The sequence below is a fragment of the Quercus lobata genome, chromosome 8, assembly GCF_001633185.2.
Source record: "Quercus lobata isolate SW786 chromosome 8, ValleyOak3.0 Primary Assembly, whole genome shotgun sequence".
NCBI lineage: Eukaryota > Viridiplantae > Streptophyta > Magnoliopsida > Fagales > Fagaceae > Quercus > Quercus lobata.
Genome location: NC_044911.1, coordinates 35,089,111 through 35,161,199, shown reverse-complemented (window position 1 = coordinate 35,161,199; position 72,089 = coordinate 35,089,111). Strand labels below are relative to the sequence as shown.

Genomic DNA, 72,089 nt, shown 5'->3' with positions numbered 1-72,089 from the left:
GTAAGTAAGCTCAAGGCTAAACAAGGTACAAAAGATATGTTATGAGAAAATAAATTGACCAATTTTGTTCTCAAAAACCAAGAAAATGATGTAAAACACAATTTGCTTCCTTTTTCTTCTCCCTTTAAAAAAAAAAAATAAATAAATAAAAGAAAACCTAGAATGAAATGTATGAATGTTATGCAATGCAAATCCTAGAAACAAAAAAAACACAAAACTAAAGAACAATGGTCACAAATGGTAGAGCAATGAAGCACAAGGACCATGTCAGAAAGACTCAATTAGTTCGAGTATTTTGCATCCAAAACCTTTTAGATGCACCATGAGCATTGAAGTTCTTATTCACATGGGAATGATTACCAACTCCAGGATTGAAATAAAAGTTTAAAACCTTTACCAATTCACCAATGAGTACCACAGGATCTTGTGCTTGAGGCACAGGTACTTTTGGTTTGTTTGCTCTCTTTGCAGCTTGCAGCTTGTAACAGTTTGAACGTATGTGTCCAGAATTTCCACAAAAATGACAAACCCATGCAGGTTTATCATGTGACTTGTCCTTAGACAGGGTAGGCTTCTTGGGTTTAGACTCTTTCAGATCAACCCTAATCTTCCTAGATGGTAAAACTTTTATGGGTTTGACAACCTCCCTCACAGGGGGTTTGACAGTTTCACACACAATCTCACTCCCAGAAGGTTTAGAAGAAGATGAAGGGATAAAATTTGTGGAATGGGGAGCAGACATAGAGATGCTTTCAACAAAACCTAATCTAGATTTGTCAGAATGAGACTTTTGAACACTAAGTATTTGATCGAGTTTAGAACTAGCAGATCTAGCAACAAATAAATCAAGTTCCAAAGATTTAACTTTATCAAGTAATAGCATATTCTCAGTTTTCACATTGTTCAAAAGTTCATTTGCATCAAACAATTTTATAAGCAAGTTCTTCTTATCAAGCTCAAGAGATTCAATTTTCTTCAGGCCAAGTTCAACATTCATAGCATCCTTTGCAGCAATTTTGCAAAGTTTATTGTAGGCCTCTTGAAGATCTGCATCCTCAAAGAGTTCCCCATCAGAAGGGTTCTCTACAGCAGATATGCTCTCATTTACTACAGCAGTAGCAGTGAAAGCAATGAAGTTTCCATCCTCGTCACAATTAGACTCACTATCAGAAACTTCACCATTACTAAAAGTTACAGCCATAACCTTACCCTTAGACTTCAAATAGGTAGGACATTCAGATTTCATTTGACCATATCCTTGACATCCAAAACACTAAGGACCCATAGAATTATTTGAAGATTGACCTACTTTTTCTCTAGGTTTATCATTATTGTTAACCTTAGTGGGATCATTCTTTCTAAAATTTCTAGATTCAACAGTGTTCGTACCTCTTGCCTTTATGTTACTATTCCTGAGAAAGTTTCTAAAATTCTTGGCAAGGTAAGCAATCTCTGTAGCAGAGAGCTCATCATCAAATCCACCAACCTCAACATTATCAACTGACTTAAGAGCCATTGATTTGGATTTGTTAGTTTTATGTAGGTCCAACTCATAAGATTGAAGTAATCCTACAAGTTCATCAACAGGGATGGAGTCCACATCCTTGCTTTCAGTAATGGCAGTCACCTTGGGTCTAAAGTTTTCAGTTAACGATCTAAGAATCATCTTAACAATTTTAGGTTGATCATAGATTTCACCCAAGTTAAAAGCAGAATTAACAATATCATTCAGTTTGACATAGAATTCATCAAAAGATTCATCATCAGACATCCTAATGCTTTCAAATTTTGAAGTTAACTGCTGCAATTTATTGATTTTGACAACCTTTGTGCCTTCATGCACAGTTTGGAGGATATTCCAAGCAGTATGAGCAACCTCAACATTAGAGATTTTCTTAAATTCCTCTATAGAATTAGCGTTAAAGATAGCATTCATAGCCTTGCTATTGAACACGGCTGCTTCTTTTTGAGAAGTTTGCCACTCACTAACAAAAGTAGTGGGCTTCTCCCATCCATATTTAACGAAATTCCAGACTCTTTCATCAATCGATTTCAGGAATGTTTTCATCCTTACTTTCCAATAAGCATAATTATTCTCATCAAAGTGAGGAGGAATAACAAGAGAGTGTCCGTGTTCCATGATAACAGGGGTCAAGGATCAGCTCAGTGATCAAAAGATCAACAACAAGAGAGCAACCCGCTCTGATACCACTTGATGGTTTTTAGACCCCTTAAAAACACAATTGGATTAACCTAGGTAATTAGCCAAGTTATTACTTAGTCGAATTTAACAAATCTAGGTTATCACAATCACAACAATCATATCATGCAAAGCAACGGAAAGATAAATAACACAAAGATATGATCACCCAGGAAACCAAACTAGTAAAAACCTAGGGAGAATTTAACCTAACTATCCTCAAGGTAAACCTAAATCCACTATCTTGAAAGAATCGAAGTTTATACAATAAGACTTACAAGCCCCTATGCTCGACTTCTTATTGCTACCCACCAGTAGAACTTACTGACACGACTACGTGCAAGCTCGGAATCCACAGACTTCTTCTTTCTTAGATTCACTACCAGATACAAGCACACCTGCTTGTGTTTCTTTAAACTTCAATGACAACAACTGAATTGATCATCAAAGTGTAGATAATATCTCCTCCTTGAAAATCCTAAGTTTGTGTAAAGGAAAGCTCCTTTAGATCTCACAAGAGATTTATACAAATAGCAATATGAGCAACACTAAAACGTGGCTAGGGTTTGCCTTTTATACTTAGGACAAATTAGAAAACCCTAAACGTTTTAAACAAACTAGGGCTGAGTTAGAATTCTGCAGAAAAACGCCTCTGACCCAATTTTCGATTGATCGAGCCTAAACTTCGATCGATCGAAACAGGCCGAGAAGCATAAAAGCCTTCTGCATCAACTTATTCCAACTTTACATAAATGAGACAACTTTGAGCAAGTCTAAACACGACTAAACATATTGTTTTGATCATGGTTTGCCAACAATACACATTAGAGTTCTAAATACATAAAAACCTAAGTCTTTAGAACCTAACACTTTTGATTGACAGTAGTGGATTCTGGTTGAGGAAGAGAGAGATATGACTTGGGATATTAATCAAAAATTGATAGAAAAATAGTATTAATGTAGTGTAACTGTAAAATAGATAATCTGATGTGAGGTATTTTGAAAAGTGAATCTGTAAAAAAAAATATATATATTCTTATGCTAAATTAGACAATAATTTTTGCACGAATTAATGTGAATGCTTTCCTATAGTAAGAAATAATGGTATTTTGTGTCTTTGTATTTTTAAGTAAATGATTGCATTGTAATGTATTACGAAAAATGATTTAGTGTCTTTGTTTATGTTAATTGTTTGTTAATATTAAATTAATGCTTATTTGGAATTCCATGATAATTTTTTTTGCTTATACTTTGACATCCTCTAACCAAAAATCTTGGTTTCATCCCTACATGAGACCTATGGGTTTTTGATGTAATGAGAATATACAACAACCCCTCACATAGGGATGGATCTCATGTGAGTATATACAACAACCCTCCGTTTGGAAATTGTTTATTTTTAATAGCATATTTGCATAGTATTTATAAAAAAACATATAGTTTTTAGTAACTTTTATGTAAAATGTGTTAAGAAAAAGCTAGAGGCTAGTTTATTTTTTTTCTTAAAAAGCTAAATTATTTGAAAGAAAAAAAAATTGAGACAAAAAACTTAAAGATAAACTTTCTCAACAATTCCCGAATCTACACTGGACAATATTTCCAACAGGAAAATGTTGTTATAGGAAAACAAGATGCAAATTTCAAGTTAATTAGAGGACGCGTAGGCCTAAACCATATCATTCATCGCACGCGGAAAATGTGAGTGGCTGGTATCCTTCTATCATCTGGTAATGTGAACACTGACTGGACCAGCATGAAATAGGTGTAGTGAACATTATTCAGACACTGCAAAGACCTTTGATGTATTGCCTGCTACTTGCTATTAAAAGTGCTTTTAGTCTGTTTTTTTCTTTCTCCAAAGATGGTAAAAGGTGCTTTTACTTTAATATTCTTACTTTCCAAGAAACTACCACTCAAACTGCAGATTAATGGTATTCCTCTCTTATCTATACATAGTCGTGACCCAAAATTATGGACTTCTTCAGGAGATATTAATACCCTTTTTTGGTTTCAAAGACAGCTAACTTCATACTTTTTAATCTTGTTTTCTTCTGTATCTGTCAATTCAGGACAAACATAAATTGGGAGGATTTATTATTATTATTATTATTATTATTTAAACTAAGATCCTTCGACTAGAACTTCAGTTCAATGATAATTTAACTTGGCTGTAATGATTTGTGCTTATTTGGTTTAATATCATGGACCTAGCTCATCAACTACTCAAAGATTACCTTCAAGTCTCCTATTTGCTTCAGGATTAATGCCTAATGTGAAATCTTATTTAAATTCACTGATTAGATGAAAGTACATTTTTTAACTCTTAAGTTTGTTACTATTTTCATTTTGGTTCTTATAGCTTGATTTGGTTTTCATATTGCCCCTGTTGTTCATTTCAGTTAATAATCTGGTGATACGATTATTATATGAGTAACGTGACTTAATGGATGCCAATTATGTGGCACTTAATGGTGAGATTAATATCAGGAGTGGTTGACAGAGACATGAAAATGAAATCAGATGTGAAGGGCCAACAAGAAAAGTTTAAAACATAAAAAGCCAAATGGAAAACAATCCCAAACATTAAGGACTAAAAGTGTACTTTAGTCAATTAATTAACTATTTAGCAATTATGCCCATTTAATTAGTGATTACAATTATGTTAATTTAATCGTATTTAGGACACAAAAAAAGAAGTTCATTAAATTGTAACCACAAAGAAGTATCAAAACTAAAGAGTAAAGCAAGAGACAATAAAAATTCAAATTTGGTAACAAAATGAAAAACTAATTGAAAAAAAGCCAAAGGAAAAAGCACTCTTGAGGGTAACCTAGCCCAACTAAGAAGATCTAGTTAAACTTACTTTACCCTAGAAACTACACTACCTTGTCGACCTATAACAATTTCAGAATGTTTGAACTCTTTGTACATTAACTCTTTCAAGAATAGCCCGTCTATGTTCCCTACTAGAATTTCAGACCGACTCCAATGACCTTTGAATGTTTAAATTATTAGTGTTATGTATTGGGTTGATAAACTTTTGGTAGCAACTTTGTAGCGAATAATGATTTTTCAAGCTTTCAGGTTGAACAAATTAGGTTTGGTTTGGGTTGTCACTGTGTATGGTGCATGGCTACAACCTCTCTAAACATTGTGAAGTTGAGTTTATAATAAGAAGCCTATTAGATGTTATAAAAGTAGGGTACGAAAACCAAGGTGACCGCCTTTATTTATAACATGTTAGATTTTGTTTTCATGATTTCGATTGATCAATTCACAACCAAATAGCTATCAAAAATCATATTTTGACCAGTTGAGAAGAGATTGAAAGTCTATCAAAACTTCTTGTTTGATCAATTAAGGCTGTTGAAATCCAGATAAAATATCTTTTTTGAGTTGAATCTTCAAATAATTGCGATCTTGATCATTGATCATCACATCACAAATTTGATCGTTATTGCATTGTTATGGAAGTTCTCAATCCAAACCCTAACACCTAGTAAAAAGAAAGTAAAAAAAAAAAAAAAGAAAAGAAAAGATTTATGATTTATCACTTTGTCATATAAGTAGATAGTTGCCATAGGCTAAAATATCTACAAAATTGTGCGCTACATGTGATTCTCAAGGTGGAGTGTGATTATCACATCATCTATCTCCTGTTGATTTTTACACTCTCAATTGAATGAATTGAAGTGTGCTACAATTCAGCATCATGTATGTCAATTGCTAAAAGCAAGGTTTCCTTATTTCCAAGAAACAATTCATAGAAAAAAGTTAACCTGTTTCACCTGCCTCATGCAAACCGAAACTTACATTGTAATTTCCTGACCAAGTCAACTTTTGGCGCGTAGACTATTCAATGAAAAGGAGACAAGATAGTAATTTTCAGCTAGAAGACTTGGATTGTAGCAGAAGACCTCGTGGCCATCACAAAAGTGAACTACGAGTCCACAACAGTGCGCACAACTTACCACATTCTCTCATAACAGAATCCACAAGCAGCAAAACCAGAATAACAATGGCCTTCACATGGTCTGCAACTCATATTTCATTCTGTACCATATACACATTCTTGTTTCTATCTTCATTTTCATTTTGCTCTGCTAGAGATACCTTAACATTTCGCAACCCAATTAATGACAGCCAGGGAGAATCTCTTGTATCAGCCGGAAAAAGATTTGAGCTTGGTTTTTTCACCCCCAGTGGAAGCTCTAAGCATGGAAGATATGTAGGGATATGGTATTACAAGTCAAGTCCAATGGTAGTTGTATGGGTTGCCAACCGTATTGAGCCAGTACCGTCCAAAACCACTGGGGCTTTTACTATTTCAGAGAATGGCGACCTACAGGTACTAGACAATACTAAAAAGTTATGGTCAGCTAAGATCGGCGGATCAACTTCTTTTAATAGGACAGTGAAGCTCTTGGATTCTGGGAACTTAGTTCTTATCGAAGGTCAAGCTGGCTCAGAAACAATTCTCTGGCAAAGCTTTGAGAATCCAACTGATACATTTCTTCCTGGAATGAAGATGAATGCAGAGATGACTTTAACTTCGTGGAAAAGTCAAGTTGACCCTGCGCCAGGGAACTACACTTTCCGGCAAGACCAAGATCGAGGAAACCAGTACAAAATTGAGAATAGAGCAATTCCATACTGGAAAAGTGGATTATCAGGAGAGTTATTTAACTCTGACAACAATCTTATTTTTACAGCAATATCCAACTTGCTCTCTAACTCTGCACCGGGTACTGGAAAATCGAATTATACGATTAAGAATAAGACTCTTACAAGTACTACCCCTGGACGGTTTGATTATTACCGTATGAGACTGGTAATGGATCTTGATGGTCATATAAAGCTTTATAAGTTGGATAACGATACAGCCCCTGCCTCATGGAGTTTGACCCGTATGGAACCAAGAGATAATTGCAGCGTGCTTAATGCTTGTGGTTCCTTTGGCAGCTGCAATATTGAGAAAAGTCCAATGTGCAACTGTTTAGATGGGTTTCAGCCTAAGGCACTAAATCATTGGAATTCTGGGTTTTATTCAGAGGGGTGCACTAGAAACTACTCCATATGTCACAAGGGTGATAATTTCACGATGTTGAATATAACTGGAGTGGGAACCGAAGGTGGCAATGGAATTTATAAGCAGAGTGCACATGAATGCAGAGTGGAATGCCTTAGCGATTGTCGCTGCCTGGCTTATTCATTTCAAAGTACAGAAATGAGCCGTACAAAGGCTAATACGGCCACCTGCTGGATTTGGTCAGAGGATGTCAACAATATCCAGGAGTCAAACGATGGAGGCAGTGACGCCCGAGAACTCTATGTCCGTGTGGGTCTTTCTGTCATAGGTACTTAATTTTTGCTTCTTCTTGTTTATAATGGAATCTATATAGCACTATAGCAGATTTGCAGGATGTGGGGACTGGGGGTTGATTGATCAATTCCAGTCTTTAATGGCTAAAATTTTTCTAGCACAGCACTAGCTCAGTCGGGCCTTGGTGTGATGGCAAGTGTTTTCCACCAACAAAAGTGACGTGATATTTATTTCCTGGGTTTGAATTTGGAAATCAGTCTCTTTAAAAATAATAATAATAATAAGAAGAAGAAGGGGTAAGGCTACTTTCCAATCTCCTCTTCTAGCCCGGCAAAATTGGGAATTCTATGCACCCAATTCCATATGCAACATGATTGGCCAAGTGTTTTGTTCTAATACTGAAACGTAATTTCAGTTTAGAATAACACAATTCCTTGCCATATTATGGTGGTTGTGGCACATAGTGACAGTTCATTTCAGAAGGGAATTTTGAATTTTAGGCACCCACTTGTTCATTTTTCCTTAAAAAAAAAAAAAAAATCTGATATATATTAACACAGACCTATATTGAATCATCTCTTGACCTTTGGGTTTTGAGTTTATTTGTTGTTGTTGTTGTTGTTCATTCATGTATCCTCTGCTACAACAAAAGGTCAAGCCAGCCAGAACTTCATGGCAAGCGTACTTTTTCCATCGATTTTCATATATGTTTTGATCCACTGGCTCGAAATGTTCAACACTCATTGGATTACCAAAACCCCTTTTGGCATCACCATCATTTAGGATCCAGCTAACAAGCACTTACACCTTTCACATACTTTGTTTGTTTTGGACACATAAAACAGAATCATAGAACAATATAACATTTACTCCTGTGACTTAAAAACAAACTAAACCTGATTTTATTTTTTAATTTTTATTTTGGAAATGTAACTTAGTACCTATATTTATATACATAATGTTGTCAACTTATTACTCATTGTTCTATTCATTTTTTGAAGATGATCACACAAAGTCTGAAGGATCTTCCTACAAGAAGAAGCAATTTGATCCAATTATCCTGATGATTATTGCAACTTTGATGGTTATTGCATGCTGTTACTTTTATTATTTTACAAGAAAAAAAGTGGCCAAAGGACAAGGTAACCAGTGTGAAAACAACCATATATTCTTGATTTCTTGTGTCAAAATGAAAATATTTTTGTTTCTTCCATACAGTTAGCAAGAGACTGAAATTTCAATTTGATCTTTTAGAATCAGTTAACAGGGAAAGAAATCAGGCAAATGCAGCATTTCGCCTATATGACAGTGAGCGACAAGTCAAAGATTTGATAGACTCGGGCCAATTTAGAGAAGATGATAAAAAAGGCATAGATGTACCCTTTTTCGATTTGAAAAGCATACTAGCCGCTACGGATTATTTTTCAGATGCAAAAAAGCTTGGACAAGGGGGGTTTGGGCCTGTTTACAAGGTAATTTAACCTTTTTGGTATTCATTATAGTTAATTTTAAACATTAGTTTCTGATTAATGATGGATGGTGCTTATGGGAGTTTTCTCTCAGGGTTCCTTTCCAGGTGGACAAGAAATTGCTATAAAGAGGCTCTCAAGTGGTTCAGGACAAGGCTTGGAGGAATTTAAGAATGAGGTTTTAATTGCTAAACTTCAACATCGGAATCTTGTTAGACTTTTGGGCTATTGCATCGAAGGAGATGAAAAACTTTTACTATATGAATACATGCCAAACAAAAGCTTAGACTCCTTTTTATTTGGTTAGACTCTAAACCTGAAGTTTAAATATTTGTACTGCATATTATATTGTTGCTTAATATGATTACTTAAAAATGTTCTAAAATGGAAAATGGCATGAAAGATCGGACGCTATGTGTGTTACTGAACTGGAAGATACGCTTTGAAATTATTTTGGGAATTGCTCGAGGGCTGCTCTATCTTCACCAAGATTCTAGGTTGAGGATTATTCATAGAGATTTGAAAACAAGCAATGTTCTACTGGATGAGGAGATGAACCCCAAGATTTCAGACTTTGGCTTGGCAAGGATATTTGGAGGCAAACAAACTGAGGCAACCACAACTAGAGTAGTTGGAACTTAGTAAGTTTGATGCAGATAGTTGATTATGAAAGCTCTTTGTTTAGGCTTTGAATTACATTTGTCAGTTCTCCCATCTATGCTCCCTAATTCACTGAAAATTTAAACAATTTTTGTTGTGCAGCGGTTACATGTCTCCAGAATACGCATTGGATGGGTTTTTCTCAATCAAGTCTGATGCCTTCAGCTTTGGAGTAGTTGTACTTGAGGTTATTAGTGGAAAAAGGAACACAGGATTTCACCAGTCAGAGCATGGTTTGAGTCTTTTAGGTTATGTAAGTATGTTGTATTAGTAAACCAAAGAAAACGTATGTTGCATTAAGTTCATATGGTTATTTTTAATTTTTCTTGCACTCTACTTATTGCCAATTCAATTTTCAAATTGTCCCAGGCATGGAAATTGTGGAGAGAAGGCAAGGCTTTAGATTTAATGGACCAAACAATACATGAAACTTGTAACGCAAACGAATTTTTGAGGTGTGTTAACATTGGGCTTTTATGTGTACAAGAGGACCCAAGTGATCGTCCCACAATGTCGAATGTAGTTTTCATGCTTGGTAGTGAAGCTGCAACTCTCCCAACTCCTAAACAACCAGCCTATGTTGTAAGAAGATCCCTTTCTAGCAAAACTTCTTCTACTACTAAACCAGAAAGTTTGAATGAACTAACATGTACCATTGAAGAAGGCCGATAATGGTGGATAGAATAAGTGCTCTCATGGTTCTTGTTTTCTCTTCATCAGTGTTGCAGAAGTTTCTAGTATTCTTACTATGGTTCTCTTAGATTAAGGCACATTTCATGTTTGTCATATTGATACTTTTTTTATTGTCGCTGATATGTGATTACATTGTATCCAATATAAGTCTGATTGTTACCTATTTGAACCTCCTCTGTATTTATTGTACTTTTTTCTGATTGTCTCTAACTCAGACCAACTGCCTTCATTTATTTATTCCTATTATTTGGAAGCCTAGAACAGCATTATTAGCAATTTTCATCAAGAGGTACAGTTAGCCTTACATTTGAGCTGAACTGTTCATTGCCACAATAAGCAGGAAGAGATTCAAGAGAATGCTATTCACATGTACCATTAGTGTACTTATAAAGAATAGGCATACATGTCATGTCTCCACTGTAGATCATTTCAAATGCGGTCGTATGAAGCCATTTGGAAAATGTTCTAATTGGAAAGACAGGTTGTAATTCACGTAGGCTGCCGTATAATTGTATCTAATATTCCATCTACACCAAAGAAACATAAAAGTTAAGTAGTCGAAACAATCAAATAGTTAAAAAAGGAAAATTGGAAAACAGAAAGGACAAGATGAAAAACTCAATTTTAGTTTTGAATAATCGAAAAACGCAATTTCGTATGCTGCATTTGGAGAATTCCATACTCTGTTCTTGCATGACAGTATCCTGGCTTTCCTGTTGTGCGTATTCTGTTGTTGAGGAGACGTAGTACTATAGATTTTATTTTTTAGTGTTTGCTTCTAATACAAGTCTTTGCTTCTAATTCCTCGGTATGGAGAAGAATTCCTTTAATGTGAGATACATCATCCTTTATTAGACTGTAGGGATTTCGTACCTTCATCAGTTGTAATTAAAAGTATGCATTTTCACCCATTCAACACCAATAGACACTATGCACAGAAACAGAGTCAGGAACAAAAAAAAAATTTAATCCAAGATCAATGAAATACATACAAGACTAAGGTTGTATTTGACATTGGCTTAAAAAGCCAGCTTTTTTTACTATTCGGTTTATTTTTAGTACTATTTATGAGTTTCATTACACTTTTTGGTACTATTCATAAGTCTCATTGCACTTTTTAGTTATATTCATGGGTACTGTGTTATTTTAAATACTTTTTATTTTTATTTACCGTACTTCTAGCAAAAAGTAGTACTGTGCATTCAATGTTGATATATATAAAGTATAAACAAAAAGAAAGATACAAAATATAAATGAAAGGAACCGGACTTAGGTTACGTTTGTTTGGGAGGATGGAAAAGTGAGATGATAGAAAATAGAGGGAGGATAGAAAAGTGAGAGAATAGAAAAGTTTTTAGTTTTCTTCATTTGTGTTTGGTTGAGAGGGTGGAAAAGTAGAGGATGGAAAACTTTTTGGTTTGGTTGAAAATAAGGTTTGTATAAATTTACCATCACATCCCTCCTAAATAAAACAAAAAGTAATACATTATACTTTTAAAAAAAATTGTGTATAGATGAAAGTGCACATTTCAAAAAATAGCATAAGAAATCATCCAAAAGTATTTTCTCAAAAAAATAATAAAAATTAAAATTAAGAAAAAAAAAAAGAAGTAAAAGAAGAAGAATCCACCACCTGACAAAAGGGGAGGAGAGAAAACTTGTCGGCCCCACCACTTTTCTGTCCCCCTCCCCCTCTCAACCAAACAATGGAAAATTTCATTTTCCACCATATTTTTCTCTCCCTCTTTTCCATCCTCTCTATTTTCACCTCAACCAAATATACCCTTAGTTACAAGACTTAATATATATATATATATATACACACACACACACACACATAAAGGAAATGAAATTGGACATGCACACACGCATATAAGAGCAAGACACTAACTTAATTATAATAATATACTAGTCGCTAACCCGTGCAATGCACGGGATACTTAACTTTAAAATCACATATCTATATATATAATAATAGGTGAAGCTAAAAGAAACTCAAATTAGAATTCCAAATTAGAGTTCAAATTTTGCGCCATGTGTCCTTCTTAGTATCAAGCATGCTATCTACTATAGTCAAACCAAAATTATGCCATCATAAAAAATAATGGATTTTCAAATTTTAACATAAATATCATTCTAGAATCCCATATATTCTTTTTATTCTTTTTAAATATGCACCTCTAAATTATAATTAACATGGAATATGAGTTTAAAGGAAATCAAATATCAATAAGAGCCTAATTAGCCTAGCAAAAATAAACTAAAAGAAAAAAGAGAATACAATATAAAAATAAAGACGGTAATTAAAAAAAAAAAATTCAAGGCAATGAGAGAATTTTATGCAAAATCTACATTCACTTTTGCACCAACAAATCTAGACAACTTCATATTACATATAAATTAACGTAATTTTTTATTATAAATTATTACATATAAATAAACCTCATGGCATAAATATATTTTACACTTATATGATTTTGGAGACCATTCACCTAACAATCTTGCCCCAAGCATCCTCCTTCTAGAGTCTCATCTCTTTTCTTTAAACCTGCATATGAATAATTTTTGTTGAAGGGAAAATTTTGATGTTCCCAACTAAAATATGGGGTAGCCAAGTTGAAACTCGAAGATGGGCCCTTGAAATAAAACCCAAAGGCTATCGGTGTGGTGTAAGTCCGCCCAAGCAAGAGATAGAGGCTGCACCCTAACAAGAAGACAACAATAAAGCATAATAAACATGTTAGTGTTGTTAGTTTGTTATATTATTAGTCATTTTACAGCATCATAGTTCAAATCAGTCCTCTAGTGGTAAGGGTAAAATTACACTTAGTCCAGAAAAAATAGATTTAAACAATCCAACGGTCAATGATTAAATAAGTTTAGGAATATGTTAACTCCTAGGGGTCCTTGCATGTCTCGATCAGGGGAGTTCATTATACTTTCAGCCATCATTACATTAATGTGAGGGAAAAGTTCAATTGTTACATATACATTATATCCTTCAACCGTAAAATAAAAAGTAAAAATTAAAGGTTCTGTGGGAAGAGATAGTTTCCAGAACATTATGGCCTTCATCATAATAATATTAAACAAGGATTAAAGACTCTATAGTTACAAATAAAAAAGGAAAAAAAGGATGGAGTGAAGGGAGAGAAAGATCTCCAGCTCAGTGCAGCAAGTATTAAGCTAAGATTTTGGTTGGTATGTGTTTATAAGGCGTGAACGAGGTGAATGTGGACTGTTTTGAGTGAGTGGGATAAAATTAATACTGAGATTGAAGCTTTATGTGAGTAATGGGTTGTTTGTGTCTAGTTGGAGGACATTTTTGAGCCGTGTTTGTGTAGAGGGGTGAGAAGAATATTTGAGATTAGATGAGTGAAGGCTGAAGATGATGAGTGGTGAGCTTAAGGGGAGCTGAACCACCAGCAAAAATGGCCAACGAATCCAAAGTCTCAGAGAAGGGTAGCTAGGTCGTCTTTCTGATTAGTTGCTTGTGTTTTTATAATGGAGTTTAGGGAAGCATTTATTGACAAGAATCCAAAAACGTATGACTACTCAGAGGTGCTGAATCAAGGTTAGGTTTTTTTATCAGAAGTAGGAAAATCCATTTTAGGGGCTGCCTTGCTTCTTTGGGTAATGATGGGATTTTAGAGTGTTTTTGCATTAAATGCCAGGATTTGGGGCTGAGCTTAATTATTGTGATTGAGGTATGTATCAAGAGCGAATCCTAATGCTGCAACTAAGATTCGGATCCCTGAGAAGTAAGATTTAGCACTCCCAAGCTAGGTGTCAAGGTTTAGTCTACTTCGGGGGGTTTCGCTGGAGATCCCTTTATGCCCTCCAAACCACATGTTCCCAATTTTTCCCCTTTAGGATTCATGGGCTTGGCATATGAATCATGTCTTGAATGTTTTTAACATTTATAGCATCAATTTGTTGAAGTTTGGTTTTAGCTCCCCTTTCGCTGGAGGTGCAATCTTGAGGAAGATGATGGAGTCCCTTCATCCTTTTGATTTCAGCTGATATGACAGCCTTTGGGCACTGTTCACGTTAGGCAGAGGGTGGCAGAAAACTGATGGGACAGCCCTTAGTCCATTCTCAAAGGCTTGGTTCCCTTGTATGAGTACCTAGTTGCTCTTTTTGGTTAGGAATGAACAAGGGCTGTTTGCCCACTCTTCTTTGCCCCCTGCTGGTGTTTTTTGCTTGGGCTTGCTCACATGGGCTGGGTTGTGTGTACATGTTGTCATGGGCTTTCATTCCTCATGGACTTTTATTAGTAAATATTTTGGGTTTTTTCATAAATACTTGCAATGGGCCTTTGGGCAATTAGTTGTAATGTTTGAAACAATAGGACAAGTTTCAAAATACTTTTGTAAATAATATTTACTTTGGTGAATTCCATATTGAAATAATGTTCATGGTTTGTAATAATCGCATCATAACTTAAACAATGATCTTGTGGGTTTGAATGTTTACCATGAGGGTCGAAGGCGTATATTATGGATGTTGCGATGCAAATGATGTCCATGTATTTCATGGGTTTATAACATGAAATAAATATATGTCATGGGTCTAACAATCATAACTTTCCATGGGCTTTTACAAGATGATTCCATGGGTTTTGAGAATAGATATTTCATAAATTCCATGAGCTTGTAATATTATAATAACTAGTTGCTAACCCGTGCGATGCACGGGAAATCTATTAACTATGAAAAAAAAATCAATAATGAATAAAGAATAGACAAACTCATGGAATGGATTTGAAATTTTTTCAAAAAGAAAGAAAGCCTTAAGTGAAGTTTTGTAAATATGATACCTTATGTTTTGTGAAAATGAAGATCATATTTGATATATTTCATAAGCAAATAAATATCTAACCATTTAATGAACCGAATAAAGAAGAGGTTCAAAGTTTTTAAGGTCGGACTGAGATCGAACCAAAGTTGAATTGTAATGACATCATAATTAATTTAATAATTATTTAAAATATAATAAATATATTAAATTGGTAAAAGTTGAAAATTTGACTAAAATAGTCCAAATAAATATAAAAATCTATCTTTCAAATATATTTTTAAATCACAACTTTTAGGTAAATAAAAATATTAAATTCTAACTAAGCATATATAGATATTGAAGTTTGATAGTCTAATAATATGTTAAGTTTTTAACCCATATTATCTTGTTCTCATAGGATTTTATTTCCTTAACCAAAGAGTCTCCGGTTAAGTGGGCGGACAATCCAAGGATGCTACTAAAGAAAGTAAAAAATATTAACATAAAATGAAAAGTGATCAAGTTCCAAGAATGTGTTGGTAGCACGACATCCACGCAAAGTGCTTCAAACTTTCATAGTTGGCCTTTTTATTTTCTTTGGATAAAAAAATTTCAAACTTTCTCTTCATTTTATCTTTGAAAGTTTCAAACCGTGTATAATAAAATTATCAGCGGCTAAAACTTAAGTTTCCTCCACCATGCCTATGAGTTTCTATTCTTTTTTTTCCATCTTACCTCCCCTGTTTTTTTTGTCAACAATTTCTTTCATTTTCTTTATCTCATCTTGCTATCTCTTCTCTATCATTTGAACAAAAAAGACCCAAATTTTACGGAGAGAGACATGAAATGGAAGATCTAAGAGTAGAAGGAGAAAAAGTGCAAAGTCTGAAAGAGACTGAGATGCAAAGGAGGTTTTGTGATTTGTGGGTTTGGCTTGTATTTGTGATTTATGGGTTTGGTTTATGTTGCTTGTGCACTATGTTTGAGGAAATTTACGGGATGAAGATGAAGATGATGAAGAGAGAGATAAGATTATTTTGGTTTTGATGATTTATGGGTTTGGTTTGTGCTGGGCGTGTAATGTGTTTGAAGAAATTTATGGGATGAGGAGAAAGATGACGAAGTCAGAGATGGGGTGTTTTGGTTTATGCTAAGTTTGTGATATAGAAGGAGATGGAGATGGGGATAAAGGAAGAGAGAGTTGATCGGTTTTTTTTGGGGCAGGAGAAGGAGATAGGTAGGAGAAATTTTTTTTATTATCAGGTTCTTGTTTTAGTTTTTAGAATAAGTATCGGGAGGAGAAACAGGGTTAATTTTTTTTTTTTTTTTTTTTTTTTTTTTTTTTTTTAAATGTTGAAAACATATAACAGAACTAATTTAACTTTAAATTTGTGGAGCAAAAAAAGTCAGAGAAAGAATTACTTGTCGGAGTCATTGTTAACCAAAAAGTTAGAGGGAACTCTTTTTAGTCGACTTCATATGCCTTCTTCTACTTCTTTTTCTAGAAAAATAAAAAACCAAAAAGGTCATTTTACTGGGAAGTAGTTCTCTTTTTTCTTGATTGGAATGTCTGGAAACAAAGATTGAAACAGGTCTTTAAGTTTAGAATGATATTGATCCTTCCAACCGGTAAGAATCTGGGCTTGGATTGTCTTAAGGCTTGATGTAGTTGGTGAACAGATTTCTCAGATTTCTCTCTCTCCAGATTTCTCAGTTTTTTCTCTTTCTCCACTCTTTACGACTCTCCCTCTATTTCTCAGATTCTCTCAGTTTTTCATTAGGAATGCGGCGTTTGGGTTTGTGTTTTTATAAAGAAGATTGATATGAAGACTCTCAAACGGTCGGTCAAAAAAAAAAAAAAAAAAAAAAAAAGGACTCTCAAATGGTGTACCGTGCGGTTTTTTTAAGATTAAATTGTAAACGTGTCAGTTTTTTAAGTGGATCTTTTTCCTAACGTGGCAGTACCTGCTTGAAGGCTTCTGTTATTATATATAGTATTAGATTAGATATGTTTAAGAATTTAAAGTATTGCTCATTATCGGACTTTTAAGTGAAATAATTATGATATAGTATTTTGCCAAGTATTAATAACCTTGGGCTTTTGATAGAATAGTGTCAAGTAGTTAGCTTGGGCTTTTAATAGTGCCAATGCAAGTTGGGTTTTTGATATTGCCAATGAGAATTGGGCTTTGATATTGCCAATGAGAATTGGGCTTTAAATAGTGCCAACGTAAGTTGGGTTTTTGATATTGCCAATGAAAATTGGGTTTTGGATAAATAAATTGCCATGGATTTAAATCATGGACTTTGATCATGGATTTGAATTCTATTGATAAAATTGTTTTGCCATGGACTTGAATCATGGACTTCTCAAATATTGCCAAGCATAACTATTCTTGGGCTTTAAATAGAATATGATAATAAAATTGGATAAAATATGAGTTTTCGGGCTTTTTTTGTGATATTTTATATCATAACCCAATTTAGATAATGAGATATGAAACATTTGTGATTAATATAATAATAGAGCAAAAAATATTTGGGAAAACCTAATAACTTATTAGTGATGTTTGAAAATAAATAGGTGGTATCCAAATAAAATTAGGTGTAAAAAAAAAAAAAAAGGGTACCCTAACAATTTTAAGTGAAAAGTTTTAGCCAATGATTTTGAGTAAATAAGAGTCATATTTGGCCAAAATCTAAGTGCCCTTTTTCCCTTTTTGGAGAAGAAAAATCTATGCAACCTAACTTACCCTACACTGTAGTCCTTTCGGAGTGTGGGTGGGTTTTGCCTTTTGTAGTTGCATGCTCTTACTACGCAAAACTAAAAACAAAAGATCCTAGAGTTTCTTATGTTTCAACATCTTATAACTTTACGCATCATCAAACACCATTAGCAGGAGATGTTAATCCAATGAAGCAATGTGAAAAAGAGTTGGAAGGCATTATCTGGCAAACTGACTGAAACCATCCTGTTCATATATTCATTGCATGCATGTGTACAAAATAAAAAATAAGTTTTGTTTTCTTTGCTCAACATGACCAATATAAAACAATCCTATTAAGCACATATGAGTTCAAAATAAAGATAGCAGTTTCAATTTTTGTCTATAGTGCTTTTCCACTTTCATCAACCAAGACCATTCATTATAATGAAGAGCTATGTCATTTGTAGAGTAAATATATAGTATAGAATACAGAGTAATGGCAATTGGCAACACTGCCACATGCATCTTATTTCATTCATATGAACTTCAATTCATCTTATTTCATTCAAGTCAAAATTTACTTCTCAAAGCAATGAAGGACACCACAACGATGCAATCATTTACAGTAAACTTAATCCAAAAGTTTAAACTTTGAATCTGAGTATCATGAATAACCTAAACCTGAAACAATAGATTATCCATGATAACTGAACAAATTGAGGATAGAATCTAAAGCATTCAAAAGCACCAATCATTGCTTGGTATAAAACATATATAGAATCAAAATTCATGGCTATGCAATAATAATTTATAGCAGATTGCTTTATAGTTCCTATGCTATAATAAATTCCATGATAATTGTTATGCCAATTCTTTGAAGATAAAAAATCTCACCAAAGTGTACGTACAGGAACTTGTTTGGACTCGTCAAAGTCATTGAGGGAGTCATTGTTTGGACTTGCCAAAGTCATTGAGGGAGTCACTATGCTATATGTTGTGGAAACAGTGTGGGAATCTGTGTGACTCACCATGGGACTTGTGGGAGTTGCTGGGAGAGTCACTCTCATTTTTCCTTTGACCATAAGCAACATCATAACCAAAGAAATTTTTGTTAGGACATATGTGGTTCACATGTTAAGAACATATGTCATGATTTTATGTAATTGGCTAATCTTTTGACAAAACATACTTTACTTGTAATTGGGTAGTTCTAGGATGTGTTCAAATACTTCAAGAAACAAAGTTTCAAGATCAAGTATTGCAGTCATTAAGTCTGTCCAACAAGCTGAGGAGTGCAAATTCATTAAATCTCGACAACTACATCTATCGAGGTTTAAGGAAGCTGTTCAGCCTGTGGCTCGACACCTGCTCGACAGCTTCTTGACAGCTTATTTGTCGAGATTTAAGAAATTCAGAATTCTGATTTGATTTCTTGGAATCCATGATTATGTGTTTAGGTCTTCTTTTCTCCTAACCCTAAACATATAAAAGGATTATTTTAAGGGCTGTTAAGGAGTTCACAAGTTGCACAAGCATTGAGCAAACTCTGTTTAAGCAAATTGTGACCGGAGACGAAGTTCTTGCCTTTAGTTCATCTCTTTCTCTTGAAGAAGTTGCTGTGTATGTGCACCGTAAGGTTTTGTAACCAAGCATCTTCTTGATCTTTATCGTGTGGATGAATTGAAGAACTTTGCAGCCAACAACCTTCTTAATTGGTGATTGAAGTTGCTTATCCGCGCAATTTGTTAGTCACGTACTTGGGAGCCGTGCATCAAAAAGGGGAAACTGTCACTACAGAACAAGTCCAATTGGGTATTGGGGTAAGGGTTCAACTATAGGTTGGTAAGGTACTTGAGATTCCTTTACTTGTAACCGCTTGTTGTGATAATAGTGGAGTTTCGGGAGTGGTGACCTGAAAATCACCCGGTGGGGTTTTTGCCGTTAGGTTTTCCCCATTCGTAAACAAATCACCGTGTCATTTATTTTTCGCTGCATAATTAGTTTATTGGTGATTTGTTTGTGCTACCACGCCTTTGCATATTAATTTGATTAATTAATAACTTGACTAATTAATCAATTAATTCAATCACAAGGGGTCAATTTGTTTTTGGCTTATCAATTTCCATAATGCCTCCTTAATTTGGAGGATCACAGGTTGAACATCAAAAACACATTTTAAATGAAAAACTTGAATTAAAAACTTAGCACACAACCAAATAGAATAGAAATTTTTATAAAAACTAAAGGGAACAACTTTAATTTTAAATATTGTTCTAAGAGTTTTCGATGAAGCTAATGAAGTAAATGATCAAAATAAGTTAGTTAATAGATTCATTATCAGTGTCTACTATTTCCAATTTTCATTTTTCACTAATGGATCATTTTTGCACATTATAACAACAGAAACATTACCAGAAATTTGAACAATCCCCATATTAATAGCTTCATTCCAGTAGCAAAAAATAACTTCTATGGATTATCTAGAATTGATGCACAAAAGTAACTATGTTTGCAAACTTTGGAGGTCATACACAATCAGTTTAAAAGTACCATTTAAATGTAGAGAAGAAACATTTGAGGATTTCTAAATAAATTTGTGAGCTAAAGCTGAAAGTTCAGACTAACACATAGAGGAGATTCCTAGTCGTTATTGATTCAGAATACGAAGGAAACAATGTCAAAGAAATTCAAATTAAAATCTTCAAAGGTAGTATTGAAATTTTCTCACAATATATACATTCAGCATGTTCTATGTATTCACTGAGATATTTGAACAAACACAAAGACAACAATACCAATGAACGAAGACAAGACCTTCAAACCCACATTGCTCCTCTTAAAGAACTTGACATACAAAACAGGGAGGATTCTTGTTATCGATAAGTGCCTTCATACAATGGTTGGTGGTTGTGTATATATATATATATATATATATATATTTTTTTTTTTTTTTTTAAAAGCTGTTAGGAAAAAAAAATTTCCCAAAGCCAAAGCCTATCAGTAAAATCACTTACCAACCACGGCTTCCAGTACTCATGGCTATTAGCGGTGTTTGGCTTTGTTTAGTATTGAATCTATTAGAAACTTCAACACAAACACCTTTTTTCTTCAGTGTTTGTTAGTATTGAATCCATTGATTTATATGACATTGTAATGTTCTTCAGCTTCTATCAGTATTGAATCAAAAGACATAGCTCCAATTAAAAACCCCATGAATCAAAACAATCATCCACACCACACCAAAGTAATTCATTGTTATTTCTAATTGAAAAAAATATTACAGTTTCGTATTTCTTTTGGTTACATAAATTGAAGAAATGTTGGGATACTATGGAAGGTGATAATGTGCCTTCTGCGTTACAGCTTGTGGCATGAAAGTTGACCCACAATGTTTCGGATGAAAGTTGACAGGTATAAACACCGTGTTGGGCATTTTTCTTAAGGTTCTGTCAGTTTGAAGATACAATGTAAAAAACTGAATAGCTAGTGGCAAGGCACAATGTTTTGGATGAAAGTTGACCCACAATTCTTTGATTTGCCAAAGCACACTCCATTAAACCTGTGAATTACAAGAACAACACAGAGATAGAGATAAGACTTAAAGAGTCCATATTTGTATAAATTTTCTTAGGCTTCTCTCTCTCTCTCTCTCTCTCTCTCTCTCTCTCTCTCTCACAATTAATCAATTATATCTCTATCAAAGACCCAAATTCTTGAACCAATAATAAAGATTCAATTTTGAATGTGTATTTGTCTTCCTTATAATCTCAAAAACTGAGTTGTGTGTTCAAAACCAAGTAGCAAACCATTACTACCAATTCATATAAATCAAAAGATAATCTATTGTTGATGTTTCTGCAATTTCTGTTAGTATTGAACCAAAAGACAGAGCAACAATTAAAAACCACAGCAACCAAAACAATCATTCACACCACAGTACAAAAGAGGCAATAACAAAATGTACAACAATCAAAATTTCAGCATAACAATCATCCACACCACAACATGAAAGAGGCCGTAACAAAATGTAAAAAGGGAAACAAAAAACATCAAGCAAAAGAATGAAGCACAAAAAGAACTAGGATTTAGAGATACCTCAATTGAATTAGCCATGTTCTGTCAGTCTTTATATACTATAAGGAGAGGAAGACGGAAGGAAGGAAGTCAAATAGGCGGCTGTTACTGTGAAACCGTAAAGCATGAAGGTGGGGAGATTTTCACGGTTTCAAATGGCATCAGATTCCTTCCCTTCACGGTTTTGGACTCTCTGGTTTTCCTTAGGTTGAGACAATGTGAAACTGTAGAGCAGAAGTTCAAACCGTATGTTTGTCCTTGAAATGATGTGTAACTGTAGAACAGAAAGGTCGGAGAAATTCAAACTCTGTTTTAAACTGCTTGTTCCCATTCCCATTCCCCATGTTGTGCTTCTCACGCAAAACCCCTCAGGGTTCCACAATTTCAAATTTCTTATTTATCCTTTAAGTTGAAAAGGCCTTAGATTGGGTTTTATGGTGGAAGTAAATAAATAAGAAGTGGGCTGTGGTTTATCATACAGATTTATTATAGGGCAGGGATTTATTATGTAGATTTATTATTATTCTGAAATTTGTAAAAACTATTTTAAAATTGTAGGACAAAAAAAAAAAAAATTAAATGACATGACTGCTGACATGGCACAACATGAGCGCAGCAACATTAAATGCTACGCTTCAACTTTTAGTAATATATAGATAAATAAATGAGCAATCTTACTCAATGACCGGAATATCTCTCTATTTTGCTTCAGCTTTTCCTTTTTCTCTTCAGTGTGTAAGACACGCCCAAGAGGGCCAAGACACCTTCCAGGAAAATTAGAAAAAGCAAGATGACAGTTGTGGCTTGTTCAACTACCTCATGTAATGAGGTGTCCTATAGAATGTGGGCTGGACTACAATGGTGCCATGCACCTAACATTATAAACCGACATAATTTGACTAATAACTAATTTAGTTTAAAATTGGTAGTATAATTTGGCACAACGGGGCCTAAAATCCGTGATAGAATGATTTTTTTTTTGCACGACATGTTGTTATATATGAAGCATGCTTATCGAAAGAACCAAAAGATTATAAAAGAAACAAATAATTAAGGTAAAGGAAAAAGAAGGGATTCAAATCAAACGGTAAAAGTCGTTCACGTTGCATACTTTATTGGCAACCTTTTCCAGTTTTCAAAGTGATAATTGCTGACCAAGAAGTCTTTGCGTCAACAAGCAAGAACGCGAGGCCATTTTATTTAGTATCAACAAAGCCAAAACAGCAGGAGTTGCTTAGATGATCAGCAACCACACCGTCACTGCTTCTAACAAATACAACAATTAATGTAAATTCTACTTGTGCGTGTGCTTTTTTTCATAACGGTAACAGAGAGTTGAAAAATGGGAGCAATCAACGTTATTAAAGGATGGTCCACAAACTGCATGCTGTGTTCCATGTTCATCATCTTGTACATAATACAAGTACTGTTGTGTTCCTTTCATGTTTCTTGCGCTGATAGAGTTTCTTTGAGGTACGGCGAGTGGATTAGATCAGACAATGAAGAAACTTTGGTTTCGCCTGGAAGAAAGTTTGAATTAGGATTCTTTAATCCTACTGGAAGTTCTGGTGGCAAAAGATATGTTGGAATATGGTACACGTCAAATAAGCAAACAGTTGTATGGGTTGCCAACCGAGATCTCCCGCTTATCACTGGAGCTTTAGGATTTGCAAAAGATGGCAATCTCCAGGTGTTAGATGTAAGTACTGAGAAGGCTCATTGGTATTCAGAACGTTATTATTCGTGTGATTCGTGCAATACTACAGATACGATTATGAAGCTCACAAATTCTGGAAACCTGGTACCATACGGATACCCATACAAATGTCGGGGAAAAATCCTAATTCCCTCAATGTCTATGTGTGAATTAAAATATATAACTACCGAGCAATAGCAATATTATGGAAACAAAAATTTCAGCAAGCACCACATAAACACAACCACATAAGAACACCAAATCTTACGTGGAAAACCCTTTAGTATAGAGGGAAAAACCACGAGACAGCTCCGAAAAAATATCCACTATGAAATGGAGATTACAACTATCAAATTTATGCTAAACTTGAATCCACAATAAATTGGATATACAACAAATAAATCTCAAGGAGTAAATACAATCTTACTACAAAACCAATAGCAAAATCTTTCTCTGAATACTCCAACTCTCTATGGTTGTAGCAATCAAAAACTCCATGAGAACTCCACTAATTTATCTTCCTTGTGCGTAACTTGAGTAAAGAAAAATGTCTCATTTTTCTTTTTCACTCTCTCACACTCTCACTGTGTTTCTCTCTATCTATTCACACGGACTGCACCTCAAATGGTTGAAACTCTCTCCCTTTGTGTTTCTTGCTCACTTTGGAACTCACACACAATAGCCCAAAAAAGGACTCTCTGTTTCAGCTCTCCAATCAAGGCCGAATTACCCTTGTCATTTGCTTCTTTCTTTTCTTTCTTCCTTCAATGTGTTAGATACACTTGCTCAGCTTTGCATTAAACCAAAAGCTGACTTTGGAAGCTTGAGGAAGCAAGCTCATTAAGAGGCATGGCTGACTTGAAGACTTTTGGAAGCAGGCTCATAAATGAGCTTTGACAATGCACGTGGGCTGGAATCCAAGGGTGTCACATGCACCCAACAATCTCCCCCTCTAGCACAATACGGAGGAGATCTTCAACCTAAGTCTTTAGTTAGAATTCATGCCGGCAAACCCGACACAGAACTTTAGCTTCTCTCTAGACACAACCTTAGTAAACATATCAGCCGGATTTTCATTTATGTGAATCTTCTCTAATTCTAATGACTGTTGTTCAACAACTAGTCTCAACCAATTGTATCTCACCTCAATGTTCTTCAAGCTTGAATGGTACATAGAATTCTTGCTCAAGTCCATAGCACTCTGACTATCACAATTAACTACATACCCATCTTGCTTCAAACCCAATTCTTAGAGAAACCGAAACCGTTTCAACCAAAGCATCTCTTTACCTGCTTCATTAGCTGCAATGTAATCAGCTTCAGTTGTAGATAAGACAACACACTTTTACAATCTTGACTGCCACAATATAGCTCCCCCTACAAAAGTAAATAAATACCCTGATGTAGATTTCCTACCATCAAGGTCACTTGCCCAATCTGCATCTACATAACCCTCCAAAACTGGTTTAGAATCACCAAAAATCAAGCACAATTTAGAGATACCTCTCAAATACCTGAAAATCCACTTCCCTGCTTCCTAGTGATCTTTACCAGGATTGACCATGAACCTGCTAACAACACCAACTGCATGAGCAATGTTTGGCCATGTGCAAACCATAACATACATCAAACTCCCAACTGCAGAGGAATAAACAGTTGATGCTATGTCTTTTTTCTCTTTCTTGGATGAAGAACAAGATTTCTTTCTTAGCTTGAAATGAGCACCAAGAGGTGTACTGACTGGCTTGGCATGCTTCATATTGAACCTTTCAAGAATCCGGTCAATATACTTCTCTTGTGATAATCATAGCTTCTTAGCTTTTTTGTCATGTAGAATTTGCATACCTAAAATTTGTCTTGCTAGACCCAAATCTTTTATATCAAATGACTTGAACAAGTCCTTCTTCAAATTTCCAATCACACCTGCATCTTATCCTACTATCAACATATCGTCTACATATAGTAGAAGAATAACAAATTTAACATTAGGAAATTTTCTGACATACACACAATGATCTGCATTTGTCCTCGTGTACTCGTGACCCACCATGAATGAGTCAAACTTCTTGTACCACTGTCTTGGAGCTTGCTTCAAGCTATACAAACTCTTCTTTAACTTGCAAACCATATGTTCTTTCCCTTTTACTTTGAATCCCTTTGGCTGATCCATGTAGATTTCTTCTTTCAAATCACCATGAAGAAAAGCAGTCTTCACATCAAGTTGCTCAAGCTCAAGATCCAAGCTACCTACTAATCCCAGAACTACCTGAATGGAACTCATCTTGACTACTGGAGAGAATATCTCATCAAAGTCAATTCCTTGTTTCTGACTGAAACCCTTGACCACCAATCGAGCTTTATACTTTACTAACTTGTCACCATATTTCTTTAGCTTGAACACCCATTTGTTTTTCAATACCTTCTTGCCTTTAGGAAGTTCCACCAAGTCATAAGTCTTATTCTTGTTCAAAGAATTTATCTCTTCATGCATAGCCTTCAAACAGTTTTGCTTATCCTTATGAGACTATACTTCTTGAAAACTTTCTGGCTCCCCCCTCTTCAATAATCATAGTATACTCAAAAGTGGAGTATCTAGTCGATGGACAATGCTTTCTAGTAGACCCTCTCACCTAAGGTTCTACCATCTCTAGTGGAGAAGGCTGCTCCCCCTGCTCAACACCATCTGTATCTATCAAATCATCACCGTTAACACTTGCTGGCTCATCAGTATTAAATTCAATTGGTTCATTACCATAATTCTCATCTTGTACCTCTTCCCTATTTGTGGCATTATCTAAGGAAGAAGAGGTAGGTGTAAGATTAGGAACACCTTCAACTGTAGCTTTAGGCTTCTTAGTTTTCTCAAATTCTGCCAAGTTTTCATTCTTATGAAAAACTACATCTCGACTTCTGATCATCTTCTTTTCTTTTGGATCCCATAGCTTGTAGCCAAAATCTGTATCTCCATATCCAACAAATATACAAGGAGTGGATTTGTTCTCAAGCTTCAATCTTTGTTCCTTAGGGCACATGTAGAAATGTCTTGCACCCAAATACCTTCAAGTGAAAGTAAGAAACAATTTTTCCTGTCCATACTCTTTCTGGAATATCAAAACCCAAAGGAACTGATGGAGATTTATTAATTAGGTAGCATGCAGTCACAACAGCTTCACCCCAGAATGACTTAAGCAGATTAGCCATTCTCAACATACATCTGATCTTTTCAACAATAGTGCGGTTCATCATTTATGCCACACCATTTTGCTGTGGGATACCAGGAACTATCTTTTCATGTCTAATGCCTTTCTTGGAGCAGTAACTCTTGAATTCATTAGATGTGTATTCACCTCTATTATCACTATAGAGACACTTCAAAGGCTTCCCTTTCTCTCTTTCCACCATGGCCTGAAATTTCTTGAAGTGCTCAAATACCTGGTCTTTAGTTTTCAAAACATAAATCCACACCTTTTGTGAAGCATCATCAATAAATGTAACAAAATATTTATTACCACTTAAAGTCTCAACATCAATGGGACCACATAGATCAGAATAAACAAGATCTAATACATTGAGTTTTCTAGTAAAGGCACTACAAGAAAAACGGGTTATTGTGGCGATCCAAAACCGCTGCTAAAGGTACATTCGACCTATAGCGGCGGGTGCTATTGAGGCGGGCCGTCCCGTCGGTGCTGCAGTGTCACTATAGGTCGATTGCGGCGGTCGCAAAAAGCGCCGCTATAGATATACCTTTTAGCGGCAGGCATAAAACCGCTGCAATACGTCTTCAGAATTCGTGGGACTGACTTTTAGCGGCGGGGTCATGCCCGCCGCTATTGGTGTCTACCTTTAGCGGCGAGCAAAGAGCGCCGCTATAGACAATTGATCAGAACACCTAAATGTACTTTTAGCGGCGGGTGCATGCCCGCCGCTATATGTTTCAACCTTTAGCGACAGGCGATAAGTGCCGCTATAGGTATTTATTTAAAACGTAAAATGTGAACCTTTAGCGGCGCTTTTTGCCCACCGCTATAGGTTTTTTTTTTTTTTTTTTTTCCTAATGGGTTTTAAAACTGCTGTTTGCTGGTAAATAAATGGTTCACAAACCTGATACAAAAGACCTGTAATAGTTTTAGCTCTATTAACACAATACCACAAATGTAATTAATTAACAACACCACAAATGTCTTGAAACTAATGTAATATTAACATAGAAATATATTATCAAATACATAACATTGTCTATAACCACCATCTTAAAATTAACAAAAAAAAGATGTGTTCATTTGAATAAAACAACCGTTGAAATTAATCTAATACTATAATCAAAATTCTAAAGTGTGAAATAAAATTCTAAAATGTTCTCAAAACAACATATCTTACATTGTTTTTAAAGATTATGAAATAAAATTCATTTTAACAAAAGGGAAATCCCTTGTGTAATCTGTAGCATATCCATGTCAAACTTGTAAGTTTACTCTCAACCTTTAGTCACGTAGAAAGCATCCTTACATAACAAGGTGCTTTGAGTTACATATAATTCAAGCATAAGTTGGCCAACAATTTTTTTTTTTTTTTTTGATAAGTAACGAAAATTTTATTAAAAAAAACAAAACTAAGTACATCGGTGGTGTACTCAAGGAGAAAAGCCAACAATTATGATGGAAGACAGAAGCCAAGACATGTCTACATAATCTTACCTTGATATCTAATTATGAAATTAAATGCAAAATATCACAGAAGACAGTAATAATCTAAAACTTTTGAAATGTCCTTGAGCACTTGGGCAACACACAACTATGATTTAAAATTTTGGATACATAAAAACTATTAATTTCTTTTACGCAGAAGAAAACAAATTGCAAGGCAGACAAACTTGCCAATACTATTTTCCAACTAGTATAGTGTAAATATAAAGAGTCCTAAGATATTCATCTTCAAAGACATATAGTCCCACATTACTAATCAAGTAAAGAAAAAATTTTAGGACTAAGTAATAGCTAAGGTTTTTGCACCAAGTCATGGTTATAAGTAACTTAACCAAAGTCTAGTTTTTCCCAATGGAGAACCAAATCTAACAATCTACATGAAAACTTATACTTACACAAAGTAGGATCCTCTCTCTGAAAATGATTCAAAGCCTTTGAAAACTATCAAAAAAGAAAACAAGAAGATTGTCATGTAACATTGGACACTAACAAATACAACATGCACACATATAGGCACACTTAAACAAACCACTCACTTGTCCTCCTGAATCTTTTGAAACTGGTTGAACGGCTAAAGACATCATTGGCTTAGGGACATTCATAGAAGTCATTGTGGATTTAATTGACCCATCAGTAAATGTATATCCTAATCACACAAAAAATGCATAAGTTGAGAAAAATCAAAAAAGAAAAAGAAAAAAGCAACTAGAAAAAAAAAAGTCATAATCATCAGGTTTCAAAGCCTCATGCCCTCATCTCAAATATTAGCAGTCTAAGTAATTATACCCATTCTGAAAACCATTATTATTTTCATACATTTCAAGTCGGGGAAGGAAGACTCAAACCCTAGACATCTCAGTTGCAAACTATAGGGAATGCCATTTTACTTAGAGGTCATGGGCTTGAATGTCCATTTTGATATTTTCCTCTCACTTTTAGAAACTTCAACTTGCACTAGCTCCTCACTTCTCACTTCGACCCCCATTCTATTCAAACAATTATGGAAAACAACATAGAAACATAAATTATTGTGTACACAAGTGCAAAGGGATAAGTGGGACCTGATGCACAATCCACACCAAATACAGCAACTATTTGCCCAGCATGTGCCTCTTGAATATCTTGTAGATATAAAAAAGAAAATCAACAACACAAACCCAAGAAGGAAGAAGAAAAAGAGTAAATTAGTTTGGATAGAAAACATATGACTTGAAACCCCAATCTATTAATTTAACACAAATATTATTTTGTTCTGAAAGATTAGAGTGCAATCTACCCCAACTTCACCCCTACCCCTTTACCACCTAAGCCACAGCATGGGGACAGGTAGAAGACATTGTAGAGATAGTTGGTTCGCAAAATTTGATTTCATGTATAAAAAAAATCTCAATCATATCATTAGAATTAATTACTAAGATGAATGTCAAAGCAAAACTAACCTCCATCTCATCAGAATGCATCCAAACCAAGCGAGGAATCTGTACCAGGAAGATAATATATCCTTAACTATTAAATTTAATTTAGAAATTCAATCAGTATCAAAGCGCTGATAGCATGATAAAATGGGCATGCCGGAAAATTCATTAACAAAATATAACTATTTTTCAAAATTTAATGGATGTAATTGTCCAGATTATATCATTCATAAAACCACAAGTGCATAACACACATACAATATGTCTTACCATATTGAACCATAATAACGAGCATTGCAATCAGATAAAAATAGAAGCTTGGTCACCTTGCAGTACATGTCTGAGTACTAACATTGCCACTACATTCTTACTTTGGCCAAGAGCATAGCTATTGACTTCAGTTGGACAAGGCAAATAACTAAGTACACCATCCAAAGTGGTGTACTCCAATTATGAAAATTATACATATCAATGATACATTTAACAGTTTATCAAAAAAAAAAAGAAAAGAAAAAAAGAAACACATTGAACAGAAACCGTAAAAATAAATTAAATTTTTATTTTTAGACTAGCCAATGATGACAAAACTGTAAGTAGACATATTTATTTCCTATTGGAGGAATTAAATTTGAAGTGCACTAGTGAATGTACAAAGAAAATTAAGAGATTTCAAAGGTTTCTAGATAAGGTGAAGAGCAGTAAAGTGAATAAATTGGACTACACTACACTAGACAAAATCACAATCCTTCACTGATACAATTTATGAGGTACAAGTGATAAATGCTTCCCATGAATAATACACACAAAACTATGCCAACAATAATATGAGATGGTATACATTGAAACAGGTATGTGGGGTTGGGGGTGGATCTTTTGCTAAACCTATTAATGAGTAAGATAAATAAATATTCCTTGACGCTTTCTTTCTATCTATCTATCATCATAATATAAAACACAATGCATTAAATCAAAACGTAAGCATCATCTAAGAAGAAGACGACCAACCTTAACCTTATTATTATTATGCTTGGGAGAAGATGGCAACCTTAATTTCCAAAGCAAGCGCGTTCTGTCCTCTCGAACCCTTTTGTAACACTTCTCTCTCAGCTACAACAACAACAAACAAACAAACATCATGAATTGTAATTGTAAAATAATAAATAATATTTGTGTTAGAAGAAGAAGGGACCTTGTGTTTCCAGAAGTGATAATTATTGAAGTGGAAAGGGGTCGCGACACTTTACACTTAGCTCGCTGGTTCGCGACGATAAAGCTCAACAGCGAGCTGAGCGTCGCGATCGCGACGTTGAAGCGTTGCCATTGCGTCGCGATGACGCTGAAGCTCAACGGCGAGCTGAGCGTCGCGATCGCTAAGCTTCAACGTCGCGAACCGACGAGCTAAGCGTCGCGATCGCGACGCTTCAGCTCTCCGATCGCGACGCTGAAGCGTCGCCGTTGACGCTCAACGGCGACTGTTCAGCGTCACGATCGGCGAGCGAAGCGTCGTGTTCGCGACGCTGAAGCGTCGCCGTTGAGCGTCAGCTCGCCGATGACGCTTAACGACAATGGTTCAGCGTCGCGATCGGCGAGCGAAGCGTCGCGTTCGCGACGCTTCAGCTCCCCGATCGCGACGCTGAACCGTCGCCGTTGAGCGTCATGTCGCCGATGAAGCTCAACGGTGACGACTTAGCTCGCCGAAGCATCGCCGTTGAGCTTCATCAGCGACGGTTGGCTCAACGGAGCTCATTGGCGAGGGTGTTCTTGTTTGGGTTTTTTTTGGTCCAGATGGTTTTTTTTTTTTTTTTTTTACTAACTGCTTGGGTTGAAATATATGAAGTGGCTGCTGGATGGGTATTGTATTCAAAAAATAATTATAAATTTTTCTTATTTTAGACCTTATTTAGATTTTTTTAATATATAAAAAAAGGACTCACTTTAAGTTTCAATACAAAGAAAAGTAAAAAGAAAGACTCACGTAAAAAAAAAAAAAAAAATTTAGAAATTCACATTGAAGATAATGTAATCTAACGAAGATTTGTCAAAATTCACATTGAATTAAGAAATATAGGGTTGGGTTCAAGTTACACTTGATGGTAACTCTAAAAAATGTCACACGAACCAATAACTTATTGTTGAATTCATATTTTGAAAATCCAACCGTTGGATCTCATTTTCTATATGTTCTTAACATGCATGTCAATTTTCTTGCCAATTGGATGTAATTTACCGTTTGATCTCTAAAATCATCTTTTATGCCTTATTTTAAACTACGAAAACTTGAATTAAAACAATTGATTAATGACATGGCTATTAATCTTTGATCACCATGAAATTTTTTAAGCATAAAAAATATATGAAGATAATGTAATTCAACAGTAGATTTGTCAAAATTCACATCAAATTAAGAAATATAAGGTTGGGTTCAAGTTACACTTGAGGTAACTCTAAAAAATGTCACACGAACCAATAACTTATTGTTGAATTCATATTTTGAAAATCCAACCGTTGGATCTCATTTTCTATATGTTCTTAACATGCATGTCAATTTTCTTGCCAATTGGATGTAATTTACCGTTTGATCTCTAAAATCATCTTTTATGCCTTATTTTAAACTACGAAAACTTGAATTAAAACAATTGATTAATGACATGGCTATTAATCTTTGATCACCATGAAATTTTTTAAGCATAAAAAATATATGAAGATAATGTAATTCAACAGTAGATTTGTCAAAATTCACATCAAATTAAGAAATATAAGGTTGGGTTCAAGTTACACTTGAGGTAACTCTAAAAAATGTCACACGAACCAATAACTTATTGTTGAATTCATATTTTGAAAATCCAACCGTTGGATCTCATTTTCTATATGTTCTTAACATGCATGTCAATTTTCTTGCCAATCGGATGTAATTTACCTTTTGATCTTTAAACTCATCTTTTATGCCTTATTTTAAACTACGAAAACTTGAATTAAAACAATTGATTGATGATATGGCTATTAATCTTTGATCAACATGAAATTTTTTAAGCATGAAAAATATATGAAGAAAATGTAATCCAACGGTAGATTTGTCAAAATTCACATCAAATTAAGAAATATAGGGTTGGGTTCAAGATACACTTGATGTAACTCTAAAAAATGTTACACCAACCAATAACTTATTGTTGAATTCATATTTTGAAATTCCAACCGTTGGATCTCATTTTCTATATGTTCTTAACATGCATGTCAATTTTCTTGCCAATCGGATGTAATTTACCTTTTGATCTTTAAACTCATCTTTTATGCCTTATTTTAAATTACAAAAACTTGAATTAAAACAATTGATTGATGACATGGCTATTAATCTTTGATCACCCTGAAATTTTTTAAGCATGAAAAATATATGAAGATAATGTAATCCAACGGTAGATTTGTCAAAATTCAAATCAAATTAAGAAATATAGGGTTGGGTTCAAGTTACACTTGATGTAACTCTAAAAAATGTCACACCAACCAATAAATTATTGTTGAATTCATATTTTGAAAATCCAACCGTTGGATCACATTTTTTATTTGCTCTTAACATGAAAGCCAATTTTCATGCCAATCGGGTGTAATTTACCATTTGATCTTTAAACTCATCTTTTATGCGTTATTTTAAATTACAAAAACTTGAATTTAAACAATTGATTGATGACATGACTGTTAATCTTTGATCACCTTGAAATTTTTTATGCATGAAAAATATATGAAAATAATGTAATCTAACGGTACATTTGTCAAAATTCACATCGAATTAAGAAATATATCGTGGAGTTCTAGTTACACTTGATGTAACTTTAAAAAATGTTACACAAACTAATAACTTATTGTTGAATTTAAATTTTGAAAATCCAATCGTTAGATCACATTTTCTATATGTTCTTAACATGCATGCCAATTTTCATGCCAATCGGGCGTAATTTACTATTTGATCTTTAAATGGGAAAACAAAAAAATAGAGGGAAATTTAAATGTCTATTGTGGCGGTCCAACCCGCCGCAAAAAGGAGTACATATTGCGGCGGGTCAATGACCCGCCGCTATATCTAAGATTAATGCCGCTAAAACAGGTCTATTGCGGCGGGTCATTCGCCCGCCACTATAGTTTACCACAAAATACTTGAGCTATTGCGGCGGTTCATTGACCCGCCGCTATATCTAAGTTGAGTGCTGCTAAAACAGGTCTATTGCAGCGGGTCATCAGCCCGCCGCTGTTGTACGCTGCAAAATACTAGAACTATTGTGGTGGGCATATGGAACGCCGCAATAGATCTCATATACAACGGCGGGCCAAAAAAGCACCGCAATAGGTGACATATAGCGGCGGTTTTTGCACCCGCCGCAATAGGTCCGCTGCAATTGCTCAGTTTTCTTGTAGTGAGGGTATATTAAATGAAACTCTATGTTGTTTACCAAATAAACAAAAGTCACAAGGATTTAGTAACGTACCTTTAGCAAAGGGAATGAGAGACTTCTTTGCCAAGATTTGCAACCCTTTTTCACTCATGTGAGCCAACTGCCTATGCCACAAGTTAGGCGAAGAATCCTCCTGAGCTACACTAACAACATCCTTGCACAGCTTTACTTGTGTCTTGTAAAGTGTACAACAATTTTTCCCTCTAGCAAACACCAATGATTCTTTGCTAAGCCTCCATTTTCCATCACGGAAATAATTGCCATAACCTTCTTCATCAAGAACATGAGTGGAAATCAAATTTAGGTGAATATCCAGAACATGTCTCACATCCTTCAAAATCAGGGTGTATCCAGTGTTAGCCCTAACACATATATCACCAATTCCCACAATGTCAGCATAACTATCATTGCCCATCTTCACTCTCCCAAAGTTTCCCGCTTTGTATGAAGTGAATAACTCCTTTCTAGGAGTGACATGGCAGGAGGCAGCTGAATCAATCACCCATTCAACATAAAGATCTGAAACTGTACAACAATCATCTTGTCCTATGGCTAGGACCTCATCTTCCAACACTATAACAACAATAGTGTTCTCATCATCTGCCTTTTTCTGATTTTTATCCTCTTTCTATTTGTTCTTCCAAGCCTTGCAGTTCCTTTTTATGTGACCTTCTTTATCACAGTAGAAGCACTTGAATTTTCCTTTCGACTCTGATCGACTTCTGGATTTACCTCGCCCTTTAGAACTTCTACTCTTACCTCTTCCCCTATTCTTTGTGACAAGAGCATGTGCAATATTCTTGCCCATATCCTTTCTTCTAGTTTCTTCATTAAGCAAATTATCTTTAATCATGGCAAGTTGTAACACACCATTAGGAGCAGAATTACTAAGTGACACTACCAATGTCTCTCAACTGTCAAGTAAGGAACTCAGAAGCAATAAAGCTTGTAACTCATCATCTATTACTAGCTTCATTGTAACCATTTGATTAACCAAGTCCTGGAACTCACTAAGGTGCTCGGCAATGGACTTACCCTCTTTAAGCTTCAAATTCACAAGCTTTCTAGCAATAAAAGCTTTATTTTGAGTTGTCTTTCTTTCATAAATACTCCTTAATTTTTCCTAAAAAGCCTCTGCATTTGTTTCCTAAGACACATGGTGAAAAACACTGACATCAATGCATTGTCTGATACACCCAATAGTTTTTCTATTTAATTTCTCTTAGTCTCTATCTGACATATCACAAGGCTTGACACTATAACCCTAAATAGGGTCATGCAAATCCTTGCAATAAAGGTCATCCTCCATCATCGGCTTCCATATCGAATAATTCGATGCCAAGAGTTTAACCATAATATTCATAGTCATATTCTCCATTTAATCCAACACAAACAATCAAACCCAAGCAACCAAAAGCTCTGATACCACTTGTTGGGGAAAAATCCTAATCCCCTCAATGTCTATGTGTGAATTAAATTATATAATTACCAAGCAATAGCAATATTATGGAAACAAAAATTTCAGCAAGCACCACATAAATACAACCACACAAGAACATCAAATCTTACGTGGAAAACCCTTCAGTGTAGAGGGAAAAACCACAGGCAGCTTCGAAATATATCCACAATGAAATAGAGTTTACAACTATCAAGTTTATGCTAAACTTGAGTCCACAATAAATTGGATATACAACAAATAAATCTCAAGGAGTAAATACAATCATACCATAAAACCAGTAGCCAAATCTTCCTCTTAATACTCCAACTCTCCATGGTTGTAGCAATCAAAAGTTCCATGAGAACTCTACCAATTTATCTTCCTTGTGAGTAACTTGAGTGTTAGAAATACTAAATGCAATAATATTGTATTTCTCAAAATGAAAGAATATACATGAGTGCCTTTATATAGGAGGCATATGAGTACAATACAAGTAAAAGTGTAGTACAAGAATGTGTGTTATACAAGTAATCTAGTTGGGCCTAAAGCCCACAACACTATACACATTAACAGTCCCCTTCAAACTCAAGGTGGATGTGAGACCAACTTGAGGTTGTCAACCAAAGTACGAAGGCGTCCTTTAGGATGTGACTTGGTGAAGATATCTGCAAGTTGATCTTTAGAAGAGACTGAGATCAACTTGAGAGCACCATGGACAAGATGATAGTGGATAAAATGACAATCAATCTCGATGTATTTAGTTTGTTCATGGAAGACATCATTGTGAGCAATATGAATGGCACTCTGGTTGTCACAATAAAGAGGAGTAGCAGAGGATGTAGATAAACATAAGTCTTTGAGAAGCCATCATAGCCAAAGGAGCTTAGATATGGTATCAGTAAGGGCACGATATTCTGCTTCACTACTGGAGCAGGCCACATGAGTTTGTTTTTTACTCCGCCAAGAAATTAGAGAAGAACCAAGAAGAAAGCAATAACCAGTGGTGGACTTACGATCAGTGGGATTTCTTGCCTAATCAACATCAGAAAATACACGTAAAATAAGAGGAGACTGAGCAGAGTAGAAAAGACCATGAAAGAGAGTGCCCTTTAAGTATTGAAGAATGCGTAGAACAGTAGCATAGTGAGTCGATTGTGGAGCAGACAGATACTGGCTCACTTGGTGAACAATATAGGAAATGTCTGGATGAGTGACAGTGAGATAAACTAGGCTGCCAACTAAGCGTCTGTAAAGAGAGGGATTAGACAATGGTTTCCCAACTGAGGGAGTCAGATGCGCATTAAGCTTAATTGGAGTGTCAACAGTCTTGCTATTAGTGAGTCCAGCTCGAGACAAGAGTTCAGAGGCATACTTGGCTTGAGTAATATAAAGTCCATCTATAGAATGAGTGATTTTAAGACCCAAGAAGTAGCTGAGATGTCCAAGATTTTTCATCTCAAATTGCTGACTGAGAAAATCATTGAGTTCTTGAATGCCACTGAGGTCATCACTAGTTATGATCATATCATCTACATACAGGAGAAGTAAAATAGTGCCTTTGTCAGTGTGATGAAGAAATAAGGCAAAATCATAATGACTAGCCATGTAACCCAAGCAAGAAATGGTAGAGCTAAATTTGGCAAACCAAGCTCGTGGAGCTTGTTTAAAGCCATAAAATGCACGTCGAAGGTGAAAAATCTTGTTGGAGTCAATAGAGAGACCAGGAGAAGGTTGCATATAAACTTTTTCACTTAAATCCCAATTAAGGAATGCATTTTTGACATCCATCTGAAAAAAGGTCCCATTTACTGGCAGCAGCAACAGCTAAGAGGGCACGAACAGATGAGATACGAGCAACTGGAGTAAAGGTCTCTTTATAATCAATCCCATACTCTTATGTAAAACATTTTGCAACGAGACGAGTTTTGTAGTGCTCAATAGACCCATCAGAGTGAGTTTTAATCTTGTAGATCCACTAACAACCAACCACAGATTTCCCAGGGGGGAGTGTCACCAAATCCCAAGTATGGTTTTTAGATAATGCATCAAGTTCCTCTTTCATTGCAATCTACCATAAAGGGTCAATGGAAGCCTCACGATAGGTGTGAGGTTCGTGTAATGTAGCAAGGGCAGTGTAACAATGATAGTCAAGTAAATGTGTAGGAATGGATCTTACCCGAGTTGAGTGACGAGAAGGAATGTCTTGTGCAAGATCTTCAGGTGGAGCAGGAGTAGGGGACCCAAGCTCAGGGTTGGGGTTAGGTAGCTCGTCTTCGACCTGTTCATCTTCCACCTATTCATTAAAGGGTGAACTAGGAAAAGGATCAATGATATCTGGTGGTTGGACAGAGAAGTTTATAGGAGAATCAGGAGCAACTATAGGAGGATCAGGAGCAGCTACAACAGGAATATGTGCCTCATTTGGAAAAAGATCTAAGATAGAGGAGGAAGATAGGGAGGCACGGAAGTGAGAGAGCTCGACAAAGAGGCAATGTTCCCAAAAGACAACATTGCGGGAGATACGAAGATGATGAGAGACAGGATCATAATACCGATACCCCTTTTGAGTTTCGCCATAGCTAAGAAAATAACAAAGTCTTGACCGAGGCTCAAGTTTGTTATGCTCATGTGGTTGAAGAAGAACGAAACAAGCAGAACTGAAGGAGCGAAGGTGGTGATAGTTTGGAGGTGACCCAAAAAGGCCCTCATATGGAGTTTGATTTTGGATAACAGGACTTGGAATGCGATTAATAGTATGAACAGCATGAAGAGCAACTTCACCCCAAAAAGGAGCAGGAACTTTGGTAGAGAGAAGGAGAGCACGAATAGTGTCAAGAATATGACAAAGTTTTCGTTCGGCTCTACCATTTTGCTAAGAGGTATCTGGATAAGTTAGTTGATGAACAATGCCATAGGAATGTAAAACAGCTTGGAAAGCATATTGAGTGTACTCAAGAGCATTATTAGATCAAAAAATTTTGATGCGTTTGGAAAACTGAGTTTCAACCATTTTTGCAAAATTAGAATATACTTCCAATAATTCAGAACGATGTTTCATATTAAAAATCCAACTATAGCGAGAGTAATCATCGACAAAAACAACAAAATATTAAGACCCACTAATACTAGAGATAGAGAAAGGCCCCTAAATATCAGAATGAGTAAGGTCAAAGATATTAGTGGATATTGATTAACTAATATTGAAAAGCAAAACTGGTTGTTTTCCTAACTGATATGAGACACAATCAAAATTTTCTGTAGACACTGAACCTAACAAACCTCTAGAAGCCAATTGTTATACCCGAGAGGAAGATGCATGACCAAGTCGCATGCCAAAGTGTAAGGGAAGGAACAGAAGAAACTGCAGCAGCTGTAGCAACAGAAATAGGAGCAACAAGTGGAAGATAAAGGTTGTCCATGGGAAACATACGCCCAACTCTGGGACCGGTCCTAAGCTCCTGTCCATTCCTTGGATCCGGCACAATATACCCAGAATAATCAAAGATAATGTGATAACCCAACTCAACTAATTGTCCCACAGAAAATAAATAGTAAGAAAGATTAAGAACATTAAATACTCCAAGAACCGAGAGGTTAGAGGTTGAAACGAAATCTATATTATGACCAGATATTGTGGAACCATTTGCTGTGCGAATATTAAGAGGGTGCGGTGTAGGTTTAAGGTCAAAGAATAAGGACGAGTGAGATGTCATGTGATTGCAACAAGCAAAATCCATAAGTCAAGAGGTAGGAGAAATACCAGATTAAGCTGAGAGAGAAGAGGATTAAGATGCATTACCAACTATATGAATGACATTAGCAATGATGTTTACAAGGTCATCTCTAGAAATGGTGAAAGTGGATCTAGAAGACTGAGACTGTGCAGAGATGGGACGGAGCCATGGGTTGGACACTCTCAGTGGTAGCAACTGTAGTAGCAAAAATGGAAATAGTTGATTTGTTGTGTTGATAGCAAGTCTCAATATTATGGTCAAAACGTTTGCAAAAATTGCAAAGACGTTTGTTGGATTGTTGGCGACGATTGTTGCAAAAGGAAGAAGACTTGCCCTTATTCTTCATTTAGAAGCAAAATATGAAAAAATAGACTGCAAAACTGAAATCTACATGAAAAATTGGGTAAGGAGCACCTAGACTGCAAAAAAGTCAACCCTAGGAAAAAGTCAATGGTCAACCCTGAGAAAGTTAACGGTCAAACCACCAGAATCCAAATGATGACGTCAGCGGCTAACGCAAGCAAGTGACGTCATCAACAGCGCAATTAGGGCTGACGTGGATGACGTTAGCAATGATGTCAGCAGGAGGTTGAGGTGCATGTGGGCGCGTGACCTGAAGATGCGGCACGTGTGAACACGTGAGCAAAACATAGATGTGCAGTGGCACGTGGGAGGAGTGTGGGCGCGTGAGCTGCAGAACAGAACCTTTGATCGGCGCATGGGGACGCATGCAGTCTCTGATGGTGTCGAGGTTTCCATGAGTGTGTATAACGGCGCAAGACAATCTTAGTAGTACCTTTAGAAATGTAATCGGAGCAATATTTGCAGTAGTGATGCAAAGGGCAGTGGTTTGTGTAGTGTAAAACTCCTTAACGATAGCAGCGTTAGGTCCGGAACCCAAGGACGACGGCTGGAAGATGTCGGAGGTTCAACGGTGAGAGGCTACGGTAGTTGCTGTGATGGCGGAAGCGATGTTGAGACTGGAGTCACACTAATAAAGACAAGACTACTAAGAAAAGGTCAGAGCAGTGGCTCTGATACCATGTTAGAAATACTAAATGCAATAATATTGTATTTCTCAAAATGAAAGAATATACATGAGTGCCTTTATATAGGGGGCATATGAGTACAGTATAAGTAAGAGTGTAGTACAAGAATGTGTGCTATACAAGTAATCTAGTTGGGCCTAAAGCCCACAACACCATACACATTAACATTGAGCAAAGAAAAATGTCTCATTTTTTCTTTTTCACTCTCTCACACTCTCATTGTGTTTCTATCTATCTCTTCACACGAACTGCACCTCAAATGACTGAAACTCTCTCCTTTCGTGTTTCTTGCTCACTCTGGAACTCACACACAATAACCTAAAAAAGGACTCTGTTTCAGCTCTCCACTTAAGGCAAAATGACCCTTGTTATTTGCCTCTTTCTTTTCTTTCTTCCTTCAGCGTGTTAGACACACTTGCTCAGCTTTGCATTAAACCAAAAGCTGACTTTGGAAGCTTGAGGAAGCAAACTCATTAAGAGGCATGCCCAACTTGAAGACTTTTGGTAGCAAGCTCAGAGCATCCACAATAGTGGAGCTAAATTTTTAGCAATTTAGCTCCATCAAAAGTTACTTTATCTATTTTACTTACACACATACTGCAGCAGTGGATCTATTTTAACTTTCAGCGTAATAAAATAATATAAACATCACAATAAAATATTATAACTACTACAATAAAATAATATATTCTACTACCAAAAAAATATTACACCACCAACCTCAACCACCTCTACCATCAACCACAGACAACCACCACCAACAACACCACCACCACCACCACCACTACTGGCAGTCCACAGCATTAAAAAAAAAAAAAAAAAAAAAAACCGCAACGAGCACAAGCCCACTGCCACAAACACAAACACACCCACAACAGATCAGAAAACATAAACACAAACCCACATCGGCGCTGGGCCTTGCAGAGAGAGGGTGGAGCTCGGTCGGCGCTGGGCAGTGAGGAGTGGTCGGCGCTGGGTTGGGTTTCGATCGGCGATCGGCGTTGGGCAACGAGGAGTGGTCGGCGCTGGGCTGGGCTTCGATCAGCGATCGGTGCTGAGGAGTGGTTGACGTTGGGCTGGGCTTCGATCGGCGATCGGCGCTGGGCAGCAAGGAGTGGTCGGCGCTGGGATGAACTTCGATCGGCGATCGGCGCTGGGCAGTGAGGAGTGGTCGGCGTTGGGCTTTGGAGCAACGGACTGAGGTCGGTTTGATTAAAATGGAGGACTGGAAGAGGAAGAAAGAGGAAGAAAGAAGAGACACCGGAGAGAGAGAAAGAAAAAGAAAAAGGAAAAAATAATTTTTTAATAAAAGAGGAGAGAGGAATTTAATAAAATAATATTTTTTCTTTTAGATGTTATGAACAGTGCACATCTATTTATAGATGTGCACTGTAGCAATGAAGCTAAATTTTTTAGATTTAGCTCCACTGCTGCAGCAAGGTTTTTGGGTTTGAGGAGCTAAATTTTAGCATTATAGCATTGTAACTCCATTGCTGCAAATGCTCTCATAAATGAGCTTTGACAATGCACGTGGGCTGGAATCCAAGGGTGTCACATGCACCCAACAACGAATACGGTAATGTGACAAGTCTGTGGGAGAGCTTTGAAAATCCAACTGATACGTTTCTTCCAGGCATGTTGTTGCGTGGAGACATGAATTTGACTTCTTGGAGAGACCGTGATGACCCTGGAAGCGGGAGCTTCACGTTTATGCTAGATACAGCCGGAAGTCAGAACGCAATTATCGTCAACAAAGAGGGGACGATTTATTGGAAAAGCCCGGGGTAGTTTTTACACTCTCGTCTCAAGAACAGAAGGTCAAACTTTTTATAATTTTAAGAATGCAAGGTTGGTGATGAATTTTAGTGGGAAGATAAGAGTATTGGGAACAGAGCATAAACGGGACAGGGTCCTTGTACTTTGCTATGCCGAGAGACAATTGTAGTGTGTATAATGTTTGTGGAAAATTTGGTAGCTGTAGTTTATACAATAATAAATTGGCATGCAAATGTTTGCCAGGCTTCATGCCCCATGTCGCTCAGAAGTGGTATTCTGGAGATTTTTCAGATGGGTGCACAAGAAATTCGACGTCCTGTGGCGACACCTTCGTGAAATTAAAGATGATTGTGATAGGGGATAAACCGGAACAAAAGACTCAGGTCAAAAGCAAAACAGAATGCAAAGAGTTGTGCCTTAAAAACTGCGGCTGCAAGTCTTATTCATATAATCAACGCTCCAGAATGCCATGCTGGATTTGGAGGCAGGAGTTAGCTAATCTTCAAGAGGAGTATGTTTAAGGTTATAACCTCTCCATCCGTGTAGCAATTTCGGATATAGGTACTGCACTAACTGGTCGATTTTACATAAATTTGCTTGAATTTCGAATATAGGTACTCCTGGAAATTCAGAAAGCGTCTTCAATATGAAGTAGAAAGTTTAGAAACCCTGCCAGCTGTTTAATTATAGTCCAAGCCCAAGTCTACTCAAAATGTTAAAGAAACAGCCACTCTCTTAAGATACTGGGCACAAAAAATAATAGTACTATCAACTTAGTAACTTTATTTATAATGAACTTGACAAGAAACATGGTTCTATATGATAGCCAAAATTTTGTCAAGATGAGCCGATAATTGAAAATATAAATTATCTTTACAGAACAAAAATAAAATGTTAACCTTGTCTGTATATGATAAACTCTCAACCATGGCCCATGGGATGATGGGCTGTCAGTTTGTGGACAGATGGATTTGCAATTCTTTGGCAAGTTCATTAATTATATGTATGTAAGGCCAAGTCCCATTTGTTTGTGTTTATTCACTATTTGAAACTTGATATTTCTGCAGAAACAACTGTACAAAATTGTGAGCCTTGTGGGACAAACATGATCCCTTATCCACTTAGCACTAGCTCAAATTGTGGTGATCCTATGTACTTCAGTTTCAATTGCAACACTACCTCTGGCCAGGTTAGCTTCAAGGCCCTCAGTGGGACATATCGAGTCACTAGTATCGATCAAAATACATCAAAGTTTTTTATCCAAGTCAAGGATGTAGATAGTCTGCGGCTAAACCAGTCATTTGCATTTAATCTAACTACTCCAAGAAACTCTAGTTCCAATGTTTCGTCTAGAGTTACAGATGATGTTAAGATTGTTTGGGAGCCATCACTGGAGGCAATCTGCAATTTATCTGCAGATTGCGAGGATTGGCCACATTCAACTTGTAAATCAGCAAGTGATGGGAAGAGGAGGTGCCTTTGCACTATAAGCTTTCGATGGGATGGCACAAAGTTAAGTTGTACACAAGGTCAGGATTCTATATCATGTGCATATTGCAAATTAAAATTACTTTATTACAAATAATGATTTAGTTAATGTTGCCCCAGCTTTTTATTTTCTTCCTTTACAAACTGTGATAATAGTTGCTTTAGTGATTTAGCACAATGTTAGGACCTTGTGTATTTAGCTAAGGACTAATTGACAGGGTTTTTTCTTTTACTTACGTGTAACAATTCTAATTTTACCTCCAAAGTTGGCAGGTCTTTCCAAAAATTTGCAAAATCGTCTACAGCAATGTCAATGTGATCATTACCGAGTCATATATTGTTAGTCTGTATTTTGTACAACAATAACCATTTTTATTTTACAAATTGATGAAAACATACATCCTTTAACTTCCACTAATTATCGTTTAATTATATCACTACTGAAACTAAACATCATGCGAGAGATTTCTATTCAAATTCTATACCCTGAAGTATGACTAGTCATCTCTCTTTGTTGTAGTTTCTTCACCATCAGAAAAAGGAATGATATTGCTTCTGATTGCTGGAATAACTAGTGTGATTGTTCTCTGTGCCATGACTTTTATCTACATATGGCGAAGAAAGATGACCAAGAGACAAGGTAAGCACTTTGCAAAATGCATACTATGAACTTTGATTTTTTATTTTTATTTTTACATATTTTATTTTGGGTTAGATTGAATCATAAAAAAACCTGTTACAAGTTCTTCCATCTAATTAACATGTGAACTAAGATAGATTAGTGTCTTCTGAATTTAGAAAATAGACAAATTGACCAAAGAAATCGAGTACAACGCATGTTATATAGTGAAAGCTATGTCCAAGACTTGATAGATTCAGGTGAGTTCCAAGAAGAAGATGAGAAAGGTATAGATGTACCTTTTTATGATTTGGAAAGCATACGAATTGCTACTAATAACTTCTCAGATGAAAACAAGCTTGGACAAGGAGGCTATGGGCTTGTTTACAAGGTAATCTCAGCAACATTTAGTGGTCATTAATGTACAGATGTCAGCTAGTTTTTGGTTAATGTTAATTTCGTGTATTGGGAATTTTGGTCCCAGGGTAAGCTTCCAAGTGGTCAAGAAATTGCTGTAAAGAGACTTTCAAGTGTCTCAGGTCAAGGTCTACTAGAATTTAAGAATGAGGTGGTATTGATTGCAAAACTTCAGCATCGGAACCTCGCCAGACTCTATGGATATTGCATATAAGGGAATGAAAAAATTTTAATTTAAGAGTACATGGCTAACAAAAGTTTAGACTTCTTCATATTTGGTTGGCTTCTAAACCTATTTCCTTTATATACTATCCATATTATGTTGATTTTATATCTTATTTTAGTTGCTAAATTTATTTTTTCAAATGCAAACTGAAATTATGGAAAAACACAAGATCAAAAGTAAAGCATATTTTTGGACTAGGAGATGCATTTCAACATCATTTTGGGAATTGCTCGAGGGCTTCTTTATCTTCACCAAGACTCTAGATTAAGGATCACTCATTGAGATTTGAAAACTAGTAATGTTCTTCTAGACCATGAAATAAACCCTAAAATATCTTACTTTGGATTGGCGAGGATTGTTGGTGGCAAACAAACGGAGGCAAACACAACAAAAATAGTTGGAACTTAGTATGTTTCCTATACACAATATGATTGTTGTAGCTGATTGTTTGTGTATTATGGCAAATCTTCATTCTAATAACTTTGTTTAGATAATATGCACAAAGTGTCCTACTAATATCATAATTTATACAACTGTTGCGATGTAGTGGCTATATGTCTTCGGAGAATGCATTAGATGGAATCTTCTCAATCAAATCTGATGTTTTTAGTTTTGGTGTAGTTTTACTTGAGATTATAAGTGGAAAGAAGAACATAGGTTTTTATAAGTCAAAACAAGCAATGAGCCTTCTTTTTATTTATTTATTTATTTTTTTATTCCGAAACTTTGAAACTTCTATTCAACTTGAGAAAAATGAAACTACATCCTGAGCGCATGCGTGCTCAATAAGGCTAGGAGTTTCCTCCAACCAAACAACTAAGTTCCCAATTTTTTTAGCATATTGGGCTAAGATATGGGCGGGTGTGTTACCCTGCCTTTTTACATGAGAGACATCAAAAAATCTGTAATTCTAGGCTTGATGTAGGATGCTTTCCATTTTAGTCTCCACCAAGGCATTTGACGTTGACACCCTTTTCAGAGCATTATGTAAACTTAGGGAGTCAGTTTCGAAGGTGACCTCTTGAAACTCATCTCCAGCATCCACTCCACAGCTAATTCCTTCGCTTTTGTCTCCACACTTAGTGCCGACAGCAGAGTAGGGATTTTCCTGCTCATGGCCACCATTACCTGTCCCCGATTGTTGCGAATTACCAGGCCCATGCCCGACGCTTGTGTTTTGGTAAAGGTAGCACCATCAACATTAGCTTTGTATCTCCCTTCCCTCGGCGCAGACCAATAAATTTCTTCCTTATCTCTTTGTGGTAAGACCTTCTCATGAGTAGCCCGATTATCCTCCACTTGATTGAGAGCCTTCTTCAGGACCTTGTACCCCTGATTGCCCGCCCCTTCGAGGCTCATAACATTTCTATTTTTCCAAATTTCCCAGCATATCATTGTCGTCTTTTCTAGCATTCCAAAGTCTTTTGGGGTATGCTTTATGACATTCCAAACAATATCAATGAATTCCCAGTTTCCAGTTATCATGAAAGGGAAGACCATTTTGCTGCTATTCCAAACTTCCTTCGCCTTTTCGTAGAACCAAAACATGTGTCCACTAGTCTCTGCTGCCTTGTTACGACTCGTGCACAGGTCATTGCTTGTGATGTGGTGCTTCCTCAAGTTCGTCTTGGTGGCCAAAATATCTTTACAAGCCCTCCAAATGAAGTTTTGAACTTTGTTTAGAGTCTTCATGCCCCATATTGTTTTCCACAGTAGCTTCATCGCTGCTTGGTCAGAAGTCTCCCCCAAAACATTTTTTCATTGACCTCCAAGATTAGTTTGTAGGCGCTACTAACCGTGAACTTGCCATTGCTTGTGCCACTCCATATTCTCTTATCTGGAGGCAGAGTTAGGCTTAAGGGAATGCTCATGATCGCAGCTTCGTGGGGGGGGGGGGGGGGAAGACTTGCTTAATCAGGTTCGAGTCCCATTCACCAGGTGGGGAGGGGAAGAGATCTTGTATGTGGATGGGTTTGGGATCCACCTATCCCTCCATATCTGGATGTTCTCACCGTTGCCTACCTTCCAGACCAAACCTTTCTCCACAATCTTTTGGCTTGCCATTATATTGCGCCAAGCAAAGGATGGGTGTTTACCCATGGTAGCATGTACAAAATCATCGGTGGGGAAATATTTTGCTTTAAAAACTCTTGAAAAAAGCGAGGATGGGTGATTTTGAAGCCTCCACCCCTGTTTAGCCAAGAGGGCTAAATTAAAGCTTTTTAGGTCTTTGAATCCTATACCTCCTATATCCTTTGGTTTGCACAACTTTTCCCAACTCAACCATACCATCTTTCTCTCTTTCCTTTTCTACCCCCACCAAAATTGACAGACCATGCTCATTAGTTCATCACAAAGGGCATTGGGGAGCTTAAAGTAGCTCATAGTGTATGTTGGGACCGCTTGGGCTACTACCTTAATGAGAACTTCCTTCCTAGCAGCTGAGAGCAGCTTCTCCTTCCAACCAGACAAATTTTTAGCTACCTTTCCTTTCAGTTAGGCAAAAGAGTTGGTCTTCGATCTCCCAATGAGTGAGGGGAGGCCTAAATAAGTCTCGTGTTGCCTAATTACCTGGGCACCAAAAATAGTTTGGATTATCTCTTGTGTCCCTACATTTGTGTTTCGGCTGAAGTAAAGGGAAGTTTTTTGCTTGTTTAGCTGCTAACCAGATGATTCCTCATACACCTTTAGGATTCGCGTGATTTTAGAGCTTTCTGCCACTGTTGCCCTTCCAAAAATCAGACTGTCATCAACAAAAAATTGGTGTGATATTTTCATCCTATTTCTGCAAGCTGATATGCCTTTCAACTTCCTGTTCTGGACTGCTTGGTGGAGTAAGGCAGATAGTCCCTCCGCACACATCAAGAATAAGTAAGGCGAGAGAGGGTCACCTTGGCGAAGACCTCGGGTAGGTACGATGTGGCCTTATGGATGCCTGTTTATTCGAATTGCATAGGAGACTGTCGTAATGCACTGCATCATCAAACCCACCCATCTTCTACTAAATCCTAGCTTGATCATGATCTGCTCTAAGCATATCCACTCCACCCAGTCGTAAGCCTTACTCATGTCCAATTTTAGAGCCATTTCTCCAACCTTGCCCTTCCTCTTTTGGCTTATGTGGAACATAGTTTCTGATGCCACTAGGATGTTATCTGTGATTAGCCTTTCCACCACGAAAGTGCTCTGGTTCTCACACACCAGGTCTGGGAGAAAAGGTTTCAATCTGTTTGCTAGAATTTTTGAAGCAAGTTTGTATGCTACATTATATAAGCTAATTGGGTGAAAATCCTGCACCTGCTTTGGATCTTTTACTTTTGGAAGTAGCACTATATGGATCTCATTAAATTTATGAGGAATGATACTAGCTTTTAGAAAATCTAATACAGTTTTAGTTATGACATTACCAACTGTAGGCCAAAATTGCTGGTAGAAAAGGGGGGCATCTCGTCTAGCCCCGGTGCAATGGTGGGGAACATCTACTTCAAAGCTTTATCCACCTCCTCTGCTCGAAGATCCCTGGTTAGGAAGGAGTTCATATGGACTAACACCTTCAGGTGAATGGCATCAAGTAATTCCTCACTAATTGTTGGGTTAGATGATGTAAACAATGATTCATAATATTCAAGGAAAACATTCCCAATCTCCTCCATGTCCTCTTTCCAAACTCCCACCTTATCTGTAATTCCTAGAATTGTGTTATGTTGGTACCTGTTAGATGCCTTAGTGTGGAAAAAGGAAAGTGCTCCTGTCTCCTTGTTTGAGCCAAGAAATGTGCGTTCGCTGATGCCACATTGCTTCTTCCATGTCCAACAACCTGTTCAGTTCCCTCCTCGTGTCCTCAATTTCTGTCAATAACTGAGGGGTACCTTTCTGACATTCAAGTTCTTGGAGTGATCGTTGGAGTTTGGGAATTTTCTTTCCAACGTACCCAAAGGTTGAGAAGTTCCATGAAGCCAGTGCGAAGCGGCATTCCTCAAGATAGCTTGAATAAGGGGAGTCAGACGCTCTTGCCATTCCTTTAGCCCACGCTTCCTTCACCACATGAATGCATGACTCATCTTGGATCCACATTGATTCGAACCTGAAAGGCTTCTTCCTTTGCCATGGTTTGCTCCGTGGAGGGGTGTCTTTTAGAAGTAGGATGCAGTGGTCAGATGCAGAGCTCGCTAGGTGATGCAGTTGGTGAGTGGGAAAGCTTTGTGCCCACCCCATTGATACTAATGCTCTGTCTAGCCTTTCCCTAATCCAACCCCTGTCTCCAAGCTTGAGGCATCAAGTAAAATTTTGCCCAACGTAGCCTAAATCCCTTAGTTGACTCTCATTCACAGAATTGCAAAAGCAAGCCATTTGTCTAGCTGGACGATTGCTGCCTCCTTCTTTTTCTTCCCCTTGCATTAGCTCATTAAAATCCCCAATACAAACCCAAGGTAAAGAGTTGCCCCTTGCCAACCTAGTGAGGAGGGACCACGACTCCTCTCTCTTGTGAAGTCACTCCCTTCTCTAACGCACGGACTAGTTGGCGGTTCCAAGCCCCCGACAGTTCTAGCGATCCCGGCAAGGCTGCCTTGCCGCCTCCACCGATAGTGCTTGCTTGATCAGATTTTGGCTGAGTGCAATCTCGCTCTCTACTTTCTTAGATCGTTTCTCCATTGGAATGTTGGCTGGGATTTCTTTTAAAGGCATCATCACCTTCCTTTTCGCGCCAATCCCCACTCCTTCACTAATCAGAGTAGCTAGGCTGACGGGTTCCCTTGGCACCCTTTTCCATGTCGCCAAGTTGCTCGGATCATTGTGGCCATGGGTATTTTTCACCGCCTCTCCTTTCTGCAGAGAGTTTTCTTTTCCTACCCCACTTTGTTTGGTTTAAGACAACAGCGTGTTTATCTCTTTCAACCCCTCTGATCTTATGGTGGGCCCTTCTGTACTCTCTTTTGACCTAGTCGTGATGTTTCCTTGAAGGTTAGCTTTGTGCTGAAACTCTCCATGGTGGGCTTTAGTACCCATCGGTTTTCGTTTTGTTGCGCAGGCCCATCAGCTTGAATGTGGCCCTTATTCAAAGTTGGGTTGGACCATAAGTCTTGGGGTGATCCACTACTGTTCAGCGTTTCTAATTCCTTCGAAAATCCCATGCTTTGGGTTTTGATTGAGATCTTCCTTTCTCGAATTCACCACCATGTCTATTCCACTGATTGCCTGGTCTAAATCCTACAGCTAGGCCTCAAAATCCACGGCCACCCTATTTGGCGACGCTAGACCATTTACTACCATATCTGATGTAGCCCATGTTTCCCAGGGTCGCTCGCCGCTGCATCCTACCTCCTTTGCCTCTGCCGGGTGTTTTGTATGGACTGGCTTAGGCTGGTTCCTACTCCACACCACATTTGCCTTAGCTTCCTTTTCTTTCTTAGTTTCCTTCCGTCCTACCTCTGCCACTAATGGCCTCTGCAACCAATCCGTGTTCGCTCTAAGCCACAGACCAAATTGCCTGTCCTCTAGGCCAAGCGATTCCTTGCTTTGAATCCATAGGGAGCAGTCTCTATCGTCATGGTTGAGTTTCCCGCACCAATAGCAGAATATCGGCAATCGCTCGTACTGCAAGTCCACCCAAGTTGAAGAAGTGTTCCCAATACGAACCATTCTACCCCTGCAAATTGGTTCCGATATGTCAATGCGCACCCTTACCCGTAAACATTTCCCCATACTGAAGCTTCTTTCCACCCTGTCAACCTTTTCAACCTCTCCCATAGTTCCACCAATGCGTTCCCCCTTGTCTCTGGTCTGTTTTCTCATTGGCAGGCCGTGGATTTGCACCCAGAAGGAGGCCTGTTCGAGAGTGAGGGTAGAGACAGATTCCAACACACCAAGCCTATGTAGGACCAATAGATACTTGTCGTAAGACCATGGACTGGACCATAGGACCTTGTTCATATCCTCCTCATTCATGAATACAAAGAGTGCCGTGTTATCATCCGCATCCTGTACTTCAAAGCTTTCTATTGTTTTCCAAATGGTTTCAAAGTGCGCACTACTGTTTCCAAGTTTATTCTTCTTTTTGTGAGGAACTTCCCAACAACCACCATTTCGGGATCTTCCTCCTTTGGGTCGATGTTTACCTCCCCACCTTCTTTTCCAGAGAGTTTTAGGTTCTCACATCTCTGAGTTAGTTCCTCCATCTTAACAGCGAGGGAAAACCAAACTTAAAAACAAACTTCAAAAAACCGAGAGTTCTACCTATAGGAGAAAACAAAGCCACAAAGGCTATTTCTTCCACCCCTTCAGACGCCCAAGGGAGACCAAGAGAGAGGAAAAAACTTTTTCACCTCGTAGGCTTTCTCAAGAGAGAAAACCATAGAGAGAGAACTTTTAGCAATAGTATTGTTTATACTCTTCTACTTTAAATTGTATATAGCAATGAGCCTTCTAAGTTATGTAAGTGTGTTGAATTTTCATAACCATCTTTATTCTCATCATATTTTGTTTCATTATAGGCTATGTAGGTGTGTTAAGTTTTCTAATAACCTATGCTTTGGTAAGTTTTTACTTCGTACCAATGTTTATTTACTGTCATAGGCATGGAGATTGTGGACCGATGACATGCTGTTGGATTTAATGGACGAGACCCTACAAGATACTTGCATTGCAGATCAGTTTGTGAAGTGCCTAAATATTGGTCTCTTATGTGTACAACATGACCCAAGTGATCGCCCCACCATGACAATTATAATCAAGATGCTTGATGGTGAAACTGTGAACCTTCCGACTCCCAAACAAGCAGCCTTTTCCATAAGGAGAGACCAATCCAGCACAACTTCTTCTAGTAGACCGGAATCAAATAATGAATTTACGAATAGTCTAGAAGGACGATGATGCATGGTTACGGTTCTCATGAAACTTGTTATTCTCTTTATAATTCTTATTGCAATCTACAAGGAGAAAATGCAAATATTTTTCGTTAGACGAAAACACTATTTTAATCCCTAAATTTGGATGTCAAAGTTAATTTAATTCTTATATTTTAACAACAGTCAATTTAATCCCTATTATTTTCAATATGCAATCTATGCCTATGTGGCAAACAATTTGTACAGTTGGCATGTCTAATATTAAAAAAAATTAAATGAGATGACGATGTGTCTAAATTTTATTTGCTACGTCACTAAGTAGTTGGCAAAAAAGTCCACATCAGCTTTTACAAATATATTTATTTTCTTTTCTTTTTTTACTCTCTTAATTTTTCTTTTAACTTTCTTTAATCAAACATAATTTTCACATAATTCACAATTTTCTTCATTGTTCCGGCAAATAACAATTGAACGTGCATAGCTATTTCACCCGGTGGAGAGCATGATTTAGAAACCCCTCTCTCTCAATAATTGGGAGTTATTGTGTTGTGTTGTGTTGTATTGTATACCAAGTGTATGTATAGCAACCAAGGCCACTAGAAACCCACAGAGACTCACAAACACAGAACCCCCAAACCCAGAGTCTGCAGTGTTAACCAAACGGAAAAGACATGGACCTGATCTAAGGAGATGTTTTCAATCAAGCATAAAAATGAAGTCTATATGCGTATTTATGCAACTATTACTGCATAATTGTCACTAGTTGGCTGTTATGTGTTACAATATTGTTTCTTACCTGTCTTAAGAACTAACTTTAATATCAATCTATACTTGTACGGGACTCAGTTGAAACTACAATAAGAGGGCTGTTTTACTGTAACCAATCGCATATGCATCAGCTATCTTCCTAACTTCCAAATTCCTTCTAGAAGCTTCCAACAACCTAGCAGTGGTGAAGTTTTCTAATTAGGGACCTATGCTGTAACATAAGTGCTTGCACTTGAATTTGAAACCCAACTACTTGCCCTTGTAAGCATACATGATGCTCTGCATTAGCTTCTCTGCTGAATAAAATTCATTCATGCTATACTCTATCAACAACAGTTTATTACGTAATTTTTTTTCAATAAAGTAATTAAAGTTTAAAAAGGTCGTCAATAATAGTCCAACTGTTTGACACTTTCTATTGTGTTCATGACATCCAAGCAGGGCCAACTAGAGCATATAAGCAGCGGCAATGGTCTAAGGGCCCCAAATAATAGAAGACCCCCTTTTTTAACTAATACTATAATATAATATATATGTATGTGTACATTTTAATTAAGGCTTCTTTTTTTTGAGATAAATTAAGGCTTCTTTAGGCCTTTACCTAAATAATAATAATAATAAGGCCCTTTCCTTGAAGACGAAGGTGAAGAGACAAAATTAAAATTAGACAAAACACACCTAACAAAATTAAAATCTAAAGTAATACTAGACAAATTCATTAAATCTAACTTTTGCCCCTTGAAATTTGCCAAAAGAGAGACTATTTATCTCTAAGAACAAACAACCCCCACACACACAAACAAACAAAAAATCATTCTCTCTATCTCTCCACATGTTAATCCTTGAAAAAAAAAAATTCCAATTTTTTTTCTCAGTGCTCATCTGAGTGTTCTTCGTCTTGATCTTTTTCTTGTTAAGCTTTCTTGGTACCAGCAGCTCATCTAGGTGGACGGTGTGTGTGATGTGCCTGCTTCGATTTTCAGGTGGCTTCTAGCATTCAATTTTTAACACTCCCCCCTTTTTTTTTTTTTAAATGAGCTATAAAAGCACTGGCATTAGATATGCTAAATACTAAATATTTAGCATTTAGCACACTAATGACCAAACACCAAAAGACCACCTACATTAGATGTGTCATATGCCTAAAAAAATGGCATGGTGCTACAATACCCCAGTAGAAGGGTATTGTAGCACCATACTATTTTTTATTTAGTTTTTTAATTATATTTTCTATCTCCTCTCTCGTCGTCAATTCTCCACTTCTCTAAAATCTTTTTTTTTTTTTTAACCTATATGTCTATTTGCTTTGCCTCTATCTCTCTCTCAACCATCCCTCTCTCACTCTCCACCTCTCGCCATGCTGCCAATTCTACTAATCTCACTCTTTGGATTTTGAGTTGATTTTGGTGATTTTGGGTTGATCTAATTTTGGGTTTTTGGTGGTTTTGGACTAGTGTTGATTGGTTGATTATGGGTTGTCTTTATAGTAGCTAGTGGTGATTGGGTTAACTTTGGGTGATGCTTGGTTGATTTTGGTGGCAATTGGTGGTGATGGGTTTGCATTTTGTGTTGGAAATATTTTAGTGAATAAACAAGTTTTAATACAAAATTAATATCCCAAATAATTAGTAAGAACATAAAATAAAAAGGAGTTTAGAACCATCTCACAATTGTATAGAATCACGCTACGAATAGCGTTGTCCTTAAAGGTTGATTCGTGCCACCTGGAGTAAAATTTGGTACGACTAGTTCTCTTGGCCAAACAACCCCCCAGGATTAGACTATAGCGTCAACCTTTGTGATGGACACACTTCCACTCACAAAGGTTCAAAAACAACTTATATTGCCTTTTCTTAGAACAAACAAATATAAATTGTAGAAAAATATGTGGGAGAGACATACAATAGGATTGTGTATATCTAAATATAGAGTAATATACTATGACTTATAAGAAAGGGTGTGATGATGGGTATTATATAGGCTATTCATGACAATAATAACATATAGTTATTGGTAACTAATCCATATCTATATATTACTAAAAGCTGAAGCATAACATTTAATGTTGCTATGCTCATGTTGAGTCACGTCAACAGCCATGTCATTATCAATTTTTTTCCCATTTTTTTTATACAATTTTTTAACATTTAAAGTGAAGTAAAAACTCTATTATATTACAATCAAAATATCATATTTATCTTATTTTTAACTATTCTTATTTATTATTAAATTTTCAATTCCATTTTAATTTTTCATATCCCTCTACCTTAACTTTTTTCAACCTTTCTCATTCCATTTTAACTTTTCATATCCCCACTACTCTCAATATTACTATTATTCTATCTTTTTATCTTCCTTTATATTTGACTCTTCTTAATTTTATCCTCATACTATAAAATTGTCATTCCCTCTCTTATTCCATGCATAATTTTCTATTTTTCCACACAAAAACCCTCTCTCTCTGTCTCTCAGTCTCTCTATCTCTCTATTTTTTTTTCTTCAGTTTTTGGTATTTACATTTTTTATTTTAGTGTAACAGGTTGATCATCAAAACATACTGATGCAGTACTGAAAGCTCCACCAAATGCATCACATAAATCAATTTTAGACTGCTAGAAGTCAGTCAGTTTGCTAAAATTGGAATTGAATGGTAATCTAGCTTGACCTTTTAGTGAAAGGGCAAGGGGAGACTTCATGAAAGACACATTTTGGCATGTATCTCATACATTAGAGCAGAAGTTATTTGTTGCTTGGCTAGATTGGGACAAATTTGCTGAAATAGTGGAGTTGCAATGTATAGGAGCTGGCCGGGATGTATAACCAATTGAAAATAGCTCGGCTGAAAATGGATCACATCTCTATGAACCATGATAACAAAGAATTGAAACACATCATAATTCATACATCCTTTGGGTTGATAAGATTTAGTTTTGTGTTTTATGTTGTTATCTTTTTTATTTTCATTGGTTGTTAATGTTATATTATTGCATTATAAAGATAGTATATAAAAATATAATGTTATTTTATTACATAGCATAAATAAAATAATTTGGTGTTTATTGCTATACATTTCATTTTTAATATTTTTCTTCTCATCTAATTTTATTCAACATTTAAATTTAGCAACATCCTCCATATCATTAAATTATTTATAATTTGTCTCATTTAAAAAAAAAAAATTACACATATAATATTTTATTTAAATTCAATAAATAAAAATTGTACTTATAAAGTCTTCCCATGAAATGTTACAACGCATCAATGGAAAAATGAAATACAAAATAAATACTAATTTAGAAACACTCAATTAAAAAAAAAAAAAAATCTTATAAAGTATTCCCATAAAACATACAATGCATCAATAGAAAAAGAGAATACAAAATAATAATAATAATATCAAACCAAACATATCATAAAATAAACTAATAGTTATGGATATACTAACTTCATAATAGCAAAATGGAATAAAAATAAATAAATAAACGTTACAATGCATATTTAGTACATTAGGATTATCATCAAATTTGGGAAAACAATTGGATGTTAACAGAGAGAGAGAGAGAGAGAGAGATTATTAAAAGAAATCAAACGTCAATTAAATAAATTAATTTGTAACAGTTAATTGGAAAACAAAGAGGCTGACAGCTAAAGGAGTGAAAAATTAATTAAAGATGACCTTAAGAATGTCATTAAGAACTTTACAATGCAATTAAATAAATCGTTAAATTCACTTAATTAAATCATATAATCAACAATTAAATAAAATCATACAAAATTTAAACTTAAAACTAACCAAACTCTAATCTAGAAAAACATATTTATTATCAAAACTAAAAGGAAGACATTCTTTGGTAATAATAGAAATATATAAGAAATAAAGATGAAAATTTTCAGAATCCTTTTTTTGACATTTCATTTAACATTATTTATAAATAATATAATATAAAAAAAAATTCCTTAAATGCTTATATTCTTCACACACCACATCTTTTAAAAATCTAATGAAAGGTTCTATGATTTTAACTCTCATTTAATGTCTCTATTATGAAAATCACCAGTAAAATTTGATAATAGTAAAAAATGTTATAAATGAGATCATGAAAAAACTAATTAGCCACAATTATTATGGAATAGATGTCTTTTTTTTTATGCACCTAAGGAAATGAAATGTATAGAGTTTACTTATTAAGGTATATGTAAAGATTCACGTTAAAAAAATATGTAAAGGTTTTTTTGAAAAAAAAAAAAAGTATATGTAAGTGATGATGTCAAAATTGTCAGTTGGGTCACTCATCCAATCCGGAGTGTTGGGGACATATTTTTATGTAATTGGTATATCCTTTGACAAAACACACTTTACTTGTATTTGGGTAAATCTAAGTAGGTTCAAGATGATCATTACAAGTGGTTAAATTGAAGACATGAAGACTACTCAAGAATTGTTCAAGAAAAGTACAATCTGCGGGTCTCGATACCTACTCGATAGAAGCTCGATCTGTTGAGATTCATTAAAGCTTGACAGATTCCTCGATCGATCAAGCTTACGGGTTTTCAGATTATAGCCAGCAATGTTTTTATTCTAAAAGGTTATTTGTTTATGGGTTTGTATAATCCTTATTAGACTAGGAAAGTCCAAGATTTGTGTAAACCTATTTGGAATAGGAGAGACCATTAAACTCCTATTTAAAGGAGGTGGAAAAAAGAAACCTAACCCTAGAGAGCTTCATAAGATTTTCTTTTTGAAACCCTAGCCTCCTCCTACAGAAGAAAGAGTTCTTGCTGCGTTTCTTGTACGCCTTTGGGTTCTGTAACCAAGCAAAGTCTCTTGCACCAACATTGAAGATCTTATTGGTGTTTCTATGTGAAGCTGCTGCAAATCAACTACAACAATCAAAAGGTTGCTGGGGAGTTAGTCACGTATTGGGATTCGTGCAAAGGAGTTAGTCACGTACTTGGAGCCGTGCATAAGAAAGGGGAACTGTCACTACAGAACAAGTTCAATTGGGTATTGGGGTAAGGGTTCAACTGTAGGTTGGTAAGGTATTTGGGATTCTTTTATTTGTAACCGCTTGTTGTGATAATAGTGGAGTTTCAGGAATGGTGACCTGAAAATCACCCGGTGGGGTTTTTGCCGTTAGGTTTTCCCCATTCGTAAACAAATCATCGTGTTATTTATTTTCCGCTGCATAATTAATTTATTGGTGATTTGTTTGTGCTATCACGCGTTTGTATGATAAATTGGTTAATTAATAACTTGGATAATTAATTAATTAATTTCTATCACAAGGGGTTATTCAGTTTGTGGCCTATCACGGAGCATTAGACAATCTTGTAGGACTTGTAAAATAAAGGAGAGATTGTTCAAAGAGACCACTGGGTTGTGCCCGGTGAGGGAGCCTCCGATGTTTAAGTTAGTATCAACCCATATCTTTCGTATATAGATAGTGTTTTGTAGTAGTTTTTGATGTACCTTAGCTAATGAAATAGATTGTCCATTTTATAGGTGACTTAGGTAGCTGTTATACATAAATTAGGGTGATTATTACCTTAATTGTAATGTTCTTTGTCATGATGAGAGTTTAAGACCTTTGAGAGTCGTTATTGAATGTGTTGAGCAGTTATCTTTGATGGCCTACTAATGATGCAAGGTTGTCCATATTAATGGACGACCTTAATGATTTTTCTAGACTCATCAACTGCCCTTCATTCCCAAGTCTGATTTTGCTTTATGCTGGTCAGGCTTAGGGAATGTTCTTGACTTGTTTAGATTCAAGCTTCTTTATCTTCAACTACTTTCTTCTTTAGGAATGTTAGTATTTCTATGACGACCTCTTAGTATCTACCTTTTGAAGGTCTTTCTGGATGTTCGAGGGATCATAGCTTGAAAGTGAGTTAATTTCTTTGGACGACATGTGTGAGGCTTTAGCGTATCCTCTTTGGATCCCTTTATCAATCTTTTGTAGGTTGAAGAATTTTGATATTTGGATGATATTATTCTTCCAAGATTTATATTCTTGTGTGAAGTATTTTTATCATCCATTGACTGCAAAATTTTATTCTATCAATTTAATTAAATTTTAATGATAAAGTGTTTATATTACCTTGGCCACGCCATTCGTTGTTTTGACGATGAGGCTTTAAGGAAGACTTGATGTTTTCCATTGTTGTTTGCTGAGTGATTGCATTTTGTGAAAGGAGAAAGTTAAAGCTCTAACCAAGAAGTTGTTAACGGTGCAAAAGGACGAGCGGCTCTAGTCAGCCAATCAGAAGATCAAAACTATGATTGCCAAGGCCATCCAAACATTCCAGCTCACTAAAGAATACAATATTGTTTTGTTCAGCTGGTATGACCAAGGCTTTGAACTACTGAGGAGGTACTCGATGAAGCATGGTTCAGGGGTTGATTTGGAGAACCTGGACTTTGAGTCCATAAAGAAATGGAGGATGACGAAGTTGCTTAGGCTATGCTGATCGCCTTCCATTAATTGCTACATGAACTTTTTGTTTTTTGTATGACCTTTGCCATATGGTTTACCTCTCTTAGCCTCGTCGAAGTGATCCATATCCTTTTAGGGGTCGTAGCACTTAGCTTTGTCTTTTAGGCGATTTACATCCATTTAAGAAATTTTATCACCTAGCTATTTTTAAGTGATGTATATCCATTTAAGGAATTTTATCACTCGGCTTCGTTGGTGATTTACATCCATTTAAGAAATTTTATCACTTAGCCATTTTTAGGTGATTTACATCTATTTAAGGAATTTTATCACTTGGCTTCATCAGTGATTTACATCCATTTAAGGAATTTTATCTCTGGCCTCATCATGTGATTTACATTCCTTAGATTAAGGAACCTTATCAATGGCCTTCATCATGTGATTTGCATCCCTTAAGTTTGGGATTCTTATCACTGGCCTCAATAATACTTGCTGCATTTTGTTAGAAATAATAATATCCAAATAGGTAAATTGCATATTTTACTATAATAGATATCTTTTGATGAAGTGCATTCTATATGAATCATAGAGAAGTATCCAATGATATATAAAAATTGAAGCTATTTGACTATATGCTTTTTTAAAACTGATCTTTGTTAGGTGCTTGCACCGTATATAATTTTTAAAGCAATTTAAAAAGATTTTGGTGAGTTAGCAGAGATAGCAGAAATTTATTAAGACTTAAACTCATGTCTATACTGTTAACACAATCATCTAGCATTTTAAGTCTAGGAGACTTAATAGAACTTCTCAGATTCATGATGATGAAACATATGCTACAAATAATGTAGCCATATTGGTTGTGATAATTGTAACAATTTTATTGCAATATTTTCAACATGTTCCATATATGCATACTTGTAATAATCATGCAGGCTTGATATGCACTTAATTCTGATAAGATAATATTTGGCATGGCTAATTAAAAAGAAAGAAAGAAATGAGTTACCTTGACAAGAGTCCTTAAATCACGATACTATTGTGTAAGTCTTCTTGACAAGTTTTAAAATCTCTTTTGTTAAGCTTAACATGCTATTTCGAGTTTGAATCTTAGATATTTTTTGCTTCATTCTTTTGTAGGTGACTAGACCACATGCCCCCGTTCAAACATGAAAGTTTAATTCTCGTTGTTGGATGATGACTAAAAGAATGGACTGTCATGGTTTGTACCTGTATTTTTGTTCCTTTGGGCTTAATCTTAGTCCCAAATGAAACCTTCATAAAATCTCATGTCTAATTTATTAGAAAAAAATTTAGAAACTTATAGACCAATGCCTATAAATATGTATGGATAGAGATGAGGCAGTATGTTCATAATAGAACATTATATATAAATTTATAGAGTGGTCCCAAAAAGGCTCTGCTACTCTTCAAAATAAATGAGTAGAATGAAAGAAATAATTAGCTGGATAAATTATTTCATAGTGCAGGGTGATAGCAATTCAATTTTGGAGAAATAAATTTGGAAAATACCATCATCTTAGGTGTGATATTTTCAAGATATGAAATTCCATAATCAATTAGATGTTTTTAAATTTCTTTCAAAAGAAAATCTGCCGATGATAAATAGGTATATATTGACACCTCAAGTCGAGGTGGCTACTAGTAAACAACATATAGGCCATTTACAAGAAACTTATGTCTTACTTTACCTTCGTCAATTATATAGCATAACATATACTTACAAGGAAAGAAAATCTGCTGATAATAAATAGGTATATATTGACACCTCAAGTCGAGGTGGCTACTAGTAAACAACATATAGGCCATTTACAAGAAACTTATGTCTTATTTTATCTTCGTCGATTATATAGCATAACATATACTTACAAGGATGGCAACCTTATGAAATGATAAGAGAAGGTCATGATATGGCTGCATATAATTCATGGAAGTACATCAATGCTCACAATATTCTAGCCTAAATGACACGCACGTTGGTTGCCAAGTCCTTTTTTTTGGAATAGCCTACCAATTCAGTTTACATGGTAAAATATATCCACTTAACCATACATAAAAATCTATCATCTCTTTTGCTTTCTTTTTATGAAAAATGATTCCTTCATTGGTTGATTATGAAATCTGTCAACAAATGTTTAACCACATAGCATACGATTGTCCAACTCTTGGCCCTTAACATAGAAATTAAACAATAGCAATTATGGTGGGGCAATAATAAGTGTTGCATAATTGACCCTTAAATATGGCGCTAAAAGGAGGGTAAGATATCTAATATCTTTCCTCCATAGTTTGGTTTGAAATAATTTTAGATTTTGCTCTTTTCTAAGCAAGTAATGCTATAATATAAATGAGAGGAGTAGGGACCTAACCTGGCAAGAAAACCTCAGTGACATTCTTAATGGTTCTGGTGCCTACGCCATGATCTTTTTTCTGTTGGATGATTGTTTTTATATCGAGCTTTTTGTTGATCTATTTTGTCAAGCTTTACTGGGCACATGTTGCTCCAAAAAATACTAACAAATTAATAATTTCGATTGTTCTCAAATGATGAGCTTAATATAGAGTACATGTCATTCAGGTCAAAATATACATTTGGCTGACTGCTTTAAGGAGCATTCACATGGTCCTTAACTAATTTTCGCCTAATGGAATCACGTGGAAATAATTTGATATTATTTAGTATTTGGAGACAGTAAGCTTTGCTCGTATATCACATATATAAGTAAGTATTTAGTCTGGTGATGTCACTAGTGTGAGCAAAAAATAAAAATATTGTACTTGTATAGCCGCTTCTATTGAATCATACATGTAGATTGTGACACCGTGAGAGTCCCACATTTTTCCCTTTGAATACTTGAAGGCATGGTTGTGTATAGCTCGAACCATTTAAATTCTCCACTCGCAAAGTTAGAGCAACATATATTTATAAATGGAAAAATCTGAATAGTAAATTTTGTTCGTTCTATTGTGAAACATTTCAAAGTACAAAATTTCATAATATCTTGAAAATGATTTTTTCTTAAGGACTGAAGTTTGTAATTCTTTGGGTCTTTCAACCCTAGTCCCACCTTGCATTCACTTTGAAAATTATTCTGTATGCAAGGTCAAATAGGCCATTCATGCATTTTATTTCTTACGCTTTCTTTCAAATCTTTTCAGATTTTTTTTTTAGTAATGTTTCATTATTCAGTTGATGAACTAATAACTCGTTCATAACTGTAGAGTACACTTTTTCTATTTCTAAACTTTCATCTTTTACTGTTGTTAGCAATAAATACAAATATAAATTTAGGGGATGGCCCCTATGATATAGCTTTGCTACCCGTGAATATCAAGTTATCAACCAAGATATTATCCTTGTGCTGTGTACCATTTATATTCCTTTTTTAGCGTAGCATTAATTTGACACATAAAAGGACACAAATGGATTGTTTTAGTTATAGTAGAAAATGTAATAAAACCCTTTTAATGGCCATTATTAGGATATTAAAGCCATAATATATGACTTATATTTGGCTTTAGTGACAAAGATTTCAAAGAGATTGGTGTGACTTCTTAGCCATTGATCATCTTCGAAATGTGTAGGCTGTAGCAATTAAGGTATTCTTTCCTTTTTTAATGCCTATATTTAAGATCATAATTTTGGTAAGGAAATAAAAAGTTTCAGCTTCATTTTTCTTAAATTCTGTAAGTTATAATATATTATCTTGCACAATAATATTTGACTTCCTTATTTCCAATCTTATCAAGATGCATTAGGAAAAAACGTAGCGATATAGAAAGCCATAATTAGGATATCAAGGTCATAAAATTTGCCAGTGACTGATCTGGGCTCTTTGGCAGTCGATTTTATTCATCATTGTTTCAAAAATATTGATAGTTTTAAGCATTCATAAAGTGAGTGTAATATATGGACATAACAGTGGCCCTACTATGTTGTGTAACTAGTAGATATTAAAACATGACAAGAGAGTGTAATGGACATACCTGCTATGCTTTGCTTCTTCTTTCTCTGTTGAGTAATAATTTCTATGTAGCCCACATATTTTCTACTAAGTGTAAATTACACAGCTTTATTAGTGGTTTGTTGTTGAACTAGTCTTCCTTGTGGAAATAAAAGTCCACGAAACATATATCAACCGTAGGAGGCAATATGTGTGTTTTGGACCTTTACAAGAGCTTCTGTTGATTGACCTCAAATGACGAACTTAATGTGAATACTGTCCAAGGAACATTAACAGGATCCATAATTTTCATTATGGAACTAAATGTAGAAAAATACATTTATTTCATTTCTTTGTTGAAGAGCTTTATTGAGATATAAATCAAATTTCTTAAAAGATGTATGAATAATTTTTGGTCTGAAATTGGGGTACTCAAACTTGAAAATGGCAATGAAATATGAATCCACTTCTTTAATGCTCAAAATTATGACATACTATAATTTTATTAAGATAATAAATTTCAGTTTCACTTTTCAAATGCTGAAAGTTAAGATTTACGGGGTATTATTTTTGGTAAAGCAATAATATTTCGCTTTCCATCAACTAGGATGTTATCAGTATATCAATTGAAGACACAAACGATCTATTATATTAGGAAAGGTAGTAAAACCCTTTTTAATGGCCATAAATTAGATTCAAGATCATAATATTTTGCTAATTTTTTGCCACAAATTTTTTATTCCTCTTTCTTTTACTATTTGTAGTGTGTTTTTGGATAAGTGTATCTCTTGTGATTTCTGTGACTATTTGAAACAAGTAATATGAGATTTACACTATTCTTATGAAATTAATCACTATTTCTGGTGTAGTGACGATTATGGTAAGTTTCTAAAAGAATTTATGCATGTATCTATTATCTCTATAGTTGACCTCTTTAATAGGTGCTTAGCTTAATTGGAACCATTCCTTTTGAAGCAAAATTTCTAGAATACTAGCCTAAAATTAAGTTATGCAATACCAAATTGTAAATACACGATTTGATAGCTATAACGTAATTGTTTTTGAAAATTGTTTATGCCTTATTTGGAGTCACCTAAGAGGTAAGACTTTAAGATCTTAGGCAAAACGTAATTCTACCAAATAGAAATATTAGTATAGGGAGAATCAAGCCGTCAAATGTACTTGAGCGATTATACTCAATGGATGGATTAGTGGGTTAGCCCATGGAATGCATCCATTTAACACCCACTTATGAGGAGGTTTATTTATTTATTTATTTTTTTACATGCGTCCTTCACTAGCAAAATGACAAAGGTGCTCTAGTAGTGTATTAGAGATTCAGGTAGGAGGATTCCTTGATTGGAGTGATATTTTGGGTTATTTGGTACTATACTTTAGCGTCCATTACTCCAAATTGAAAAGAGTAACCCTTTGTTGCAGGAAGAGCTTAATGGCTTATCTTTCCCACAGACGGCATGAAACTGATGATGCCAAAATTGTCAGTTGGGTCACTTGTCCAATCCGGAGCATTAGACGATTTTGTAGGACCTGCAAAATAAAGGAGAGATTGATTGAAGAGACCACCAAGTAAACCCCGGTGAGGAAACCTCTGATGCTTTAGTTAGTATAAACCCATATCTTTCGTATATAGATAGTGTTTTGTAGTAGTTTTTGACGTACCTTACCTAGTGAGACAGATTGCCCCTTTTATAGGTGACTTAGGTAGCTGTTGTACATAAATTAAGGTGATTATTTTCTTGATTGTAACGTTCTTTGTCTTGATGAGAGTTTAAGACATTTGATGGTCGTTATTGAATGTGTTGAGCGGTTATCTTTTGATGGCCTACTAATGATGCAAGGTCGTCTATATTAATGGATGACCTTAATGATTTTTCTAGACTCATCAGTATAGTTTTTATTAACTTAAAAGACAATGAAAAACCAATTTTAATAACTACAACTGTCAGTACTCTATAAATCACACGTAACACTATATTCAATATCCTAAACAACAGAGTTAGACACTTTTGGATATACACTACTATATTCAACCTATAAATTACAACCCAAATCAATCATACAATTACACAATCCAAGCATGAATATGTAACATGAATTACCTTCTAAATTACTGCTTGGAATTCTCACAATTATTGAAAGAGAATCGCCAAATTTAATTTTTAGAAAACATCAAGACAAGGTACAAGAATTTTTATTTATTTATATTTTTTTTAACTTCCATAGAAAAAAATATATTAGTCACATTATTTCAACCCTCATGGAAAAGAAGGTTTACATGTAGCATGCAAAATGTGTTTAATTGACTTAGAGATGTAAAAATTAGTCAACCGACTATGGTAGAATTAAGGTTTCAAAATTTAAATAAAACAATTTTATAATAATAATAAAAATATGATTATGAAATGAATTACTTTTCATTAAATTAGTTCAAATTACAAAATAATAATAACAATGAGACCACCGTAAAAAAATAATCACGCGCAATGCGCAAGTCCGCGACTAATACCCATAAAAGCCCAACGACTATATTATTCATTATTGCCCAACGACTCTTTTTCTCATAATTACCAACGACTATTTTACTCATAAATTCCCAACGGCTGGAAAATAAATAATAATAAAAGTGTTTGGAACACACACCCACACCAACATTTTGTAATACTAGTGGGTTGTGGGTGGTGGCTGGGTTGTGAGTGGTGGATAGGTTTTGTATTTTTTTTTTTTTTTATACCAGTGGGTATTTTTTTTACTATATTTTAATGTGTCATAATGATAAAATAAAAGTTGGGATATAGGGTGTATTGTTAAATGTTATGCTAAAATAGATAAAGTGACTTTTTGGTGTGCTAAAGTAACATTTTGTGTGTGTGTGTGTGTGTGTGTGTGTGTGGAGAAAAAGTAGTGTTTTTTCCTATTTTAACTAATTACTTTTCAAAATATACACATGATTCTCCATTCAATTTATTTAAATATTTATTATTATTATTTCCATCCTCCTTTCTTTATTTTTCTTATGTTCTCTCAACAAATGAACAAGGGCACTATATAGCAAAATGGTATTTTGGCTAATGTTAGGGAAGCAAATGTGGGTTTTCTTTTTTTTTTTCATCATATAGGGCTGTTGTCATTTTAGAGAACCCATTATAAATGCTCTCTCTCTCTCTCTCCAAGGATAGTTGGGGGCCTTGGGAGAAGGGGGGGGGGGATTTTAATTTTAGATGTCTTCATTGAAAGCATTAAAATGTGTTAATTGAATTATAAGGCTTTAAGCATAGCTACATAAATATTAGTATATCAACATATTAGACATCGGGCAAAACAATGTTAATGTTCTTCAACTTTTGTTAATTACAATTCATGAAGCTATGTAAGTCTTTCTTACTCATGTCACATTAATTGAGACCATGCATGCCATGGTAAGCTCTTGGGATATATACTCTGTGAAATATACCATGGGACAAACGGGTATTCGGTCTAATGAGCATATACAACAATCCCTCACATAGGGATGGATCTTAGGTGAGTATATAGAGTGATTCTTCATTTGTGAATTGTTTAATTTTGATAGCTTATTTGTATAATATTTACTAAAAGATATAATTTTTAGTAAATTTTATGTTAAATATGTTACAAAAAGTTAAAAGTTAGTTTATTTTTAAAAAGCTAAAAATTAGATTATATTAAAAAAAAAAAAAAAAAGAGAGAGAGAAAAGCTGAAACAAAAACTAAAAGTTAACCTTTTTTTTTTTTTTTTTTTGGTGAGAAACGAACGTGAAAACCTTGATAAGGGAAACAAGATGCAAATTTCAGATTAATTAGAGGACGCGTAGTATTCATCGTATGTGGAAAATGCGAGAGGCTGGTATCCTTCTACCATATGGAAGGTCAAAGAAGTAATTACGAAATTATGTACACGCTCATTCTCAGAAGGAGATGAAGTGGACGGTAGCAGCCAGGACCACTTTAAAAAAATGGGTGTTCATTGGCCCCAAACTACATGACTGTAGAGATAAAATCGCATGTATCATTGGCTCCTTATTGTAACCAGCATAGCATATTTATTGAAACATCGCTATTTAAATCACTTAACTTTTTTCGAAATATTTATATAAAACAAAACCACCTTTGACTGTTTGACATATTGCCAGCTGCTTGATATTAAAGACGAACATGAATAAAAAAGACCTTTGACATATTGCCAGCTGCTTGCTATTAAAGTTGGCTTTACTTTTTTTTTTTTGGATTTATTTTTAAAGAAAGTAAAAAGGTACTTTTACTTGCCGTTACTGTATTATTCCAGGAAACCACCACTCAAACTGCAGATTAATGGCATTTCTCTCTTTAACTATAGTCGTGACCACAAAATTATGGACTTCTTCAGGAGATATTACCCTTATTTGCCAATTTGGTTTCTAATCCATTGTGCTTAACTAATTCACTTCAAAGACAGCTGACTTCTTGTTTTTTAATCTTGCTTTCCTCTGTATCTGTCAATTCAGGACGAACATAAATTGGAAGGATTTATTATTATTATTATTTAAACTAAGATCCTTCAACTAGAATTTCATTTCAATGCTAATTTAGCTTGGCTCTAATTTTTTATGCCTGTTTGTTTGATATCGTGGACCTAGTTCATCAACTACTCAAACTAACATTTTGATTAGCTTCAAGTTGCCTATTTGCTTTAGGATTAATGCCTAATGAGAAATATTATGTAAACTCATTAATTAGATTAAAGTACATCTTTTACTCTTAAATTTTGGAATTATTTTTATTTTGGTCCTTATAATTTGATTTGGTATTCATTTTGCCCTGATCGTTCATTTCAATTGGTAATCTAGTAATACCAAAAATTATATGGGCAATTAATGTGACTTAGTGGATGCCACTTATTTGACACTTAATGGTCAGATTATTATCAAAAATGGATGATAGGGTTAATATGAAAACGAAATCAAATGTGAATGGCCAACATGAAAAGTTAAAAATATAAAGGACCAAACGGAAGACAACCCAAATTTTAAGGGCTAAAATTGTACTTTAGTCAATTACTTAACTATTTAACAATTATGCCAATTTAATTAGTGATTTTGTACGTTTTTAGACCCCTTAAAACACAAGTTGTTTAACCTAATATTAATCCAAGTTGATTAACAAGTTCATTAATAAGATCTAGGTTGAACACATTCAAATCATATCATGTGAATAGTGTGGAAAAGTAAATAACACAACGATATGATAACTCAGGAAAACCAAACCTGTAAAAAACATAGGGAGGATTTAACCTAGCCATCCTCAAGGTAAAACAGATCCACTATGAAAGAATTGAAGTTTTACAACAAGACTTAGACTACTAACATCCTATTGCTATCTCGTGTAGAAACACGACCACGTGACAACTTCGAGTTCATAGATTACTTCTTTCCTTAAACCACAGCAACCACAAGTACTCCCGCTTGTGTTTTCTTTAAGCTCTTGAAACAGCAACTGAAGAAATCACTAAGTTCTTGACATCAATCTTGATCTTGATAACCCTAAGTGTGTATAAAAATAAACACCTCTAGATCTCACAAGAGATTCACACACACAGCATATCAACAACCTCTAAAACGTGGCTAAAGTTTTTCCTTTTATACTTGAAGCAAAACATAAAACCTTACATGTCATATGGGCTTGGGCTAAGTTGGAAATTCTGCAGAAAAAACAATCTGCATAAGGTTCGATCGATCGAGTCTAATTTTCAATTGATTGAGCCTTGCAAAAATTAAATAATAATTTCCTGCAATTACTCAATTCCAACTTTACACATAAACACACTTTGAGTAGCCTAAATCTAGACTCTAAGTTTTGATCTTGGTTTGCCAACATTAAACATTGAAGTTCTAATACATTTAGATCCTAAAGTCTTAGAACCTAACAAACTCCCCATTTGGCAATCCGTAAAAAAACACAACAAAATTGAAATGCTCAAAGTTACAAAACAGCTCAATAAACAATTCAACCTAACTAATATCTATCAGTTACCAGTGTAGACAGCAACATGACTAGATAAACCTGTATATTCCTGAAATGCTCAACAAACATATAAACGCATGTGTGGAAAATACAAGTAATATAAAATAAATTCTTGATTCCACAAAACAGAAAAATAAAAGATATATATCATGAATAACCTCATAATATAAATCAATAGCCAATGTAACACATGTGAAACAAGAAACAATAATAGAAATAAAAGCATAAAACAAAGTATCTCCCCCTAACATATGCAACCCATAGAAATAAATACATCAAGATAAAATACATCATGAAGGACCTAGATACAATCTAAAACTCCAAAACTCCAAAAACTCAAAATCTCCCCCTATCTCCATCAATATGTACTCCCCCTTTTTGTGATGAATTGCCAAAGGGAAATCAAGGCTCATCATCAAAAGGAGGTGGTGGAGTAGACCGCCAAACACTCGCCAAATCCGCACACAAAGCCTGAAACTCTGTGAGCACATCCACCAAAAGCTATCCATGTGCCGCCTGAATGATCATGACAGTATCCAACATACTCCGAATGGATGAATCACCTGAAGTAAAAGGTGGAGGATCAACAACGAAAGTGGGATTGACAAACTCCTCAACTGTGGGGTCACCAAAAGAAGAAGGATGAGATGCAACCCTATGGAAGACTCTACTCGAGGGTGTTTAGAGCTAGCTTTCATCTAAGCTGTTCTCTGCCTAAGGAAGGTGGCACCTATGGGAGCTATAATATGTACGGGCTTAGACACAGGAAAGTACTCTAAACCTAGATGTATAAAAATAGAGAAGACAAGACCATATGCTGTAGAACTACTCCTATGAACCTCAACCAAGGAACGAATGAAAAGAGTAGGAAAACTCAGAGGAGCATCAGTCACAACGGCATACAAAAATGCACGTTGCTCAATAAGAATGGTGTGCAAGTGAGAGATGGGCTAAATAGAATGACAAGAAATCCGGAAAAACAAATAATGGATCTCAGTATGCTCATGGGAGGTAATACGTGGATCAGTACCCCACTAAATGGAAGTACCAATGAGATATGACATAATGTCATCAAGAGGAGGGGTCTCCGAATAAGGGTAGACTGGCTGTCGTACCAAAGGTACCCCAAGCCATTTGTAATTGGTAATCTAACAGTACAGATTTCTTTAAAAACTCTACCTTCATTTCTTTTGACTAATATGTCTTTACTGAATCAGAATCAAACCACATAAATCATATAAAAATCAACAAATTAGAGTTTAAAATTATAATTAAATTTTTAAAAGAAATCTAGGCATTTACACAAAAATTCCATGTAACTAAGTCACATTTAGAAATATTGGACCCTTTTTCCTTTGTATAAATAGGGGGTCCCAATGGGATGAGAGGGCTAACAATTTTCTCTCCAAAACATTTATTTTAAGAACACAAAAGTTTTCCATTGTAGACTTTTCACGATTAAAGAACATGACTTGCCAACTAATCAAACTAGAGTTTTTAATACCTGCATCAATTTCACAACATCAAGAACAAACCCTAGTGTATACAATGTTAAATTCCATAATCTCCTATTACATCAAATGAATGTTTAATTTTTATCGCAATGTATTGAATAGTAAGGCTTTTGGGCCATAGTCTCAATTACAACTCTTAATCATGTTGGACTTGGATGACACCTATCAACAATGTATCATTATGAGATGCAGAAAAAATTTGGAGTGTACACAACATTTAGTGTGGATGGGAAGAAATTTCATCCTATTCCAATTGGTTAGGTTAGTGAGGGACCTATTCCAATTTAATGATCTTGGAATTTTGTATACAAGTAATAATCAAGGAAACTTCCACCTAAAATAAGTCAGACTTTTGGCAAGAGAGAAAATTGATGTCTAGACAAATCATGCATGCTAAGGCCAACCAAAATGGACCATATTCTTAATTTCTTATCTTTATTTGTTCCATGTACAAGACTTATAGTCAATGCTTGGCATATAAAAGTTGAACATCTTATCTAAAGTCCATCCTTTGAAAGCTTGAGAAAAAATTCATTTAAACCAACACAATATATAAATTATAAAGGAATCAAAGAAAAATTGTCAAAAATAATGAAAATTTAATCTATGCTTAGATTCTTATAAGGATGAGCACAATAGTAATATCCTTTTAAAAAAAAATTAAAGATTAAAAAATCTATACTTATTTTGTATGTATGATAAAGTCCTATTACAAAGGTTTTTGAGACTCATGTTGATTAGTGATTAGAAGTTATAAAAGAATAATCATCAATATATATATATATATATATATATATATATATGAAAGTAGAGATCTCATGTGGGAGTGCATGAGGCCTTGCCAAGTGATGATCTAATTTTGCATATAACATTTTTTTTACCTCTTTCATTAAGTTTTTCTTTTTACTATTATCCAAAAGTTTACATTAACTTATTTTACTGTTATCTCATTAGTCTCTCATTAATTGCCTGAGCTAACATCACACATTTCTCTCTTTTTCATGTCTTTTAGCATACCCACCATTTTAATATTTTAAAAAAAGCAAAAAAAAAATAATAATAATTAAGGACTAATAGTAAAAACTAACCAAATAAGGCCTTGGAGAGAGATAGAGAGACATAAAAATGTTGTAGATTGTTAAATAAAACGCATTGTCTCACCACAGAATCAAAACGCATTGTTTCACTATAAAAGACCTAAGACTGACAAAACATTTGAAAGAGAGAGAAAGAGAAATCTGAGGGGATGTTGCCTCCATCATATTGGCCCCCCACCACCATCAAGACACCAAAACCCCTACGGGTATTTTTTTTTTTCTTTTTAAATTAGGGGACTAAATATGATTTAGGTTTGGGTAATTTGGTTGGATAGTTTTTGTTTTGGTTATATAAGTAGAGAGAATATTTGATACGCAATGTAAAGTCATATTCTACCATAGTTTTAAATCATCTATAAGACACGTGCATATACACTTGCCCACACCATGTTTTAGTGTCGCACTATTAATGAGTGGAAGACAGTGAGAGAGTTGGACATACTTTTATTTCATAGTATTAAATATGTGAACACAACACAAATTATTTGATTTTCACGGTTTTGTTACTCTTTTAC

The 72,089-nt window shown here is 35.4% G+C and overlaps 4 protein-coding genes across 4 annotated transcripts; 2 read left to right on the top strand and 2 right to left on the bottom strand.

Annotated features, from left to right (window-relative positions):
* Positions 1 to 6,141: 6,141 nt before the first annotated feature.
* On the top strand, positions 6,142 to 10,480 carry LOC115954729 (G-type lectin S-receptor-like serine/threonine-protein kinase At4g03230). The gene is made up of 7 exons (XM_031072650.1): positions 6,142 to 7,557; positions 8,525 to 8,665; positions 8,778 to 8,995; positions 9,087 to 9,294; positions 9,396 to 9,633; positions 9,755 to 9,905; positions 10,022 to 10,480. Exons 1-7 carry the CDS (start codon positions 6,219 to 6,221, stop codon positions 10,322 to 10,324), a joined length of 2,598 nt encoding a protein of 865 aa, XP_030928510.1. The 5' UTR covers positions 6,142 to 6,218; the 3' UTR covers positions 10,325 to 10,480.
* Positions 10,481 to 28,617: 18,137 nt separating this feature from the next.
* Positions 28,618 to 30,780, bottom strand: LOC115954730 (elongation factor G, mitochondrial-like). Its single transcript, XM_031072651.1, has 5 exons — positions 30,729 to 30,780; positions 29,747 to 29,786; positions 29,370 to 29,429; positions 28,845 to 28,954; positions 28,618 to 28,749 (listed from the first exon to the last, which is right to left on the bottom strand). Exons 2-5 carry the CDS (start codon positions 29,766 to 29,768, stop codon positions 28,636 to 28,638), a joined length of 306 nt encoding a protein of 101 aa, XP_030928511.1. The 5' UTR covers positions 29,769 to 29,786; positions 30,729 to 30,780; the 3' UTR covers positions 28,618 to 28,635.
* An 11,130-nt stretch (positions 30,781 to 41,910) lies between these two features.
* On the top strand, positions 41,911 to 44,900 carry LOC115956790 (G-type lectin S-receptor-like serine/threonine-protein kinase B120). The gene is made up of 5 exons (XM_031075082.1): positions 41,911 to 42,115; positions 43,230 to 43,691; positions 44,171 to 44,290; positions 44,449 to 44,660; positions 44,754 to 44,900. Exons 1-5 carry the CDS (start codon positions 41,911 to 41,913, stop codon positions 44,898 to 44,900), a joined length of 1,146 nt encoding a protein of 381 aa, XP_030930942.1.
* Positions 44,901 to 45,905: 1,005 nt separating this feature from the next.
* LOC115956788 lies at positions 45,906 to 46,634 on the bottom strand. Its single transcript, XM_031075081.1, has one exon. It carries the CDS (start codon positions 46,632 to 46,634, stop codon positions 45,906 to 45,908), a length of 729 nt encoding a protein of 242 aa, XP_030930941.1.
* Positions 46,635 to 72,089: the final 25,455 nt, after the last annotated feature.

Coding starts and splice junctions, on each gene's coding strand:
- LOC115954729 (XM_031072650.1), top strand. CDS start 6,219: ATGGCCTTCACATGGTCTGCAACTCATATTTCATTCTGTACCATATAC. Junction 8,666..8,777: donor AAAAGTGGCCAAAGGACAAG/GTAACCAGTGTG, acceptor TTGATCTTTTAG/AATCAGTTAACAGGGAAAGA. Junction 9,295..9,395: donor CTTAGACTCCTTTTTATTTG/GTTAGACTCTAA, acceptor ATGGCATGAAAG/ATCGGACGCTATGTGTGTTA.
- LOC115954730 (XM_031072651.1), bottom strand. CDS start 29,768: ATGCATTCTGATGAGATGGAGG. Junction 28,955..29,369: donor TGGTGTGGATTGTGCATCAG/GTCCCACTTATC, acceptor TTGTGTGATTAG/GATATACATTTACTGATGGG. Junction 28,750..28,844: donor CAAAAGATTCAGGAGGACAA/GTGAGTGGTTTG, acceptor CTTTTTTGATAG/TTTTCAAAGGCTTTGAATCA.
- LOC115956790 (XM_031075082.1), top strand. CDS start 41,911: ATGCACGTGGGCTGGAATCCAAGGGTGTCACATGCACCCAACAACGAA. Junction 42,116..43,229: donor TATGCTAGATACAGCCGGAA/GTCAGAACGCAA, acceptor ATATTTCTGCAG/AAACAACTGTACAAAATTGT. Junction 44,661..44,753: donor GCTATGGGCTTGTTTACAAG/GTAATCTCAGCA, acceptor TTTTGGTCCCAG/GGTAAGCTTCCAAGTGGTCA.
- LOC115956788 (XM_031075081.1), bottom strand. CDS start 46,634: ATGAAGCTACTGTGGAAAACAATATGGGGCATGAAGACTCTAAACAAA.